The sequence below is a fragment of the Orcinus orca genome, chromosome X, assembly GCF_937001465.1.
Source record: "Orcinus orca chromosome X, mOrcOrc1.1, whole genome shotgun sequence".
NCBI classification, from domain to species: Eukaryota; Metazoa; Chordata; class Mammalia; order Artiodactyla; family Delphinidae; genus Orcinus; species Orcinus orca.
The window spans coordinates 63,967,174-64,039,262 of record NC_064580.1 but is presented as its reverse complement, the minus strand read 5'-3'; the positions used below and the strand labels follow the sequence as shown (position 1 = coordinate 64,039,262).

Genomic DNA, 72,089 nt, shown 5'->3' with positions numbered 1-72,089 from the left:
TTTTATTAAGACTGCCTTTTCTCCATTGCATATTCTTGCCACCTGTGCAGTAGATTAATTTTCCGTAAGTGCATGGGTTTATTTCTAGTCTGTCTATCCTGTTCCATTGATCGATGTATCTGGTTTTGTGCCAGCACCATACTGTGTTGATTACTTTAGCTTTGATTACTTAATAGAGTCTGAAGTTGGGGGGATGATTCCTCCAGCTCTGTCCTTTCTCAAGATTGTTTTGCCTATCCAGGGTCTTTTGTGTTTCCATACAAATCTTAAAATTATTTGTTCTAGTTTTGTGAAAAATGCCATTGGTATTTTGATAGGGATTACATTAAATCTGTATATTATCTTGGGTAGTATGGTCATTTTAACAATATTAATTCCTCCAAACCAAGAATGTGGTGTATCTTTCCAACTGTTTTTGTCATTTTCCATTTCCTTCATCATTGTCTTATAGTTTTAGGAGTCCAGGTTTTTACCTCCTTAGGTAGGTTTATTCCTGATATTTTATTCTTTTTGATGTGATAGAAAATGGGATTGTTGCCTTAATTTATCTTTCTGACTGTTCGTTTTTAATGTATAGAAATGCACCAGATTTCTTTCTGTTTTTGAAAACCTTTATTGGAGTATAATTGCTTTAAAATGGTGTGTTAGTTTCAGCTTTATAACAAAGTGAATCAGCTATACATATACATGTGTTCCCATATCTCTTCCCTCTTGTGTCTCCCTCCCATGCTCCGATACCATCCTTCTACGTGGTCAAAGCACCGAGCTGATCTCCCTGTGTTATGCGGCTGCTTCCCACTAGCTATCTATTTTACGTTTGGTAGTATATATAAGTACATGCCACTTTCTCACTTTGTCTCAGCTTACCCTTCCCCTTACCTGTGTCCTCAAGTCCATTCTCTACATCTGCATCTTTATTCCTGTCCTGCCCCTAGGTTCTTCCGAATCACTTTTTTTAAGAGTCCATATATATGTGTTAGCATATGGTATTTATTTTTCTCTTTCTGACTTACTTTCTGACTTACTTCACTCTGTAGGACAGAATCAAGGTCCATCCACCTCACTACAAATAACTCAATTTCCTTTCTTTTTATGGCTGAGTAATATTCCATTCCAATATATACGCCACATCTTCTTTATGCATTCATCTGTCGATGGACACTTAGGTTGCTTCCATGTCCTGGCTATTGTAAATAGAGCTGCAATGAACATTGTGATACATGATGCTTTTTGAATTACAGTTTTCTCAAGGTATATGCCCAGTAGTTTGATTGCTGGGTAGTATGGTAGTTCTATTTTTAGTTTTTTAAAGATCCTCCATACTGTTCTCCATAGTGGCTGTATCAATTTACATTCCCACCAACAATGCAAGAGGGTTCCCTTTTCTTCACACACTCTCCAGCATTTATTGTTTGTAGATATTTTGATGATGGCCATTCTGACTGGTGTGAGGTGATACCTCATTGTATTTTGGATTTGCATATCTCTAATGATTAGTGATGTTGAGCATCCTTTCATGTGTTTGTTGGCAATCTATATACCTTCTTTGGAGAAATGTCTATTTAGGTCTTCTGCCCATTTTTTCATTGGGTTCTTTGTTTTTTATATTGAGGGGCTTGTAAATTTTGGAGATCAACCTTTGTCAGTTGCTTCATTTGCAAATATTTTCTCCCGTTCTGAGGGTTGATTTTTTGTCTTGTTTATGGTTTCCTTTGCTGTGCAAAAGCTTTCAAGTTTCATTGGTCCCATTTGTTTCATTTTGTTTTTATTTCCATTTCTCTAGGTGGTGGGTCAAAAAGGATCTTGCTGTGATTTATGTCATAGAGTGTTCTGCCTAGGATTTCCTCTAAGAGTTTTAGAGTGTCTGGCCTTACACTTAGGTCTTTAATCCATTTTGAGTTTATTTTTGTGTATGGTGTTAGGGGGTGTTTTAATTCCATTCTTTTACATGTAGCTGTCCAGTTTTCTCAGCATCACTTATTGAAGAGGCTGTCTTTTCTCCATTGTATATTCTTGCCTACTTTATCAAAAATAAGGTGACCATATGTGCGTGGGTTTATCTCTGGGCTTTCTATCCTGTTCCATTGATCTATATATCTTTTTTTATCTGCCAGTAACATACTCTCTTGATTACTGTAGCATTGTAGTATAGTCTGAAGTCAGGGAGCATGATTCCTCCAGCTCCATTTTTCTTTCTCAAGATTGCTTTGGCTATTCAGGGCCTTTTGTGTTTCATTACAACTTGTGAAATTCTTTGTTCTAGTTCTCTGTAAAATGTCTTTGGTAGTTTGATACGGATTGCACTGAATCTGTAGATTGCTTTGGGTAGTATAGTCGTTTTAACAGCGTTGATTCTTCCAATCCAAGAACATGGTATATCTCTCCATCTGTTTGCATCGTGTTTAATTTCTTTCCTGAGTGTCTTATAGCTTTCTGCATACAGGTCTTAGTTCCCGTAGTTAGATTTATTCCTAGGTATTCTACTCTTTTTGTTGCAGTGGTAAATGGGAGTGTTTCCTTAATTTCTCTTTTATATTTTTAATCATTAGTGTATAGGAATGCAAGAAATTTCTGTGCATTAATTTTATATCCTGCTAGTTTACCACATTCATTTAATAGCACTAGTAGTTTTCTGGTAGAGTCTTTAGGATTCTCTATGTATAGTATCATATCATCTGCAAAGAGTGACAGCTTTACTTCTTCTTTTCCAATTTGGATTCTTTTATTTCTTTTTCTTCCCTGACTGCTGTGGCTAAAACTTCCAAAAATATGCTGAATAATAGTGGTGAGAGTGGGCAACCTTGTCTTGTTCCTGATCTTAGTGGAAATGATTTCAGTTTTTCACCATTGAGAACGATGTTGGCTGTGGGTTTGTCATATATGGCTTTTATTATGTTGAGGTAAGTTCCCTCTATGCCTACTTTCTGGAGGGTTTTTATCATATATAGGTGGCGAATTTTGTCAAAAACTTTTTTTTACATCTATTGAGATGATCATATGGTTTTTATCCTTCCATTTGTTAATGTGGTGTATCACATTGGTTGATTTCCGTATATTGAAGAATCTTCGCATTCTGGGATAAACCCCTCTTCATCAAGATGTATGATCCTTTTAATGTGCTGTTGGATTCTATTTGCTAGTATTTGTTTGAGGATTTTTGCATCTATGTTCAACCGTGATATTGGCCTGTAGTTTTCTTTCTTTGTGACATCTTTGTCTGTTTTTGGTATCAGGGTGATGGTGGCCTCATAGAATGAGTTTGGGAGTGTTCCTCCCTCTGCTATATTTTGGAAGAGTTTGAGAAGGATAGGTGTTAGCTCTTCTCTAAATTTTTGATAGAATTCACCTGTGAAGCCATCTGTTCCTCGGCTTTTGTTTGTTGGAAGATTTTTAATCACAGTTTCAATTTCAGTGCTTGTGACTGGATTGTTTATATTTTCTATTTCTTCCTGGTTCAGTCACGGAAGGTTGTGCTTTTCTGAGAATTTGTCCATTTCTTCCAGGTTGTCCATTTTATTGGCATATATTTGCTTGTAGTAATCTCTCATGATCCTTTGTATTTCTGCAGTGTCAGTTGTTACTTCTCATGTTACATTCCTAATTCTATTGATCTGAGTCTTCTCCCTTTTTCCTTGATGAGTCTGGCTAAAGGTTTATCAATTTCGTTTATATTCTCCAAGAACCAGCTTTTAGTTCTATTGAACATTTATATTGTTAACTTCATTTCTTCTTTTATTTTATTTTATTTTATTTTATTAACACCTTTATTGGAGTATAATTGCTTTACAATAGTGTGTTAGTTTCTGCTTTATAACAAAGTGAAACAGTTATACATATACATATGTTCCCATATCTCTTCCTTATTGCATCTCCCTCCCTCACACCCTCCCTATCCCCCCCCTCTAGGTGGTCACAAAGCACTGAGCTGATCTCCCTGTGCTATGTGGCTTCTTCCCACTAGCTATCTATTTTACATTTGGTAGTGTATATATGTCCATGCCACTCTCTCACTTTGTCACAGCTTACCCTTCCCTGTCCCCATATCCTCAAGTGTATTCTCGAGTAGGTCTGTGTCTTTATTCCTGTCTTACCTCTAGGTTCTTCATGACTTTTTTTTCTTAGATTCCATATATATGTGTTAGCATACGATATTTGTTTTTCTCTTTCTGACTTAGTTCACTCTGTATGACCGACTCTAGATCCATCCACCTCACCTCAAATAACTCAATTGTCTTTCTTTTTATGGCTGAGTAATATTCCATTGTATATATGTGCTACATCTTCTTTATCCATTCACCTGTTGATGGACACTTAGGTTGCTTCCATGTCCTGGCTATTGTACATAGAACTGCAATGAACATTTGAGTACATGACTCTTTTTGAATTAAGGTTTTCTCAGGGTATATGCCCAGTAGTGGGATTGCTGGGTTGTATGGTAGTTCCATTTGTAGGTTTTTAAGGAAACTCCATACTGTTCTCCATAGTGGCTGTATCAATTCACATTCCCACCAGCAGTGCAAGAGTGTTCCCTTTTATCCACACCCTCTCCAGCATTTACTGTTTCTAGAATTTTTGATGATGGCCATTCTGACCGGTGAGAGATGATATCTCATTGTAGTTTTCATTAGCATTTCTCTAATGATCAATGAAGTTGAGCATTCTTTCATGTGTTTGTTGGCAATCTGTATATTTTCTTTGGAGAAATGTCTATTTAGCTCCTCTGCCTATTTTTGGATTGGGTTGTTTGTTCTTTGGATATTGAGCTGCATGAGCTGCTTGTAAATTTTGGAGATTAATCCTTTTTCAGTTGCTTCATTGGCATATATTTTATCCCATTCTGAGGGTTGTTTTTTGGTCTTGTTTATGGTTTCCTTTGCTGTGCAAAAGCTTTTAGGTTTCATTAGGTCCCTTTTGTTTATTTTTGTTTTTATTTCCATTTCTCTCGCAGGTGGGTCAAAAAGGATCTTGCTGTGATTTATGTCATAGAGTGTTCTGCCTATGTTTTCCTCTAAGAGTTTGATAGTTTCTGGCCTTATATTTAGGTCTTTAATCCATTTTGAATTTATTTTTGTGTCTGGTGTTAGGGAGTGTTCTAATCTCATACTATTACATGTACCTGTCCAGTTTTCCCAGCACCAATTATTGAAGAGGCTGTCTTTTCTCCACTGTAGATTCTTGCCTCCTTTATCAACCATAAGGTGACCATATATGTGTGGGTTTATCTCTGCACTTTCTATCCTGCTCCATTAATCTATATATCTGTTTCTGTGCCAGTACCATACTGTCTTGATTACTGTAGCTTTGTAGTATAGTCTGACGTCAGGGAGCCTGATTCCTCCAGCTCCGTTTTTCATTCTCAAGATTGCTTTGGCTATTCGAGGTCTTTTGTGTTTCCATACAAATTGTGAAATTTTTGTTCTAGTTCTGTGAAAAAATGCCTTTGGAAGTTTGATAGGGATTGCATTGAATCTGTACATTGCTTTGGGTAGTAGAGTAATTTTCACAATGTTGATTCTTCCAATCCAAGAACATGGTATATCTCTCCATCTATTGGTATCATCTTTAATTTATTTCATCAGTGTCTGATAATTTTCTGCATATAGGTGTTTTGTCTCCTTAGGTAGGATTATTCCTAGATAGTTGATTCTCTTGTTGCAAGGTTAAATGTGAGTTTTTTCTTAATTTTACTTTCAGATTTTCATCATTAGTGTATATGAATGCCACAGATTTCTGTGCATTAATTTTGTATCCTGCTACTTTACCGAATTCATTGATTAGTTCTAATAGTTTTCTGGTAACATCTTTAGGATTCTCTATGTATAGTATCATGTCATCTGCAAACAGTGACAGCTTTACTTCTTCTTTTCTGATTTGGGTTCCTTTTATTTCTTTTTCTTCTCTGATTGCTGTGGCTACAACTTCCAAATCTATGTTGCATAAGATTGGTGAGAGTGGGCAACCTTGTCTTGTCCCTGATCTTAGTGGAAATGGTTTCAACTTTTCACTATTGAGGATGATGTTGTCTGTGGGTTTGTCATTTATGGCCTTTATTATTTGAGGAAAGTTTCCTCTATGCCTACTTTCTGAAGGTTGTTTATCATAAATGAGTGTTGAATTTTGTCAAAAGCTTTCACTGCATCTATTGAGATGATCATACGGGTTTTCTCCTTCAGTTTGTTAATGTGGTGTACCACATTGTTTGATTTGCATATATTGAAGAATCCTTGCATTCCTGGAATAAACCCCACTTGATCATGGTGTATGATCCTTTTAATGTGCTGTTGGATTCTGTTTGCTCGTATTTTGTTGAGGATTTTTGCATCTATGTTCATCAGTGTTATTGGCCTGTAGTTTACTTTCTTTGTGATATCTTTGTCTGGTTTTGGCATCTGGCTGATGGTGGCCTCATAGAATGAGTTTCGGAGTGTTCCTCCCTCTGCTATATTTTGGAAGAGTTTGAGAAGGATAGGTGTTAGCTCTTCTCTAAATGTTTGATAGAATTTGCCTGTGAAGCCATGTGGTCCTGAGCTTTTGTTTGTTGGAAGATTTTTAATCACAGTTTCAAATTCAGTGCTTGTGATTGGTCTGTTCAGATTTTCTATTTCTTCCTGGTTCAGTCTTGGCAGGTTGTGCATTTCTAAGAATTTGTCCATTTCTTCCAGGTTGTCCATTTTATTGGCATAGAGTTGCTTGTAGAACTCTCTCATGATCTTTTGTATTTCTGCAGTGTCAGTTGTTACTTCTCCTTTTTGATATCTAATTCTATTGATTTGAGTCTTTTCCCATTTTTCTTCATGAGTCTGGCTAATGGTTTATTAATTTTGTTTATCTTCTCAAAGAACCAGCTTTTAGTTTTATTGATCTTTGCTATCGTTTCCTTCATTTCTTTTTCAGTTATTTCTTTTTAAAAATGTCTTTATTGGAGTATAATTGCTTTTCAATGGTGTGTTGGTTTCTGCTTTATAACAAAGTGAATCAGTTATACATATGTTCCCATATCTCTTCCCTCTTCTGTCTCATCCCCTTCCACCCTCCCTATCCCACTCCTGTAGTTGGTCACAAACCACCCAGCTGATCTCCCTGTGCTATGTGGCTACTTCCCACTAGCTATCTATTTTACGTTTTGTAGTGTATATATGTCCATTCCACTCTCTCACTTTGTCACAGCTTACCCTTCCCCCTTCCCATATCCTCAAGTCCATGCTCTAGTAGATCTGTGTCTTTATTTCCGTCTTACCCCTTTTTTCTTCAGGACTGTTTTTTTTCTTAGATTCCATGTATATGTGTTAGCATACTGTATTTGTTTTTCTCTTTCTGACTTACTTCACTTTGTATGTCAGACTCTAGGTCCATCCATCTCATTACAAATAGCTCAATTTCATTTATTTTTATGGCTGAGTAATATTCTATTGTATATATGTGCCACATCTTCTTTATCAATTCATCTGTTGATGGACACTTAGGTTGCTTCCATGTCCTGGCTATTGTAAATAGAGCTGCAATGAACATTTTGGTACATGACTCTTTTTGAATTATGTTTTTCTCAGGGTATATGGCCAGTAGTGGGTTTGCTGGGTCATAAGGTAATTCTCTTTTTAGTTTTTTTAAGGAACTTCCATACTGTTCTCCATAGTGGCTGTATCAGTTTACATTCTCACCAACAGTGCAAGAGTGTTCCCTTTTCTCCACACCCTCTCCAGCATTTATTGTTTCTAGATTTTTTGATGATGGCCATTCTCACTGGTGTGAGATGGTATCTCACTGTAGTTTTGATTTGCATTTCTCTAATGATTAATGATGTTGAGCATTCTTTCATGTGTTTGTTGGCAATCTGTGTATCTTCTTTGGAGAAATGTCTATTTAGGTCTTCTGCCCATTTTTGATTGGGTTGTTTGAAAATAGGCATAGAGGGAACTTTCCTCAACCTAATAAAAGCCATATATGACAAACCCACAGCTAACATCATCCTGAATGGTGAAAAACTGAAACCATTCCCACTGAGATCAGGAACAAGACAAGGTTGCCCAGTCTCACCACTCTTATTTAACATAGTTTCGGAAGTTTTAGCCACAGCAATCAGAGAATAAAAAGAAAGAAAAAGGATCCAAATCGGAAAAGAAGAAGTAAAGCTGTCACTCTTTGCAGATGACATGATACTCTACATAGAGAATCCTAAAGATGCTACCAGAAAACTACTAGAGCTAATCAATGAATTTGGTAAAGTAGCAGGATACAAAATTAATGCACAGAAATGTCTGGCATTCATTTATTACTGATCTGATCCTTATGATTTCTTTCTTTCTGCTCACTTTTGGGTTTTTTTGTTCTTCTTTCTCTTATTGCTTTATGTGTAAGGTTAGGTTGTTTATTTGAGATGTTTCTTGTTTCTTGAGGTAGTATTTTATTCCTATACGCTTCCCTCTTAGAACTGCTTTTGCTGCATTCCATAGGTTTTGGATTGTTGTGCTTTCATTTTCATTTGTCTCTAGGTATTTTTCGATTTCCTCTTTGATTTCTTCAGTGATCTCTTGGTTATTAAGTAGTGTATTGTTTAGCCTCCATGTGTTTGTATTTTTTACAGATTTTTTCCTGTAATTGATATCTAGTCTCATAGCGTTGTGGTCAGAAAAGTTACTTGATACGATTTCAATTTTCTTAAATTTCCCATGGTTTGATTTGTGATCCAAGATATGATCTCTCCTAGGGAATGTTCCATGAGCACTTGAGAAGAATGTGTATTCTGTTGTTTTGGGATGGAATGTCCTGTAAATAACAATTAAGTCTCTATGGTCTAAAATGTCATTTAAGGCTTTTGTTTCCTTATTAATTTTCTGTCTGGAAGATCTGTCCATTGGTGTAAGTGAGGTGTTAAATTCCCCCACTATTATTGTGTTGCTGTTGATTTCGTCTTTTATAGCTGTTAGTAGTTGTCTTATGTAGTGAGGTGCTCCTATGTTGGTGCATATATATTTGTAATTGTTATATCTTCTTCTTGGATTGATCCCTTGATCATTATGTAGTGTCCTTCTTTGTCTCTTGTAACATTCCTTATTTTAAAGTCTATTTTATCTGATATGACTATTGCTACTCCAGCTTTCTTTTTATGCCCATTTGCATGGAATATCTTTTTCCATCCCCTCACTTTCAGTCTCTGTGTGTCCCTACATTTGAGTTGGGTCTCTTGGAGACAGCATATATATGGGTCTTGTTTTTGTATCTACTCAGATAGTCAATTTCTTTTGGTTGGCTCATTTAATGCATTTACCTTTAAGGTAATTATTGATATGCATGTTACTATTTTCATTTTCTTAATTGTTTTGTGTTTGTTTTTGTAGGTCTTTTTCTTCTATTGTGTTTCCAGCCTAGAGAAGTTCCTTTGTATTTGTTGCAAAGCTGGTCAGGTGGTGCTGAATTCTCTTAGCTTTTGCTTGTCTTAAATGCTTTGATTTCTCCATCAAATCTGAATGAGAGCCTTGCTGGTAAGAGTAGTGTTGGTTATAGGGTCTTCCCTTTCATCAGTTTAAAAATATTTACCACCCCCTCTGGCTTGCAGTGTTTCTGCTGAGAAATCTGCTGATAACCTAATAGGAGTTCCCTTGTATGTTATTTGTCATTTTTCACTTGTTGCTTTTAATAATTTCTCTTTTTCTTTAATTTTTGTCAATTCGATAACTATGTGTCTCAGCATGTTACTCCTTGGGTTTATCCTGCCTGGGACTCTCTGCGCTTCCTGGACTTGGTTGACTGCTTCCTTTCCCATGTTTGGGAAGTTTTCAACTATTATCCCTTCAAAATTTTTCTTGGGTCCTTTCTCTGTCTCTTCTTCTTCTGGGACCCCTATAATGCAAATGTTGATACATTTAATGTTGTCCCAGAGGTCTCTCATGTTGTCTTCATTTCTTTTCAGTCTTCTTTCTTTATTCTGTTCCATGGCATTGATTTCCACCATTCTGTCTTCCAGGTCACTTTTCCATTCTTCTACCTCAGTTATTCTGCTATTGATTCCTTCTAGTGTATTTTTCATTTCATTATTGTATTGTTCAGCTCTGTTTTTGTTCTTTAGTTATTCTATGTCTTTGTTAAACATTTCCTGGATCATCTCAATCTTTGCTTCCATTCTTTTTCTGAGATCCTGGATCATCTTCACTGTCATTATTCTGAAATATTTACTGGAAAGGTGCCTACCTCCTCTTCATGTAATTGTTTTTCTGGGGTTTTATCTTATTCCTTCATTTGGGACAGAATCCTTTGTCTTTTCATTTTGTCTAACTTTCTGTGATTGTGGTTTTCCTTCTACAGGCTTCAGGACTGTAGTTCTTCTTTTTCTGCTCTCTGCCCTCTGGTGGATGATCCTATCCAAGAGGCTTGTGCAAGCTTACTGATGGGAGGGATTGGTGGTGGGTAGAACCTTGTATTGCTCTGGTGGGCAGGGCTGTGCTCAGTAAAACTTTAATCCACTTGTCTGCTGAGGGGTGGGACTATTTTCCCTCCCTGTTAGTTGTTTGGCCTGAGGTGACCCAGCATTACAACCTACAGGCTATATGTTTGGGCTAGTGGCTGCCTCTGGGAGACTCACACCAATGGATACTTCCAAGAACTGCTGCTGCCTGTGCCCTTGTCCCTGTAGTGAGCCACAGCCACCCTCTGCCTCTGCAGGAAACCCTCCAACAGTAGTAGGTATTTCTGGGTCAGTCTCCTATGGGGTCACTGCTCCTTTCCCCAGGTCCTGGTGTGCACAAGACTTTGTGTGTGCCTTCCAAGAGTGGAGTGTCTGTTTCCTCCAGTCCTGTGGAAGTCCTGCAATCAAAGTCAGATTCACTGGAGATTCTTAGTCCTGTTGCTGGACCCCCAGGCTGGGGAGCCTGACATGGGGCTCAGAACCTTCACTCCAGCGGGAGAACTTCTGTGGTATATTTGTTCTCCAGTTTGTGGGTCACCCACCCAGTGGGTATGGGATTTGGTTTTATCATGATTGAGCCCTTCCTATCATCTCATTGCAGCTTCTCCTTTGTCTTTGGATGTGGGGTATCTATTTTTGTGGGTTCCATCATCTTCCTGTCAATGGTTGTTCAGCCATTAGTTGTGATTTTGGTGCTCTTGCAAGAGGAGGTGAGCTCACGTTCTTCTACTCTGCCATCTTGAACCAATCTCCTCCTGAATTCTTTATATATTTTGTATATAATCCCTTGTCAGATATATGGTTTGCAAATATTTTTTTCTCATTCCATAGGTTGCCTTTTCCCTTTTTGATGGTTTCCTAGCTGTACAGATGCTTTTTAGTTTGATGAAGTCTCATTTGTTTATTTTTGCTCTTGTTTCTCTTGCCTGAGGAGAGATATCCAGAAAGGTATTGCTAAGAATGATGTCAAAGAGTGTACTGCCTATGTTTTCTTCTAAGGGTTTTATGGTTTCATGTCTTACATTCAAGTCTTTAATTCATTTTAAGTTGATTTTTGTGTACGGTGTAAGATAGGAGTCCAATTTTTTTCTTTTGCATATGGATATCAGTATTCTTCAACACCATTTATTGAAGAGATTATTCTTTCCCTATTGTGTATTCTTTGTGCCTTTCTCAAAAGTTAATTGATTGTATATACGCATGTATACCTTGTTCTTCTATTCTGTTCCATTGATCTATGTGTCTGTTTTTATGCCTACAGCACTGTTTTTATTAATGTAGTTTGAAATATAGTTTAAATTCCAGAAGTGTGATGCCTCCAGATTTGCCCATTTTGCTTCAAGATTTATTTAGCTATTCAGTATCTTTCATGGTTTCATACAAATTTTATGATTGCTTTCTTCTATGTAGGTGAAAAATGCCATTGAATTTTAACATATATTGCATTGAATCTGTAGATCACTTTGGATAGTATGAACATTTTAACCATATTAATTCTAATTCTTCCAGTACATGAACACAGGATATCTTTCCATTTATTCATGTTTTCTTCAATTTCTTTCATTACTATTTTATAGTTTTCAGCATATAGACCTTTCACCTCCTTGGTTAAATGTATTCCTAATTAATTTATTTTTTGATGCTATTGTAAATGGGATTATTTTCTTAAATTCTCTTTCAAATAGTTCATCATTAATGTATAGGAACAATACTGATTTATGTATATTGATTCTGTATCCTGCAACTTTACTGAATTTATTAGTTGTAACAGTTTTGTTTTCTTTTATTTTAGTGGAGTCTTTATTGTTTTCTATATGTATCATATCGTCTTGTAAACAGAGAAAGTTTTACTTTATTTTCTGATTTGGTTACCTTTTGTACCTTTTTCTTGCTAATTTCTCTGTATAGGACTTCTAGTCCTATGCTTAATAGAAGTGGTGAAAGTGGACATCCTTGTCTTGTTTGTGATCATTGAGGAAAAGCTTTCTGCTTTCCACCATGAATATGACATCAGCTGTGGGATTGTCATATATGATCTTTACTATGTTCCTCTATATTTTATTTTCTGAGAGTAAATAAATAACGTAAAAAATAAATAAAGTAAGGGGCTTCCCTGGTGGTCCAGTGGTAATGAATCTGCCTTCCAATGCAGGGGACGTGTGTTTGATCCCTGGTCAGGGAACTAAGATCCCATGTGCTGTGGGGCGACTAAGCCTGTGCGCCACAACTACTGAGCTCATGCACCTCAGTGAGAGAGCCTGTGTGCCACAAACTACAGAGCCCATGCTCTCTGGAGCCTGCGCACCACAACAAAGTGCCCGTGCCACACTGAAAGTCCCTGCACGCCTCAACGAAGACCCAATGTGCCACAACTAAGACCGCTTGAAGCCAAAAAAACAAGCGATTTAGTTATACGTATATATATATATTCTTAAAATAAATAAATAAAAATACAGTAAATATTTATTTATTTATAATATTTGCTTTATTTTTATCACAAAAGAGTGTTGAATTTTGTCAAATGCTTTTCCTGCATGTATTGAGATGATCTTATTTTTTTATCCTTCAATTTTGTTTATGTGGTGGATCACATTTATTAATTTGTGTATGCTGAACCATCCCTGTATCCCAGGGATAAGTACTGCTTGTTTATGTTGTATGATATTTTTAATATGCTGTTGAATTTGGTTTGTTAATTTGTTATTGAAGATTATATCTTTTGATGAATTGACCACATTTTCATTATGAAGTGACCTTCTTTGACTCTTAACATTTCTGACTTAAAGTCTCTTTTTTGTAATACAAGTATAGCTACCCCTGCTTGTTTTCTGTTTTCACTTGGATGGAATATTTTTTCTACCTCTTCATTTTGAGCTTATGCATCTTGTTGAAGCTGAAGTGAGTCTCTGATAGTCAGTATATTGTTAGGTTTTTTTAAAAAATCTATCTAGTCACTCCATGCCTTTTGATCAGTAAATTCAGTTCATTTACATTTAGAGTAATAATTGATAGGTAAGAACTTACTAATGCAACTTATTGTTTTCTGGCTGTTTTGTAGTTTCCTTGTTCCTTTCTGCCTCTCTTGCTGCAACTCTTATCTAATGTAAGCATTCAGTGCTATAAATTTGGTATTACTTTAGTCATTGCACAGAAATTGATATGTAGTATTTTTTTTTCATTTAATACCACATGATTATAAATTTCCTTTGAGTCTTCCTTTTAACTGTGATTATTTAGAACTGTGCTGTTTATTTCAAAAGTTGTTGAGGTTTTACTGTTATATTTGTTATTTATTTGTACATTTATTCCATTATTATCAGAAAACATACTATGTATGGGTTCAAACCTTTTAAATTTGTGGAAGTTAATTTTATGGCATGATGCATTCTGTACAGTTATTTTTCCACTTACAAAATATTTCGCCACTTTCTTCTGGTATCCACAGTTTCAAGTTGGAAGTCTGCTACTTTTGTAATTGTTGTTTCCCTTTATGTAATGCATCATGTTTTTCTAGCTGTTTTCCAGAGATTTTTTTTGTCTTTAGTTTTTATAAGTTTGGTTATTATGTGTCTTGGTGTTGCTTTCTTTGGATTTCTTCTATTTGGGATTTGTTAATTTCCCTAAATCAGTATGTTTATGCCTATCATCAAATTTGGGAAATATTCAGCCATTACTTCTTCAAATATTTTTCAGCCTCACAATCTTCTTTCCTTGTGGGATTCTTATTACATGAATGTTATGTATTTTGTTATTTTTCCATGGTTCCTGTGTCTTTGTTTTTAGTTTATTTTTGGTATATTGTCCAGATTGAGTAATCTACTTATCTTTCTTTGAGCCTACTGATTTTTTCATCTGTTGTTTCCATCCTATTTTTTACTCCATTCATTGATTTTTAGTTTAAGTTACTGTATTTTTTCATTTATAGAATTCCCTTTGGTTCTTTTTATATATTGTATTTCTTTCCTGAGATTTTCTATATTTTTATTTGTTTCAAAAATACTCATAATTGCTTGTTGAAACACTTATATTATGGCTGATTTAATGTACTTGTCAGAAAATTCCTTCATCTTAATGATCTAGTTTTGGTATCTGTTTATTTTCTCATCTTATGTAAATTGTGGGGGATTTGGTTTTGTTTTGCTTTTTAGCATGCTGAGTCATTTTTTTTTATTGTATCCTGAACATTTTAAATTTTATTTTGTGTGACTCTGGTTTCTATTTAGTCTTTTTTAAAAATCATGAAATCACCCTGTTTTAGGTATGGAATACATGTCTAAATAGGGATGGATGTTCAACTCCGTGTTATGCCCCACTGACATCACTCTTGCAAATGCAGAGTACAGACTCACACACCACCTTTTTGCTGGTGAGTAAAAATCGAACTTCAGCTTTCTTCTGAGCTTTACTTACACCTCCTTGGAAACAATAGATCACTTACTGGAACTGCCTTATTGCAGCTTCATGGGAGTGGAGGTTTAACTCTCTGCTAGGCACCACTGACAACAGATTGGGAGAAAGTACTGTGTTGACTAGCACACCTTCTTACTGCCTTGCTTCAGCCATTGTTGTTGGGAGTGGAGAGGTATCTCCTCACTTGTCCTAGCTGACATAAGTGGAGAGGAAGATTAAGTGCCAGCTAGTACCACCTCACACCATCTCCTTCTGACTTGGTGCTGCTATGTGGAAGTGCAAAATCAGAGAAGGGGAAAGCAGCATGTTGTTTAACATTACCTTGTACTGCCTCATTCCACCTCTTTGTGGGCAGGTGGAGGTGGGTCTCATCTTCCTGCTGGTCTCTACTGACACCAGGGCTGTGTAAAAGCAAAGTGCCAAGCAGCTCCACATCATACCACCTTGTTGTTTCCATGTGAGGGTGGAAGTTGAACTTTCTACTGAGCTTCACTGACACTACTCCTGTAAAAGAAGGACATCAACACACAGTGCTTTACACTAGCTCATTTTGGCCTCCTTGCCACCTCATTACTACTAAGTCAGGGTGGAAATTCTGCTCCCCACTGGGCTCCACTGACATTGAAGTGGGCGTGTGGACTGCTAACTAACACCACCTCACACCACCTGGTGTTCCATGGTAAGAGTAGCAATTTAGCTTTCCACTGTGCCCTGCTGAAACCAGGAGTTGGGAAAGCAGTGTGCCAATCAGTGCTACCTGTTTGCTGTTGGTGGGAATGTAAGTTCAGATCCTTGCTGGGACCTGCTGACACTATCTCTGCAATAGCAGAGTTCTAATTCACACTGCCTGTTGCTTCTGGGTGGAAACAAGCATTTAGCTCCTCACTGGGCCTTGCTGACACCAGGGGTTGCAAAGCAGTGTGTTGACTAGTAGCACTCCTTTGCTGTCTGGTGGGGTTGGAAGTTCAGCTTTCTACTGAGACCCACTGACACTACACTAGTGTGGAAATGAAAGTACTGACTAGCCCTGACCTTCATTGTTCATTCTGCTTTATTGATGCTGGGTGGGCATGGAAACCCAGCTCCTTGCTTGGCCCCACTGATACCACCCAGGTGGGTGAGTCCAAGCATCCTTTACTATCACCAAGAAGGGAGTGAAAGTTCAGTTCCTTGTTGAGACCCACTAACACCATTTATTTTGTCTGTCGATAATTGTGAGTTGCAGTTTTCTCCAATGCCCCATTCAGTAAATGGAAGGCAAAATAAAGATGCAGGCAACTCACCAAGTTCCTAAAGTTTCAAGATACCTAAGCAGTCTATTACCTTCTTTCTACACTTCAGGGCTATTTTATGTTTTATAATATCCATGTTTTTGAATTGTTAAAAGAGGGAACTAGAGAAGATAGGGGCTACTCCATTCTGGCTAGAGCCCAGTAGTATATTTTTCAATTGTGTTTACTTCTTACTGTTAGAATATAAAGATAAAATTAATTTTTGCACACTGATTGTGGTTCAAGGTTCTTCCTAAGTTGACATGAATTTGCATAATTATTTGGACTTTACATGTACACAATTTTGTCATCGGTGAAAAGTAACAGCTTTTTTCCATTTATAACAATCATACCATTTATTACCTTTCACTGCTTATTGAAGTGCCTAAGATCTCCATTGCAATAATGAATTAATGCAGTGATGATGGACATTTCTTCTTTATGCCGAAATCTAAAGGGAATTTATTAAATATTTCCCAATTAAATTTCTGTCATCTGTACAATTTTTGAATATGTTCTTCTATTAATGGAATCCTCTTCTATTCCAAATTTTCTGAGATTAAAAAAATTATACATCTGTATTGAATTTTATCAAATATATTTTCTCTGTATTTTTTTCCTTCTATGTGATTTACAATTATTTTTGAAGATTAAAGAAATCTTGCATTTTTGGACTGAATACTAGTGAGTTATGAAATATAGTATTTTTCATATATCCCTGCAAGTTATTAGCTTTTATTTTGTAGAATTTTTGGATCTTGCATCTATATAGGCTTGTAATATTCTTTTCTTGTAGTAACTGAGTCATGTCTTCATATCACAGTTATGCTGGTTTTCTAAAACAAGCTGGGAACTGTTTGATATTACATATTCTCTGAAAGATTTTGTATAAAGTTATTAAATAAAGATCTTCTTTAAATATTTGGAAGAATTAACTAGTTAAGCCATCTGTATTTGAAATAATTTTTATGAGATAAAGTACAAAAAAGAATTCAATTTCTTCAAAGAATGTTCAGATTACTATTTTTTCTTTTGTTATTTTTTCCAATAATACCATCCATTTAATCTTAGATATATATATATATATATATATATATATATATATATATAGTTTCATACAGCTATTCATAATATTTTATTTTCAATAAGAGTAGACTCATAAGGTATTCATTTTTTCATATGTGATTTTGGTAATGTGTATCTACTTTTTCTTTCATCTATCTCTTCAATAAACAAAATTGGCTTTGCTTATTGTCTCTATTATGGGTCTGTTTCTATTTTATTTATTTCTTTTATTATTCTTTTATTCTAAATGTTTGGGTTTGTTTTGTTATTTTTCTCCCCCTAGCTTCTGAGATGAAAGTTTATGTGACAGGCAGAAAAATGTCCCCATTAAAGATGTCCAAATCCTAATTCCGGGATCCTGTGAGTATGTTGTCTTACATGGCAAAAGATACTTTGCAAAAATTATTAAGTTAAAGATCTTGAGACGGTAATGTTAAGTTACATTATCCAGATGAGCCCCATGTAATCATAAAAGCACTTTTAAGATGGAGGAAGAGGGCCAGAGTCAGAAAAGATGAGAAAATAGAAGCAGAGATCAGAGTGATGCAATAGCTGGTTTTGAAGATAGAGGAAGGTGCCATAAGCTAAGGAATGCAGGCAGTATGTAGAAGATATAAGAGATAAGAAAACAAAGTCTCCGCTGAAGCACTCAGAAAGAATGCAATCCTGATGAGACCTTGACTTTGGCCCAGTGAAACCCATTTCAGATTTCTGATGACCAGAATAACAAACATAATTTTGTCTTGTTTTAGGTCACTAGTTTTGTGGTCACTTGCTACGATAGCAATGAAAAACTAATGTGATTTTAATACTATCAGTTTTATAGAAAGTAATATGTTTCTAAAAACTAAAACTAATGGTATATATTTTTAACAGAAAACTAATAATATTTTGGTACCTGGAAGAGAGGTCCTGCTGTAACAAATAATTACAAATGTAGAAGTGACTTTGGAATTAGAGTCTGGAAGACTTTTGAGAAGCATGTTTTAAAAAAAGTCTAGATTGCCTTGAATAGACTATTAGTAGAAATACAGATGTTAATGACTGCTAAAACTCAGAAAAAGTGGAGCATGGTAGAGAAAAATATATCATCTTAGATATACCTGAATCATCATGAACAGACTGTTTCTAGAAATATGAACTTTAAGGCACTGCTGGTAAACACTCAGATGGAGATGAGCAACATGTTATGGAAATTGGAGGCAAAGAATTTCATATTATATAGTGGCAGAAACTTATCTGAATTGTGTTCTGAAGTTATTCTTTTTGTAAAAAGAACTTGTAACTGATGATTTGGATTTTAGCTGGTGATATCTACAGGTAAAGTGATGAAGCTTCAGCATGATTCTTCTTGCTGCTTACAGTAAGTGCAAGAAAAAAGAAATATACTGAGGGAAAAACTGTTAATTAAAAGAACAAGATGAAGTTAGGAACCAATAACAGGAAGAAACCTGGAAAATTTACAAATATGTGGAAATAAACACTCTTACAAAGCAATAGCCAGGAAAGAAATCAAAAGGGAAATTAGGGCTTCCCTGGTGGTGCAGTGGTTGGGAGTCCACCTGCCGATGCAGGGGACATGGGTTCATGCCCCAGTCAGGGAGGATCCCACATGCCACAGAGTAGCTGGGCCCATGAGCCATGGCCGCTGAGCCTGCGCGTCCGGAGCCTGTGCTCCGCAATGGGAGAGGCCACAACAGTGAGAGGCCCACGTACCGCAAAAAAAAAAAAAAAAGGGGGGGGAATTAGAAAACACAGTGACAAATGATTATAAGAACACAGCATATCAAAATTATGAGATGCAGCAAAAGCAGCTCTAAGAGGGAAACATATAGCTGTACATGCTTAAATTTAAAAAGAAGAATGATTTCAAATAAATAACCTAAGTTTTCTCCTCAAGGAACTAGAAAAAGAACAAACAAAATCTAAAACTAGAAGAAGAAAGGAGCAGAGCTAAACAAAATAAAGAATATGAAAACAGAGAAAATCAAAGAAAGCAAAAGTTGATTCTTTGAAAATATCAATAATACTGACAAACTTTAAGCTAGACTGACAAAGAACAAAAGGAAGAAGATGCAAATAACTAAAATCAGAAGTAAAAATGGGAAGGGATGATTCAAGATGGTGTTGATGAAAATATTCAAAAAACAATCTATAATAGGAATATAAAAGAGTTTTATTTGAGCCAAACTGAGGATTACATCCCAGAAGACAGGGTCTCAGATAACTCTGAGGAACTGCTCTGGAGGAACATGGTTTTAGGCACAGTTTTATATCTTGTCAGAACAAAGAACATTAAACAAGTCAAGAATACATTCCTTCAAGTTTTTTTAAAAAAACACAAACCCACAACAGATCTGCACCTACACAATGAGTCAGCATGGCCTTGGCACCTGGGAAGGGAGCCTTATCATTGAAAGGGTACCAGCATTGGCATCCCAGGAAAGGAAACATTTAATCTTTATTTTTAACATGGACATTCTTTACTTCTGGTCAATGCCCCCTTTTCTTTAATAATTAAAGCAGATGTACAATGTATGTTTGATAGGCCACACACAGGCTGTTTTAGTTAGCATAAAATTCAAGTTAACTCATATATAAGCCAAAACAACTTGCCCATACCTCAGTATGTGAAAAAATTTTTATCAGTGATGAAGTAGGAAGATCCTGAACTTGTCTCCTACCATGGACACAGTGAATCTACAGCTACATATGGAAAAATTTTCTCTGGAAAAGACCTAAAAACTAGCTGAGTAACTCCTTCACTTCAGACAAATGAGAAAAAAAAGCCACATTAAAGTGGATAAGAGAGGCTGAGACACAGTCTCACCATAAACTCCACCCCTGGTGTGGTGACCCATTATTGGGAGGAAACTAACAGATCCAGAGCTTCTCCCTGAGACACAAAAAGCTTGTACCCACATCAGGCACCTCAAATTTTAAAACCTGCACCTGAGAAATAAGCCCTCAAAACATCTAGCTTTGAAATCCAATGGAGCTCATGTTCATGAGATATAAAGGGCTTTAGCAAGCTGAGAAATGACTCTTAAAGGCTTATGAGTGGACTCACCCCAGGACCCAGCACAAAAGCAGCCACTTGAAAAGTGCCCAGACTTTATGTGAAAGAGATTCATTTGCTTATCATAAAGCATTGGCTGAAGGGCAGGTGCCTACTGGGATACTTTCCAGGAACAGAGGCTTGTATGTGCCATTTTCATGCTCTCCCTCTGCCTTCCTAAAGTCAGTGGGCACCATCTTTTCTTTTCTTTCTTTCTTTTTTTTTAATTTTTACTTTAGACCATCTTTGTTGTTGTTGTTCTCAGCAGGCACCATCTTTGTGCTCTCCCTCTATTGCACTTCAGAGCACCTGTAGCTCCCTGATGGGAGTTTTACACACATCTGGTACCCTGATTTTTACTGTTGGTGTCCAGGGAACACCACTTGATTGCAAGTCTTTAGAGGACAGGGAAGTTTGTGTTTCTGTTTCCCCTGGGAAACAGGAAAGAATCTAGATTTTGTGGAACATAAAGCTTATATAATCTGGGATGAGGGAACTCTTTGAGAAAAATTCTATAAATTTATCATAACCAGACAGAGCTTTAGAAGGGACCTGTGCAAGTGAAGCGTCCTGAAGTTTGAGTTTGTGGTAAATCCTCCCATCATTATTAATCCATTCCAGACTTGTCCTTCCTTTCCATTGATTTCTCATTATAAATTTACTGGAGGACAAAATGTAACAGAGCTTTGGCTATTGTTATTCGATACCCTATTTTCACCAACTATGAGGCAGTCAATTGTGTAAAGAAGCAGCTGTGAACTTGGTAGAAACTCTGAGATAAAATTCTTATCAATGTACACCTGTCTCTGAACAAAATTGGCACTAGATGAGATTGTCACTAGATGGCACTAGTGTGTGTGTGTGTGTGTGTGTGTGTGTGTGTGTGTGTGTGTGTGTGTGTGTATATATATTTCCAGCCTTAAAAAGGAATGAAGTTTTGATACATACTACAACGTGCATGAAACTTGAACTCATTATGCTAAGTGAAATAAGCCACATACAAAAGGACAAATATTGTGTGGTTCCACTTATACGAGGTAACTTAAAATAGACAAATTCAAGGAGACACAAAGTGTAATAGAGGTTATCAGAAGCTGGGGGAAATGAGGAATGGAGAGTTAAACCTAAGGGGTACAGAGTTTCAGTTTGGGATGATTAGGTTCTGGAAATGAATATTGACGATGGTTGTACAACATTGTGAATGTACTTAATGCAACTGAATTGTACACTTATAAAATGGTTAAAATTGTAAATTTTATGTTATATATATTTTAGCACAATAAAAATTCAATTACAGTAACTTTTACAATAAATTAATCATAAAAGAATATATAGGGTTACATTTAACAAAGGAAGTACAAGATTTGTTTACTGAAGATTACAAAACATTGCTGAGAGTAATTAGAGAAGTCAAATAAATGGAGAGAATTTCCCTGTTCATGGATTGGAAGACTCAGTCTTGTTAAGATACCCAATTCTTCCCAAATTGATCTATAGATTCAAGGCAATCCCTATCAGAATTCCAGGCTTTTTTTTTTTTATAAATTAACAAGCTGATACTAAAATTTATATGGAAATGCAAAAGACTCAGAATAGCCAAAACTCTTTTGGAAAAAGAAGAAAAACAATGGAAGACTTTCACTTCCGAATAAAGAAATTAATATAATGCTACATAATCAAGACTGTGGTACTGGCATAAGGATAGACATATAGATTGATGAAACTGAATTGAAAATCCAGAAACAAATCCTTATATTCATGGTTGTGGTGAATTTGAGGATTTGGGGACTGATCAAGGAAAAGACAAGGAGACAGGGTGATGGTAGTATTGTACAACAAGCTTTATTGAGTGGTGTCTGGACCAGGGTTGCATGAAAGGGTAAGTTTCTTACAGCAGAAGACCTTATACAGACTTTTCAATGGGCCATAACCCAGAGGGTGAAGAGGGTAAGGGAATTCCTGGGAGAGAGGTAAATCAAAGAGGGAGCTTAAGTGTCTAGGCGCTGTCCTTCAGCAGAAAGGTGGGCAGTCTTTGGATCAGACAGCTCCAAAGGGCAGCAGTTTAGGATCTTTTATAGCTACAGAGTTTATCTCTAGCTAGCAGATGTTGGGTGCAGTTTTGTAGGGTAACAGGCAAGCTCTAAATGACCAAAAATATGCTTATTTAGGTATAATTAAAGCAGTTATATGTGTGAGAATTTGAGTTTGGTTCTGAAGGGCTTTGAGCTAAGGGTCCTAGCCTGCTATGATGAATAAACAATGTAGGGGCTGATATACAGGGGTCATCTTTGGTCCATTTATATAACAATGGTCAACTGATTTGTGATAAAAGTACCAAGGCAATTTATTGAGGAAAAGATAGCTTTTTAAACAAATGGTGGTGGAACAAATAGATATCCATATGCAGAAAGCTAAACCAGGGCCCTTGAACTCACACCATCTGCAAAAATTAACTCAAAATGGATCACAGACCTAAATACAAGAGCTAAAACTATAAAACCTTTAGAAGAAAGTATAGGAGAAAATCTAGGACCTTGAGTTAGGCAGAGATTTTTTTAGTTATGACACCAAAACACAGTCCATTAAAAAATGACAAATTGGATCTCATCAAAATTCAAAACTCTTGCTCTTCAAAAACACCATCTTAAGTAGGTGTAAAAGTATGTGCAGCATACTGGTGGAAAATATTGCAAAACACATATCAGATAAAGGACTTGTATGGAGAAAATGCATAGAACTCTTATACCTCAATAATAAAAAGATAATCATACCAATAAAAATGGGTAAAAGATTTGAAGATGTTATATCAAAATATATGTGAATGGCTAATATGCACATGAAAAAATAATCATTAGAGAAATGCAAATTAAACCACAACAGGATACCTTTTCATACTCACCACAATGGCTAAAATAAAAAAAAAGACTTGCACACAAATGTTCATGGTAGCATAATTCATAGCAGTCAAAGTTGGAAACAGCCTATATGTCTATCAGTTGGTGAAAAAGTAAACATAGTGTGGTATATCCATGCACTTAATTCCTATTAAGCAATAAAAAGGAACCAACTATGGATACATGCTATGACATGAATCTCAAAATCTTTATTCTCAGGGTAAGAAGCCAGACACACAAGACTACATATTGTATGATTCCACTTATATGAAATATTCAGAAAGATAAAGCTATAAAGACAGAAAGTGTATTAACATTGCCTATAATGGAAGTAGGAAGTATAATGGAAATTAACAGTAAATGTTCATGAACTATCATATTGGGATGATAAACATGTTCTGAAATTGATCCATGGTGGTGGTTGTACAACTTGGTAAGTTTAAGATCATTGAATTATGCACTTGAAAAGGGTGCATTACATGATATACAAAATATGACCCAATGAGGTTATTTTAAAAATAAAGCTAACATGAACATTTTTAATACTAATTTGTTTGTAGCAATATCTGAGAGTTCCAGTTTCTCTACATACTTGTCAAAGTTTGGAATACTCAGTTTTTTAAAAATTATAGGCATTTCAATTCTCTTTATGTAGTAATCATTTATTTTGTATATATATGTGTGTTATACATATTTTACCTATTTTTGCTTAGTGCTCATTTTACTTATTGTTTATGTTTTTGTTTGTTGGTTTGTTGTTTTCAGCATTTTATGGTAAAATATACATAACATAAAATTTACTATTTTAACCATTTTTAGTTATACAGTTCAGTGGCATTAAGTACATTCACATTACTGTGCAACTATCATCACCATCCAGAATGTTTTCATTTTTCTGAACTAAAACTCTGTACCCATTAAATAAAAATGCCCATTTTCACCTGCCCCTAGGCTCTGGCAACCACCATTCTACCTTCTGTCTCTATGAATTTGACTAGTCTATGTACCTCATATAAGTGGAATTATACAGTATTTGTCTTTTTGTGTCTGGATCATTTCACTTAGCATAATGTCTTCCAGGTTAATAATCCATGTTGTAGCATGTGTCAGAGTTTCATTCTTTTCAAAGGCTGAATAATATTCCATTGTATAAAAATACTACATTTTGTTTATTCCTCTGTCAAGGGACATATAAATTGTTTCTAACTTTTGGCTATTGTGAAAAATGCTGCTACGAACATTGGTGGAAAAATATCTGAGACCCTGCTTTCAATTCTTTTGGGTATATACCCAGCAGTGGAATTGCTGGATCATATGGTAGTTCTGTTTATTTTTTTTTTTGAGGATCCGACATACTGCATTCCACAGCTGCTGCACCATTTTATCTTCCTCAGCAATACACAAAGTTTCCAATTTCTCCAAATCTTTGCTGACACGTTATTTTTTGTTTTCATTATTTTATTATTTTCATAATAGCTAGCCTATTGGATGTGAGGTAGTATCTTATTGTTTTTTCAATTTGCATTTCCCTAATTAATGATGTTGAGCATTTTTTCATGTGTCATTTGTATCTCTTCTTTGTAGAAATGTCTATTGAAGACTCTTGCCAATTTTTTTTTTTTTTTGCAGTACGTGGGCCTCTCACTCCTGTGGCCTCTCCCGCTGCGGAGCACAGGCTCCGGACATGCAGGCTCAGCAGCCATGGCTCACGGGCCCAGCCGCTCCACGGCATGTGGGATCTTCCCAGACCGGGGCACGAACCCGTGTCCCCTGCATCGGCAGGCGGACTCTCAACCACTGCGCCACCAGGGAAGCCCTCTTGCCAATTTTTTAATTGAGTTCTTTGGGTTTTTGTTGTTGTTGAGTTGTAGGAGTCCTTAATATATTCTCTATGTTAATCCTCTATCAGATATATGACTTGTAAGTATTTTCTCCCATTCCCTGGGTTGCCTTTTAACTCTTTTGATAGTATCCTTTGATACACAAATGTTTCTAATTTGAAGTCCAATTTATCTATTTTTTTTCTTTCATTGTCTATGCTTTTGGTTTCATATACTTTTGTTTCATGTAATGAAATCACACCATTCCCTTTGTGGTTTCTGTGGCTGCATGTATGACTATGAAGGACTCTTCAATCTTAAAATTAGATGAACATACTTTCTCTTTGCCTTTAATAGTTTAGTTTACATAGTATATTTAAATAAGTGGATTTTCTTCTAAAATTACATTTTTAGAAACTAAGAACATTGGAATATGTTAATGAGAGGAAAAATTTATGAGTCTATCCCAGTTTTACTTTAAAAAAACCTCTAGCCTAAACACAACACTTATATAAACAGGTCAGAAAGAAAAGGACCGAAATGTTCACATTAGTTCTCTCAGGGTTGTGAGATTAGTAGTGATTTCAGCTATGCTCTAAAAATTTCCTTATTTTCCAAAATTTAAAAAATAAGCATATACTGTATTTATTATCAGAAAACTACAAGGAATGTTGCTACTACAGAACCAGAAAAAGAAAACCGGAAATGCAGGACTCTTAACTATAGAACTACCCAGATTGATACATGAGCCTGAAAATTGAATTTTGTAAATAATGTAATGATAAACAGTACAGAGAGATTAAGTAAAAAGAAAAATTTACCTACCTACTGAAAGAATCTGTAAAGAAATACAACAATATGTAAACAGTGTTTATCTCTGTGATAGTAGCACGATAGAAATTAGTGTTCAAATCTGGAAAAGACAAACATTTTTAATTGTTCAATTAATAAATAATCAGCATTAGAAATATGGACAAAGTAAACATCACCAATGATTCCTACCCAAAGGAAAATTTTAAATGATTGCATAGTATTCCATCCTATGAACACTCTAACATATATCTAACCATGTCTTTAATGCTGAGATTTAGATTATTTTCGATAACATTTGTCAAGCAAATGTTAAGATTTAAATATATATATATATATATATTAATTTACATTTGAGCATTTCTTTTAAAAATTCCCAATGGCTTTAAACCCAGCATCAAGAAAGAGGAAGAGGCAAGTCAGTATTAGGACTGGGTTACTGACTATAAGCTAGACAACTGGTTTATAGTCTTGTGTGTTCACTTGCTATATAGTGGGATACAGCATTTTGGCTCTTCATCACAGGCCCTCTTTAACCCAACCTCCATCTAACCATCTAAACTCCTTCCTGTCCCCACTCCCTACCCCAGGAAACGGTAAGGAGGATTTTCCAATCTCAAATTATTGCTCACTTATCATACAGCTTGTGGAAAGTACAGAAAACCAGAATATAGAATATTTAAATCACTGGCAGTTACACCACCCTGAGACCAGCATTTGCTAATTTTTTTAGTGTTTTCCCTTCTAACCTCTTTTTATAAGCCCCCCCCCCCACCTCTCTCCTTCCCAGAGCCCAGGGCTAAAATCAAAGGGACAGATTTAGGATGGGTGAATGCCTTGTCTAACATTTTAGTTACTACTTTCTCTTAACTCTTTTGAAATTATAAAAATATAATACCAGTTGAAAACTGAAAGGATAAACTAATAAAACCTGGTTTCTAGAAAACTTGGGTGGTGGTGTGGGACGAGTGGGAGGTGGATGAATCAGCCATATTAGAGAACCTGGGAAAGTGAGCAGAGTTAGAAACTTGATAAATCTATTAATTTATTGGCTCATAGTTTGTCAATCACGTCAGCCCAGCAAATGAAATTAGAATAGAGTCGTGGGGGAGGGAGGGTGTGACGCAGCAAGCTATTTGCAACAAGAAAATCTGGCCGAGAGACAGCTGCGTAATCATATTGCGGCACCGTTTTTACTTGCAGCAGCTGCTGCTTGCGGAGGACATCAGCCCACTGCGGCTCTCTGCAGTCTCTGGCCTGCTCCTGCAGGACCGGTCACTGCGGCCATTGCTACTCTCTGCACCCCAGCCCGGCCACCGCTGCCTCTGTCCGGTTCTCACAGCCTCAGCACCGTCTTCATCCTGGCAGCAGCCTCGACAGTCGCTCCCGGCTCCCGTATCGCAGTCCGACCACTACCGCACGTTCCACCTCTGCCCCAGCCACTGCCGCTTCTGATATTCCGGTGAGTCTTTCCTTGCGGAGGTCAGGTCTCCTGATCTTGGCGGTAGCCACCTTAGGCGTGTGAGGTCCTTTGAAAAATGGCCGAGTCAGCCGACCACAAGGAACTGTTAGAATCCAGTCAAGAAGAGACTGGTGATAAGGTAATGATGGAGGGGCCCAGGGAACAGCCGGAGCGCGGTGAAGATGCCGCCGCTGGGCCTGGAGATGATGGGGAGCGCGGTGAAGAAGCCGCCGCGGGGCCTGGGGAAGAAGGGGGAAAAGGTGAAGAGGCTGCTGCTGAGTCCGGGGATGGTGGGGAAAAAGGTGAAGATGCTGATGAGGACTCAGACCCAGACCGTCCAAAAGGACTTATCGGTTATCTTTTAGATACAGACTTTGTTGAAAGTCTACCTGTGAAAATTAAATACCGTGTGTTAGCCCTCAAAAAGCTTCAAACTAGAGTGGCCAATCTAGAATCCAAATTCCTAAGGGAATTTCATGGTATTGAAAGAAAGTTTGCTGAAATGTATCAACCTTTATTGGAAAAAAGACGTCAGATAATCAATGCAATCTATGAACCTACAAAAGAGGAATGTGAATATAAATCAGACTCTGAGGGCTATGATGATGAGATGTATGATGAGGAAGAGATGTGTGGTATTGAGGAGGGTGTGCTACATGACTACCTAGATGAGGATGACGGTTGTGAAGAAGATTATTATGATTATGCTATTGAAGAGGATGATGATGATGATGACGACGACAATGATGACGACGACACCGAGGCAGCTGGAGATGAGAATAAAGAAGAGGATCCTAAAGGAATTCCTGATTTTTGGCTGACTGTCTTAAAAAACGTTGACATACTCACTCCTTTGATTAAGAAATATGATGAGCCTATTCTGAAGCTCCTGACAGATATTAAAGTGAAGCTTTCAGATCCTGGTGAACCTCTCAGTTTCACGCTAGAATTTCACTTCAAACCAAATGAATATTTCAAAAATGAGCTGTTGACAAAGACCTATGTGCTGAAGTCAAGGCTAGCATATTATGATCCCCATCCCTATAGGGGAACCGCGATTGAGTATTGCATAGGCTGTAAAATAGATTGGAATGAAGGAAAGAATGTCACTTTGAAAACAGTCAAGAAAAAGCAGAAACACCGGATCTGGGGAACAATCCGAACTGTGACTGAAGATTTCCCCAAGGATTCATTCTTCAATTTCTTTACTCAAGGAATCAACTCAAAGGGAAAGGATGGAAATGATGATTTTCTACTTGGTCACAATTTACGTACTTACATAATCCCAAGATCAGTATTATTTTTCTCAGGTGATGCACTTGAATCTCAGCAGGAGGGGGTAGTTAGGGAAGTTAATGATGAAATTTATGACAAAATTATTTACGATAATTGGATGGCTGCAATTGAGGAAGTTAAAGCCTGTTGCAAAAATCTTGAAGCAATAGTAGAAGACATTGATCGCTAAAGCAGAGTGTACATGGCCCTGAAATTAATTGCCCTAGATCTAGTTACTCAAGTTATAAGAAGTTAATTACATCTTGTGTTCTTAATTTTTCTTGTAGTGTCAGTTAAAATGTATGTCTCAGAAATATGAGAAGTTCAAATACTAATTCATTTGACCTTGCATTTTAGTAGTAGAATATCTTCAAGAAAGTATTTACTGTGGTAAATGATTTAAGACATATTAATATAATGTGTAGTTTAATCCTTCTGAAGTCCTTTTGTCATGTAGGTATTAATCTGTAGCTGTGAATATTATCAGAAATGCTAAATGAGATCAATATTTATTCCAAAAGAAAATCTTGGGGAACCAACCCAAGGTTCTTTTCCTGTTGTTTGTTTCTTACATTTGTGTTTTCTTAGGACTTTAGCTAGTGGGTTTAATTTTATTGTGCCTGCTTCAATTTGCAATAAAAATGCAATAGAATTTAAAACTTGAATGCTTAAGAAAAAGCCTGTATATAGTTAAGAATTTCAGGCAAAACCACATTTATTGTTAATAACAGCTTGTTCATAAGTTCTTGTATTTTATGTGACCATGATAAATAATGAAACTTATTCATATTGAGGTTATCAGTGAAGTGTTAATCACAGTATTCTCCAAAGATTGCCACATATTGCTCTGTGTAATTGTATAAACTGTAATTACAGTGTATAATTTCTCTTTTCCTATAGTACTTAATCATTCATTGAAAGTGATCACTTTATCATTCTGAAAATATTTTTCATGTTCCTTCACCACAAAATAAAATGAATAAAAATTTCAGTGATTTATGTTATAAAAGTGATCTTTTTTTAATTGTAAAAGTAATATGTTTATTGGAGTACCGAAAACCATATACCCATTCTCCAAAGATAAGCATTGCTTATGTTTTGATTAATTTTCTACTCTTCTTTTTCTGTGTTTATATATGCCTGCAAATTTACTAAAACTCTGCTTAGAGGGGCAAAGAAAGTGTATCTTTTTTTATTGTTTACAACTGATCTAGTCTTAATCATGAGTCCACCTCCACCTCCCAGGGCTGCAGGGAAACAAAAATCTCAATTTTAATCAATCCAGTAAATTCATTGCCATTTAATAATTAAAACACTCCAAAAATAACAGGCTTATGTGTGTTAGTCTATATTTCAGATTTACCTACTCTTCCACAAGGTCATCTGGATGTATAGGGGCTTATATTGCTTTATGACATTGGTTGGGGGTGCACTGACTGGGGACAATGGGATGTGGTTGGTCAGAGAGCTGACTTTGTCCCAGAGCTGATTTTGCCTTCCTCAAGTGTGGAAACCCAGAAATTTGGCTGCCCCCTTTGGCAAACTCTGTGAAGGACACATCTATCCCTCTGGGATAACAGCAAACTTCTTTTTTTTTTTTTTTTTTTTTTGCGGTACGCGGGCCTCTCACTGTTGTGGCCTCTCCCGTTGCGGAGCACAGGCTCCAGACTTGCAGGCTCAGCGGCCATGGCTCACAGGCCCAGCCGCTCCGCAGCATGTGGGATCTTCCCAGACTGGTGTACGAACCCGTGTCCCCTGCATCGGCAGGCGGACTCTCAACCACTGCGCCACCAGGGAAGCCCAACAGCAAACTTCTTAATCTCTTCCATGCCATGTGAGAGCTGAGAGTGGCTAGGAAGTGCTAACTGTATCTCGTTATTGCTGCCTATCCACTCTTCCATCCCAGGTGGTTGTGATGTGATCCCACAGAATTATAAAATGAAAATGGAACAAAAGCTCCTCTGCTCGTGACTTATTCTTCCACTATTGAACATACCTCTTCCTTCGGATTTTGGCTCAAAGAGGTAAGTTTATAACATTGCCTGCATTTCTTACCACTGTCTCATCTCTACAATCAACTGGGGAGGAAGGTATGGGATTTTTTCTCTCCTTTTCCTGTCTGGACAGGACCTTCCTCTAGTATCGTATCTTTCTCCCAGGGTTAGGGGTAGATGCTCACTTGCTTTTCTCTGGGGTTGCAATAGTTGACAGGATATTGGGAAACAGACAACTTACGATTATAGGGGAACCTAAATCAGGAAACATTTACAGTGTATACTTGATAAATGTAGACTTTTTCACACTTTTCACCACCATTAATCTTGACCTCTATTAAATTCCTGACTCCCTCTAAACCCCTCCCACACACAAAAATTGGGCCCCTTTTAATAGTGGTTGCTGTTACTATGCATTAAAAAGTCAGGAACATGGGTGTATCTTTCTTGCTATTTCAGGGAGGAATATCAGACATTTTGAAGTCCCTCCTGTCCCTTTATCTTGCCTTCATGAAATAGAGCAGTAAAGCTGCTTCTGGGCTTTCTGTAAGGGCAGGCCAGTCCCATTTGCTGTATCTGTTATGTCAGTGGCCTCCAGCCAAAGACCACCAGGGACATACCAGTAGTTGAACAAGTTGGGTTTATTCATCATTGCTGTGACAGAGAACCGTTGTATGTTATCAGTAAGTGGGTGTTAGAAAACATACTTCAGGATTTGGGCTTTGGTTGCATGATTTGGTATATGGTCTAAGGAAGTGGGGGTATTGGTAGCTCAATAAATCTTATCTATGGGGGGAGAAAATAGAACAAAGATAAGGCAGTACTTGATAAAGAGGTTTAGCTACTCATTTTAGCTAGAATGACAAGGGTGTTTGGTATTTTGTGGATGTCAAAGTGACCTTGTTTTTGTCTGTGCTTAGACAAAATTAAGAGACCTTGCTTTGTCTCATTTTATTGTGGTCCCAGAGTAACCTTTTCTGAGGTTGGTATTCTGTGAGTTGGTTTATCTACACTAGAATAACATGGCCTAGTTGTGAGTACCAGGCCAGCTTCCTGATGTCAGGGACTGCTTTTTATATTTCTCTTTCATCTCTTCTCAGGAATACAATTTGATACTATAATCACTCCCATAGCTTGTGGTGGGATGGAGGTTCATTTGATTTGGGTTTAGCCTAGTGTAGAGGTCCTTTAGGCCTTGAGGATAAGCCATCAGCTTTTGCCCACATGCCAGAGAGACCTGTATTAGGGTTTAGGGCTCAAGTGTAACTAAAAATAGAATTTTACCTTAATTCTTTTTGTAACTATTCTTAAAAAGTATGTCATTAACATGGTCCTAGAGGGATTGTTGAGCTGGCTGTTGGGCATTGTTAGAATTTTGGTATTCCAAGGGAAAATACTGAAATACATAAATACAACAAAATTTCATTTTGGGGTACATAATAATTTATAGTGTAAATTATAGTATTTAGTATTATATATCATATGGCAGAGTGGTTAGTCTTTGAAGCCAGGCTGCTTGGATTCAAATTAGTTGGGTGACCTTGTGCAAGTTACTTTATGTGTCTCAGTTTTCATACCTGTAAAAATATGGTAATAATTGTACAATTACCTCATAGATTATTATGAAGATTTAACTGGTTTATGTAAAGTTCTTGAAATAAACATGGCACATAATAAGTGCTATATAGGTATGTCTATCTTTATTATTTTTATTATCAAGTTTATATCTTAAGCACTCAAAGCTGGTATACAGTAAGGGTGCAGTAAATTCTTATTAAATTATTAATAATTGTCCCCCTAATTTGTTTCTAATTTACAAAAAGTGAAATCATATACTTTGCATTTTAATAACAGAATCTCCAAGACTTCTGCAAATATTAAGGAGGGCTAAGTGGCAAGTTTACCAGCAATACTTACGTTAGTGGCAAGCCTGGTTAATGAAGAAGAAAATAAAGTGACTCTGACTCTGGTGTTCCACACTGCTGAGCGCATTCATTAGCCTTGTAGCTGTGTACACCAGGCTCAGTGCTCATCACAGGCCATTTTGTTCACTGGCCAATAAATGCGTCATTAAATTAAAATATTTGGAAAACAGAAATAAATACAGAAGATGAAAATCACATGAAATTATATATCATTCATAAGTATATAACAGATTTGATTTTTCAGTTACCACACAGCTATGTGCAGCATGTAGCTAACTATTTGAAAGCAGATAATCTTTTAAAAAGGAATATAAATTACAGCTTTATATGGAACACTTTAACATGTGTGAATGTGTCTTCACTCCCAGCCTCCTTCAAAGCTGCTTATGGCACCTGACCCCTGTGTGCCTCAGCCAGAATTGCCTTTCTTTTTACAGGCCACAGGTACTCTTACACATAGAATATGGTTTCATAAAGCACCGGAACCTGAACACTATTCATCCACTCCTTTTGACCAGCGTGCTTGCACAAAGGCCAAAGAGGAGACTTACACTAGGGGCTTCCATGATGATTCAACCCTATCTCTCCTCCCACCCTGCCATCCATGTATGCTCGTACATGCCCTAGGAAAGAAGTTTTATCAGGGCTGGGGTCCTTTATGACCCCTAGTTGTAATTCACTGCCTCTGTAAAATAGAGAATTCGTGTATTGATTTAAACCTCATACAAAAGGTTCTGCATTCCAATGGAGTGTATCACTGGGCCATGAGAAAAAAGCTTTCCCAGTAGTCTTATTTGCTAAGATTGGTGCTGAAATAAAAATTTCACAAGGCAACTTCATGAAAATGGTAAAAAATGACTATTTTTATTAAATTTTCTATTTCACACTTAACATGCTCTCAGACTCACACACACACACACACACACACACACACACACACACACACACACACACACACACACACTGGATGATCCAGGATGAGAGGAAGCTCATGGTCAGAGAGATTGACAGCAGGTGTTACTTCTCCATCAGCTATCAAGGTGAAAGGAGGTAATAAAAATTGATATTGTGTGCATGCTCACATCTGTGCGTAAATATACATGTTTTAATGCAAAATATGCTGGTAACAAGTGGAAATGATACTTAGACAATAATCTTTGTTGTCCAAAATGCCAGGAATCCTATGGATAAGGAAAGAGCGAGTGGTTTTCGATGAGTTTTCCTCACTATGATGAGGTATGTTTCTCTTTACAACTTAGAGGAATTGAAAAGGTGCTTTTACTTGCTGAGACCCATATTATACAATTTCAGACATTTACATTTCTTGGTCAAGTATTAAACTTACATACTCTTACTGTATGGTGTTTGCAGAACACTCCAGCATTAAAGTCCTCAGTAGTGTTTGGGTAAGAGTGGTTATCTCAGTTTTTCAGTTGAGAAATCTGAGATCTGATCTCATCGCTTGCACTCTTTTCATCGCATCATGCTGCCTTCAGTGAAACTGAATGATGCTGCTAGTTTACTTATGTTAAAATATCTCTACCCATATTAAAGCTGCTTGGTACTAGTACTGGAATAGATATTAACCTAAGTTCCTTTGTCAGGTTTGTTACTTGATTGACTTAGAGTATATGGTAACAGCTAGGCTGAAGGTTTTTAAGAAAACTTCCTAATGCAGCTTAACAATGTAAAAGTATTACAGGAATTAAATCTCATTTCCTCTTAAATATTCTATAATTTACACTTTGGTAATGTGACCTAATTCTCACTTAGTCATAGATTTAATTTAAATTTATTGCTTTTTTGAAAACTCATTTTTAAAAAAATCTGGGTTCTTGTCCCTATTGTGAAACTTGTGTATGATGTGACCTGGGTCAAACTAATAAATTCCACTTGTCAGCAGTTTCCTTATCTGTACAATGGAGATAATTAGTAGTGTCTAGGTCATAAGACTGTTTTGATAACTCATTGCAATAAAGACTGTCAAGTACTTAGCACAATGCCTGGCACATAACAAGCCCTAAAACATTAGGTTATTATTATTATAATCATCATCATCACTTCTTAGGATTCTTAGGATCACATTATAATATAATCGGCTTTGTACATAATAGGGACTTAAATTATAGCTACTCTTTTATAGCTTTATATCCCTGAGGTAATCACAAACAGAAGAGGATTTGAGGTGATTAAATGCCTTTTTTTCTCTTTTTATTTGAAATAATTACAGACTCACAGGCAGGTGCAAAAATAGAACATAAAATCATGTGAACCCTGTAAGCTTATGCTTTTTGCCAGATTTTGGGGGTTTTCAGCTTTTATTTACTTGAATATTTTTTCAGTGCCACACTCCTGCTCCTTTCTTTCTGGGACCCAGATGACGTACATGTTAGATCTTTTATTATTGTCACAAGTGTTGTGGCTTTGCTCATTTTTTTCAGTCTATTTTCTTTTTGTTCAGACTGGGTCAATTCTATTTGTCTGTGTTCGAGTTCACTGATTCTTTCCTGCCATTTGCATTCTGCAGTTGAACCCAGCCAGTGAGTTTTTAATTTTGGTTGTTTTATTTTTTCAATGTTATTATCTCTATTTGATTCATTGTTATAACTTCTATTTCTTTGCTGAGATTTTCTATTATTCATTTGTTTCAGTAGTGTTCATAACTGCTTCTTGAAGCATTTAATTATGGCTGCTTTATTAAAATCCTTATCATATAATTCCAACATGTGAGTGATGTTGGTGTTGGCATCTGTTGATTGGTTTTGCTCATTCGGGTTGTGATCTTCTGGTTCTTGATATGTTGAGTGATTTTTGATTATATCTTGGACATTGTTAGTATTATAAGACACTGGGTCCTATTTAAATCTTATAAAATATCAGGCTGTCACCCTGGTTAGGTTTAATGTGCAAGTGTTTTTGTTTTTGATGACCTTGACAGTTTTGAGGAGAATCAGTCAGGTACTTTGTAGAATGCTCCTCAATTCAGATTTGTTTGATGTTTCTCTCATGCTTAGACTAGGTTTATGGATTTGGGGGAGGAAGACTAAAGAGGTGAAGTGCCTTTCTCATCACATCGTATTGGTGAAAAGTGCCATCAAAATGATATAACTGATGATGTTAACCTTGATCACCTGACTAAGATAGTGTTTGCTAGGTTTCTCCACTGTGAAGTTACACTCCCTCTCCCCTTCCACTTTCCATAATGTTACTCTTTGGAAGCAAGTTAATAAACATAGCCTACACTTAAGTGTTGGGGATTTATGCTACATCAGGAGTATCTACATAAACTATTTAGAATTCTTCTTTGCAAGAGAATATCTCTTCTTCCATTTATGTATATATGTATGTATGTATGTTTTCATAGACATGTATTTTATGACTTGGGTTATAATCTAATAGTACATTATTTCCTTTGTTACACAGATTATTCCAGCTTTGGCCATTTGTAGCTCTTTGAGTTGGTTCCTATGTCTCTAGGCATACCCACATCTTTGTATGTACCTGGCATTACAAGATGCTACAGACTAATTTTGTATATTCCTATTTCAGTCCTAGAATCAGCCATTTCTCCAAGGATACCTTATTCCTTTTATTGGAGAATGGTGTCAGAAATCAAGATCTTAGCACTTGGTGGGTTCAGTGCTACTGGGATGTCGTTGCTTCTACACCTTTTCAGTAAACAGAGCTAGGAAATTTACGTATATATGCTAACCTTTGTATACACATGTCTCTATAATTATTTCTATTACTATCCATCAGTATCTATATTAAACTAAACATGCCTTCATATTGATTTCTCTGACCCTAATCTGTTACCACATGGATCATTCTAGACCCATCCCCTTGCTTCTCTGTAACCTCTCACTCCAACAGTGAAAAATCTGATTCTCACCATCCACTATCTATTTACTTATTTGCTTAATCCCATTATAAATGTTTCAGAATTGTTAACCCATATCCCCAAGAGAAACAACTTAACCAATTACAGTATATTGCTTATGTACAGTCTCAGAAATAATGTTTCAATAAAAACTATTCATGTAATTTGAGCAATCTGTGTGCAATCCAAAGTTATGTCATGGGTTTTCCAGAACTTGAGTGTATATTTGTAAAACTGGTACTTCTATCTTTTCCAAATCACAATCCATTTATATGTTTTACCTTTAGATAGTTTATTCATTCATTCAGACTTAGGATGTGTCTACTGTGTTCTTAGTGTGATCTTATATATAACGAGGAATGAAATTGTATTTCTGTCATTAGGAACTCATAGATAAAGGAATTAAAGGGACTGATCTATGGAGTGCAAATCCCAAGAATCTCATAGGTACTGGGAAATCTAAAATGTGAAAAACGAAATACAGGGAGTAGAATCTGATAGTCATTGAGAGTACTACTGTCATTGATTTTTTTGGGGGGGGGAATAAGATTGTCCTTGGGGCATCTAAATTATAGGAGATTTTTAAAGAATTTATAACCTATTTTTTGTATTAATAGACTATTTTTAGAACAGTTGAAGATATACATTAAAATTGAGCAGATAATATAGGAAGTTCCCATATTACCCCCCCCCACATACACAGTTTCCTCCATTTTTTTTATATTGGTAAAATATACATAATATAAAATTTATAATTTTAACCACTTTAAGTGTGCAGTTCAGTGATATTAAGTACATTCACATTATTGTGAGACAATCACAACCATTCATTCCAGAGCCTTTTATCTTCCCAAGCTGAAACTCTGTATTCATTATACAATAACTCCCCATTCCTCCAGCCCCCAGCCTCTGGAAGCTACCATTTTACTATCTGTATCCATGAATTTGACTACTCAAGTAACTCGTATGAGTGGAATCATACAATATTTGTCCTTTTGTGTCTGAATTATTTCACTTAGCACAGTGTCTTCAAGAATCATCCATATTGTAGCATATATTAGAGTTTCCTTCTTTTTAAAGGCTGAATAATATTAGATTGTACATGTAAAATACATTTTGTTTATCTATTCAACCATCGATAGACATTTGTTTTTTTCCCCCACCATTTGGCTATTGTGAGTAATGCTGCTATGAACATGGGTGTACAGATATGTTTGAGACCCTGCTTTTGGGTATATATCCAGAAGTGGAATTGCTGGATTATATGATAATTCAATGTTTAATTTTTTGAGGACCTGCCATACTGTTTTCTACTATGGCTGTGCCATTTTACAAGGGTTCAAATTGCTCCACATCTTTGCCAATACATACTATCTTCTGTGGTTTTCTTCAATAACAGACGTCATATTGGATGTAAAGGGGTATTTCATTGTGGTTTTGATGTGAATTTCCCCAGTGATTAGTGACGTTGAGCATCTTTACTTGTGCTTCATGGCCTTTTGTATATCTTCTTTGGAGAAATGTCTATTCAAGTCCTTTATCCATTTTCGAATTGGCTTTTTTTGGTTGTTGTTGAATCATAAAAATTCTTTGTATATTCTGTATGTTAATGCCTTATCAGATATATTATTTGCAAATATTTTCTCCCATCCTAGGGTTGCCTTTTAGCTCTGTTGATAGTATCCTTGATGCAAAACTTTTTGATTTTGATGAAATCCAATTTATATTTTCTTTTGTTGCCTGTACTTTTGGTGTCATATCCAAAACATCATTACCAATGCCAATGTCATGGTGCTTTGTGCCTGTGTTTTCTTCTAAGAGTTTTATGGTTGCAGCTCTTACATTTAGGTGTTTGATCCATTTTGTGTCAATTTTTGTATATGGTGGAAGGTAAGGGTCCAAATTCATTCTTTTGCATGTGGATATCCAATTTTTACAACACCATTTGTTGAAGACTCTCCTTTCCCCATTGAATTATTTTAGCAACCTTGTCAAAAATCATTTGACCATATATGCGAGGATGTATTTCTGGAGAGTCTATTCTATTCCATTGGTCCATTCTATTCTTATAGTAGGTCTGTCTTTATGCCATTTTCACACTGTTTTGATTAGTGTAGCCTTGTAGTAAGTTTTTTTTTTACATCTTTATTGGAGTATAATTGCTTTACAATGTTGTGTTAGTTTCTGCTTTATAACAGAGTGAATCAGTTACACATATACATATGTTCCTATATCTCTTCCCTCTTGCATCTCCCTCCCTCCCACCCTCCCTATCCCACCCCTCTAGGTGGTCACAATTTTGATAACAGGAAATATGAATCATCCAACAGTGTTCTTCCTTTTCAAGATTGTTTGGGCTATTCAAGGGCCCTTGAGATTCCATATGAATTTTAGGATGGATTTTTCTATTTTCACAAAGTTATAATTGGGATTTTTTTTTTTTTTTGTGGTATGCGGGCCTCTCACTGTTGTGGCCTCTCCCGTTGCGGAGCACAGGCTCCGGACGCGCAGGCTCAGTGGCCATGGCTCATGGGCCCAGCCACTCTGCGGCATGTGGGATCTTTCCGGACCGGGGCACGAACCCGCGTCCCCTGCATTGGCAGGCGGACTCTCAACCACTGCGCCACCAGGGAAGCCCTATAATTGGGATTTTGATAGGGATTACATTAAATTTGTAGATTGCTTTGGGTAGTATTGATATCTTAACAATATTGATTCTTCCAATCCATGAATATGGGATGTCCTTATGTTTATTTCTGTCTTTCAGCAATATTTCATAGTTTACAGTGTCCAAATCTCTCACCTCCTTGGTTAGGTTTATTCTTAAATATTTTATTCTTTTTGATGCTATTATAAATGGAGTTATGGAATGCTCTCTTAACTTTTCTTTTGATTTGTTCATTGCTAGTGCATGAAAATGTAACTGTTTTGTGTATTGATTTTGTATCCTGGAACTTTGCTGAATTTGATTATTAGTTCTAACAAAATTGTGGAATTTTTTTTTTTTTTTTTTTTGCGGTACGCGGGCCTCTCACTGTTGTGGCCTCTCCCATTGCGGAACACAGGCTCCAGACGTGCAGGCCCAGCGGCCGTGGCTCACGGGCCCAGCTTCTCTGAGGCATGTGGGATCTTCCTGGACCGGGGCACGAACCTGTGTCCCCTGCATCGGCAGGCGGACTCTCAACCACTGCGCCACCAGGGAAGCCCAAAACTGTGGAATCTTTAGGGGTTTCTGCAAATATGATCGTGTCATCTGTAAACAGAGGTGATTTTACTTCTTTCTAATTTGAATGCCATTTTATTTTCATTTTCTTGCCTAATTGAACTGAATAAAACTTTCAATAATATGTTGAATTGAAGAGGTGAAAGTGAGCATCCTTATCTTGTTCCTGATGTTAAAAGAAAAGCTTTCAGTCTTCCAACACTATGATGTTTGCTGTGGACTTTTCCTTATACCCATAATATATATTCCAGTAATTGCTTTCTATTCCTAGTTTGTTGAGTGTTTTTTTTTAACATGAAAGTGTATTGAATTTTGTCAAATGCTTTTTCTTCATAAATTGAGATGATCATGTGGGTTTTTTCCTCATTCTGTTAGTGTAGTGTATAACACTGATTATTTTCATATGTTGAACCATCCTGGTGTGAAAAATTAATGAACAGAAACCTAAATTAAATAGATTCGGGAGACCAGAAGGGGCATTCTCATGCCTTGTGACAATAACTGAGTTCAACAGGAAGAAGAAAGACTCCTTTTTTTTTCTGGCAAGGTGTCAGACAATGAAAAGCCATGGACTCTTTGTTTACTATAGCCCTCCCAACCTTCTTTTTTCTCCTTAATTAAAGCCTTCTCCTTTCCTTGCCGTGTGTGGACTTGCATGTGGCTCACCATGGTTGCAGATGCTGAATTACAATTCTCTGCTGATCCTGAAGAAATCCATATTTCCTGGAGAAATATCTGGTAGTCTGTTTCAGGCCAACACTTGCGTTTTGAGGAATAAATCCCACTGGGTCATGGTATATAATCCTTTTAACATTGCTGAATTCACTTTGCTAGTACTTCGTTGAGGATTTTTGCATCAATATTTATAAGGGATAATGGTCTGTAGTTTTCTCTTCTTGTAGTGTTTTTGTCTTTCTTTGGTATCAGAGTAAAGATGTCCTGCTAAAATGAGTTAGTAAGTGTTTCCTCCTCTTCAATATTTTAGCAGAGTTTGAGAAGGATTGGTATTATTTCTTTAAATGTTTGGTAGAATTCACCAGTGAAGATATCTGGTCCTAGACTTTTCTTCATTGGGAAGATTTTGATTACTGATTCAATCTCCTTTCTGGTTATAGGTCTATTCATATTTTCTAGTACTTCATGATTCAGTCTTTGTATGTTATATACCCCTAAGCATTTGTCCATTTCATCTGGGTTATCTAATTGGTTGATGTATCATTGCTCATAGAATTCTCTTATAATCTTGTTAATTCCTATAAAATTGGTAGTCAAAAGTCCTCTCTTTCATTTTTGTTATAATTTTAGTAATGTGAGTATTGTCTCTCTTTTTTCTTATTAAGCCTACCTGAAGTTTTGTCAATTTTATTGATTTTTTTTTAAAGTGCAACTTTTGGTTTCATTGATTTTCTCTGTTGTTTTTTCCTTCAGTACTTTATCTCTGCACTAATCTTTATTTCCTTCTACTAGTTTTAGTTCTTTTTCAAATTCCTTTAGATGTAATGTTAAGTTATTGATTTGAGATAGCTCTTCTTTTTGTAAAGTAAGCATTTAAAGCAATAAATTCCCTCTTAGCACTGCTTTTATCCATCCCATAAAATTTGGAATGTCTTTTCATTTTCATTTGTCTCAAGATATTTTCTAATTTCCCTTATGATTTCTTCTTTGACCCATTTTTTACAGAATATATTGTTTAATATCCACATATTTGTGTATTTCCCTTTTCATTCTCCTATTGGTTTTATTTTTTGTTTCATTCTGTTGTGATTGGAAAAGATAGTTTGTGTGATTTCTATCTTTTTAAATTTACTAAGACTTGTTTTGTGCCCTTACAAAATGATCTATACTAGAGACTCTTCCATGTGCACTTAAGAAAAAGTATGTTCTGCTTCTTGTTGGGTGAAGTGTTCTATATAAGCTTATTACATGCAATTGGTTTATAGTGTTGTTCAAGTCCTCTATTTCTTTATTAATCTTCTGTCTGGTGTTATTATTGAAGGTAGGGTTTTAAGACGATTCCTACTATTACTATAGAACTATCTATTTCTTCAATGACACCACTGTCATTTATTTATGAGTTCTGGTTATATATATGTTTGTTTTATCTTTGTGGTGAATTGACCCTTTTATTGATATATAAGACCCTTCCTTTTGTGTCTCTTGAAACATTTTTTAAATTAATGTCTCTTTTATCTGATATTAATATAGGTACCCTGCTTTCTTTTAGTTATTATATGCATGGAATATTTTTTAGACTATTTTACTTTCAACCTAAGTATGTCTTTAGATATAAAAAGAGTCTTTACAGTCAGCATATAGTGGGATCATTTTTTTTATATCCATTCTGCCAAACTGTGCTTCTTTCATTGAGGAGTTTAATCCATTTACATGAAATAATTACTGTTAGGAAAAAAGCTTAGATTTTGTTGTTTCCTGTATGTCATACTTTTTTGTCTCTAACTTTCTCCCTTACCACCTTACTTTGTTTTTAGTTGTATAAGTCCTCATGTATTTTGGATATTAATCCCTTACCAGATGTATGGTTTGCAAATACTGTCTTCCATTCAGTAGGTTGTATTTTCACTCAGTCGATTGTTTCCTTTGTTGTGCACAGGTTTTTTGGTTTGATGCAATCCCACTTGTTGATTTTTGCTTTTGCCTGTGCTTGTGGTATCATATCCTGTGGCAAAGAAATCACTTCCAAGACGAATGTCAAAAAGCTTTTCTCCTATGTTTTCTTCAATGAGTTTTACAGTTCCTGGTTTTCTGTTTAAGTCTTTAATCCATTTCGAGTTGTATTTTGTGTATCATGTAAGGTAAGGTTCCAATACAATTTTTCTCCAAGTAGATATCAGTTTTCCCAACATTGTTGAAGAAACTAGTCTTTCTGCATTGTGTATTATTGGGATCCTTTGTTGAAGATCAGTTGACTATATCTGTGGGTTTATTTCTGTGCTTTCTATTCTGTTTCATTGGTCTGTATGTCTGTTTTTATTCCAGTACACACTGTCTTAACTACTGTGGCTTTGTAGCATATTTTGAAATGAAGAAGTGTGATACGTCCAGCCTTGTTTTCCTTGTTCAAAATTGCTTTAGCTATTTAGGGTCTTTTTTGGTTCCATATGAATCATAGGTGAAAAACCTCCCAACAAAGAAAAGTCCAAGACCAGATGGCTTCACTTGTGAATTCTAACAAACATTTAAATAATTAATGCCAATCCTTCTCAAATTATTCCAGAAATTGAAAATGAGGGAACATTTTCAAGCTCATTTTACAAGGCCAGCATTGCCCTGACACCAAAGCCAGACAAAGACATTACAAGAAAGTAAAACTACAGACCAATGGCTGTGATGAACATAGATGTACAAATCCTCAACAAAGTACTAGCAAGCCAAATTCAGTAGCACATTAAAAGGATCACACACCACAGTCAAGTAGGATTTATCTCTGGGATGCAAGGAGGGTTCAACATAAGGAAATCAGTTAACACAATACACAACATTAACAAAATGAAGGATAAAAATCACATGATATCTCAACAAATGCAGCAAAAGTATTTGGCAAAATTCAATATCCATTCATAATAAAAACTCTCAACAAACTGGGTATAGAGAAAACGTATCTCAACATAATAAAAGCCATATATAACAAGCCCACAGCTAATATCAAACTCAACAGGGAAAAACTTAAAAGTTTTTCCTCTGAGATCTGGTACAAGGAAAGAGTGTTCCTTTTCTCATCACTCCTATTCAAAATAGTATTGGAAGTTCTAGCCCAAGCAATTAGACAAGAAAAAGAAAGAAAAGGCAATGAAATTGCAAAGGAGGAAGTAAAAATTATGTTTGCAGATGATGTGATTTTATGTAGAAAACCCTAGACTCCACAAAAAAATTGATAAAACTAATAAAATGTTTAGCAAAGTTGAAATGCAAAATTAACATAAAATTGGTTGTGTTTCTATGTACTAATAAGAAACTTTCTGAAAAGGAAATTGAGACAACAATCTCATTTACAGTAGCACCAAAAGGAATAAAATACTTAGAAATAAACTTAACAAAGGAGGAGAAAATTTGTTTGCTGAAAATTATAAAACATTGCTGAAAGTAATTAAAGAAGACACAAAGAAATGGAAATACATCCTGTGTTCATGGAATGGAAGACTTAATATTGTTTAAGTGTCTATACAACCCAAAGCAATCTACAGATTCAGTATAATCCCCATCAAAATCTCAATGGCATTTTTTAGAGAAATTGTTACCTGTAGCTTTATCTCATATTTTAAAGATGGGCAATATCCATTATCCAACTTTGTTCTTTTTCAGCATTGTGTTGTCTATTTTGTCATTTCATATCAATATTAGAATAAGTTTGTCAATATCCACAATATAACTTGCTGGGATTTTGTTTGGTATTGCAGAGCCCTCATGAATTAAATTAGTGCCCTTATAAAGGTGGTCTGAGAAAAGTCAGTTGTCCCTTCCACCACATGAGGTTACAGTGAAAAGATGTCCACCTATGGACCAGGAAGCATGCTCTCGCCAGACACCAAATCTTCCAGTACCATGATCTTGGAATTACAGCCTCCACAACTGTGAGAAATAAATGTTTGTTTTTATAATCCACCCAGTTTATGGTACTTTTCTCTTTTTTTTTGTTAAGATTGAATTAAGAACTATCAATGGATGTTTTTAAAAAAATATATTTATTTTTTTGGCTGCTCTGGGTCTTAGTTGCAGCACGTGGGATCTTTGCTGAGGCATGTGAGACCTTTCATTGTGGCGTGCAGGCTTCTCTTTAGTTGTGGTGTGTGGGTTTCTCTCTCTAGTTGTGGTATGTGGGCTCCAGAGTGTGTGGGCTCTGTAGTTTGTGCCATGCCAGCTCTCTCATTGAGGCGCACGACCTCAGTAGTTGTGGCACGTGGGCTTAGTTGCCCCACTGAGTGTGGGATCTCAGTTCCCTGACCAGGTATTGAACCTGCGTTCCTTGCATTGTAAGGCGGATTCTTTACCATTGGACCACCAGGGAAGTCCCTACTTTTCTTATAGTAATCCAAAAAGACTAAGAGAGTGTTTTTAAACAATTCATATATAAAGTGGTTATTGATATGGTTAAAATAATATGTACCATACGTGTAGCTGCTTTCTATTCACTCTCCTTGTTCTTTGTTTCTGTTTTTTCTTTGTCTTCCACTCACCTTTAACCTTATGTGGTTTAATTGGGCTTGTAATGTGATTCCATATTCTCTCCTTTCAATATATCTATTATAATTCTATTTATTTTAATTTAGTGTTTGCCATAGAGTTTACAATATACATTTACAACTAATTTAGGTCTATGTTCAAATAACATTATACTGTTTCATAGATAGTTCAGGTACTATGTAACAGTGTTCCAATTCTTCCCTATCATTCTTTATTATGCTGTTATTCATTTCACTTTTTCATAAGCTATAATCACCCAATATATTATAGCTATTATTATTTTAAACAAACTGTTATCTGTTAAATCAATTAATAATAAGAAAAACAAATGGTTTTATTTCACCTTTATTTATTCCTTCTTGAACACTCTATCTTTATATAGGACAGGTTACTGAGCTATATCATTTTCATTCTCTCTGGAGAATGTTTTCTAGCTTTTATTGCAAGGCAAGTTTACTGGTGACAAAGTCCCTCCATTTTTGTTTGCCTGAGAAAAGTATTTCTTCTTCATTTTTGAATGTTAATTTTGCTAACAAAGTTCTAGGTTGGTGGATTTGGGGTGACTTTTTTCTTTCAACAATTTATATATCTCACTCTACTTTCTTCTTATTTTAACGGTTTTTGAAGAGATGTTTCAATGTCACTCTTATCCTTGTTCCTCTATATTTTTCTAAAAATGAGTTTTTAGTTAGCTAATAAGCCCTTGTGGAAATCAAATGTCTGACCATTAGAGTCTGTTGAAATTTTGTCCTGATGTGTGCACTTTTGAGGTCAATTTGGATTCTAAGCCTGACAAGATAAAAAGGGCTTTGCAAAGCTTTGCTTGACCCTTGAACTTGGAACACAACTCTGTGGTCCTGCAACACAGCTTGTTTTCTGATGCCGAAGAAAAGTCTCTTGCTTGGTTGGAATCCTGAATTCACAAATGCTAATTGCCTGTACTTAACTCTATATCTGAAACCTAATATTTTTTGGTGTGAACTGCTTCAGTCTCAGCATTAACTATGATGAACTAAAACTGGATGAAATTGCTCCACTCAAGGAGAGCACAGACTCTGATACTGTTGCAGATTTAGAACACCCCTCTGTGGGACCATCAACTATTAAAATATCCTGGATGTTGGGTGGACCATTTGGGTAATATAAAAATGCCCATAGAAAAGGGCTTATCGTCTAATGTGACCTCCTAAAATTGAGCTATTGAATGACTCTTCATTTCTTACACAGAGACTAGTTGCATTTTTAAAAGAAACCACTTTATTGAGGTATGTTCTTATCACACACACACAAATAATTGCATTCTTAACTTGTTATTAAAGTTGAAAGCTGCAAGTTGGAGGAATGCATAGCACAGGACTGTGACTCCTCTACCTACTCATGACAGATCGGACATTTGACCCTTTAGTGGAGATGGTTGTGTCGACTGAAAAAATGCATAACCTAAAAATTGAGAATTATGGGGGTTTTTTGGCAGACAAAACTGAGGGCTTAAGCCCAGAAGACAGCCTCTCAGATAGCTCTGAGGGACTGCTCTGAAAAGGTAAGGGAGGAGCCAGGATGTATAGGGGTTTTTGCAACAAAAACCAGGTAGTCAGAACATCAACAGATGACTGTTAATTAAAGAAAACCAGACATCTCAAGTTAATGAATTTAGTGCTCTTCTATATATGGGAAGATGCAGGAGTTTGGGCTCATTGAAATCATTCCTTTGCTATGCATCTTAACTACCTAGGGCCAGTATCCTGCTTTTCTCCATCCTGAATCCCCTCTGGGTATAGTAGGTGGCTGCAGTGCTGATGGCTTGATGGCTGCAACATCTTTTGTTTACTTATATGGTAGGCAACATTTTTAATCCACAGCTGGATGTTGATGGCTTGCAGTGTTTGACTTTCTGGATTAGTTGCACTTTGCAACAGTCGACTGGTAGCCTGACTCTACTTCCCTCACCTTTCTCTTGGTACTCACACCTTAGTAAAGTACTTTGTTTATTCAATACAGATGTCTCCAGAATGGCATTGCTCTTTTTGTGGCTTCTCACTGGATAAATGATCAGGACAAATTGATTAAACATTATATAAACACACTTTGAAATTTTTTGAAAATTAGGGATTTGGTCAGAACATGATCTGGTTAAGTCATGTAAAATTGTTTTTCTGTGAAAATGTTTTGGTCCTTCTTTCATAAAACTCATCCAGGTGAAATGGTTTGGATGAGACGAAAATATGGGAGAAATGTAAATTATGATTACTGAATAAGACACACTGACTTTATAATAACTAAGAAAAAAAAAACAGGTACCCAGGGAAACATGAGAGTGGGGTTGGGGATGGGTGGATGGATAAGAAATTAGAGACCTTTGTTTTTCAGAGCTGTACCTGAAACCTTCCCTCCCATCAATAAAAGCACCAATGTTATCTTCTAAGTTGCTCAGAGTGTTTTGAATTCAAACTGACTATGAAGCCTAAGTTCACACCTGACCATGCTGACTATGAGACAGCAGGGAGTATCCTGCTGCATTTTCCATGCAGAGCACCTCCAGATGTCCTTCACATTCACAAAGCAGATGATCTGGTGTCATGGACAAGCAAAACTGTTTGGAACTGATCACCTTCAGACAGTCTTCTTAAAAAACCAAGGACTAAACTGAACTAATTGGACCAGACTGGGGCAGAAAGTCCCCTTATGGGAGGCCACATTAGGGGCCTACATGACAAACCTCCAATAAAAACCTTGGTCACTCAGTCTCTAGTGAGCTTCCCAGCTCACTGCTGGAGAAATTCATTACTGGAGAAATTAAGTGCATATGGTGAGACATCTCTCAAAAAAGACTCTTGGAAGCTCTTGGTCTCTAGCCTTTGACCCATAGGCCTATTCCCTTTGCTGATTTTGATTTGTATCCTTTACTATAATACATTTTGGCTGTCACTATGACTATATGCTGAGTCCTATGATCAGTAGCAAAAGTCTGAGTTGTCTTGAACAACCCCATACAGTGGATGTTCAAAAGGATTTATTATAGGATTTGCATTTGTTTTAGGTGATTAGGTAGAAGATTTAAGCAAGCTAGACTTTACTCTGGATTGGGTGATGTCAAGAGGTGGAGGCAATTCTATGACTTCATACTTTTAAAATGTGTTATCTAAAAATAAGGGCGATTAAAATGAGGCGAAAACTAATTGGTAAAGTAGCATCATTTACTCATGTTGGCCAGGATAGGGGCATGTTTGGTCATTTTTGTACTTTGGAAAATGTCCATGTGTCCATGTATTTTTCTGTGTTCTGACACTATTACTAAGTCGTGTCCTTTTTATCTTGGTACATTATGGTCACAGAGTAGTGTTCTCTTATGCTGGTGGTGTAAGATTATTTATATTCAACAGGAGAGCACCAAGAACTACTTGTGTGCCAGACCAACTCCTGGTGTCACTAGCTGCTTTTCTTTTCTCAGATTTATGCTATGTAGCAATTTTTCCTGTTGTTGGAATTATTTTGATAAATTTTCCTAGATGATTTTTATAAATTTAACTTGTCTAGATAGAACATAGGAAGGGACTCAGGAGATCAGTGATTTATTTCCAATATTACTACTGATTGACCTTATGACCCAAGGCATCATTTTCCAGGTGGAGAAGCTAAAGGAGAAAATATGCTGTGAAGATTTTACAATAAAATTCTCAAGCTCCAAACAAAATGGCATTTATAAAACACACTTTGTAAAAGATTGGGGGTGCTTTTGGAAAAATAAGTAGTTTCTATCTGTAAGTTAGAAATAAATGGTCTTTTATTTTCGAAAAGTTCATTTTGAGTTTAAATGATAGTAAGGCCATAAAGGACAGGGAAGTTATAACATGAAAAATTAGCTAAATTTGTAAGTAATAGAGTTTTCATTTTTTATTCGTATGTGTTTAATAATAGGAACATCCATTAAACATAATCTATGTAAGATGTAAGACTGGTGTGACTTTGTGGAAACAAATGTCCATTTGTTTATTTTATACAGGATTTTATTGGGAGGTCAATTAGTGGGATAGTTGTTTTTGGTGGTGAGTTGGTATGAGTATACTGGGGATTTAAAAGCCCAGTGAAAGCACTTGACATCTATGCATAAAGAAGTCAAACCTAGGGCCTTATTGACTTTCCATTTCCTTCATTCTCTTATGCAGATTCCAAGGGGGGCATATTTGTGGGGTTTTTTTTTTTTTTTTTTTTTTTTGCGGTACGCAGGCCTCTCACTGCTGTGGCCTCTCCCGTTGCGGAGCACAGGCCCCGGACGCACAGGCTCAGCAGCCATGGCTCACGGGCCCAGCCGCTCCATGGCATGTGGGATCTTCCCGGACCAGGGCACGAACCCGCGTCCCCTGCATCGGCAGGCGGACTCTCAACCACTGAGCCACCAGGGAAGCCCCAAGGGGGGCATATTTGTATCAGCTATGTTGTCATCAGAAGGCAATTTAGTCAATTCACTAGAGATTTTGTTTTTTTTGGAAACCCATGGATTAATTTCTCTAAACTTAATATCTTGAAATAGATCCATGTGATTTAATTTGCCCCGTGTTTGGAGTATCTACTTTCATGTGCCACACAGCTAAAGGGTGTGTCTAGATAGATAGATAGACAGACAGACATAAATAGATAGATAAAAAATAAACTGCCAGAAAGTGTGCATCCAATACTTGTCAACCAGTTTTTCTGATTTTATTCCATTCTTTTAAAATTAGAAATATTATAGGGCTATGTAGGACTTTTATTGTCAGCTAATTAAAGTTCCATGATATTTATAAAAGAGGCATAATTTTCCATAGTTAAATGAAAGATAAGCTAAAGCAACCTGCACTCTTTGAGGATTGGTAATTTATATTTGTCCTTATGGAAATTTAGGGAAAAAAACTTTTTCAAGGAAAGAGCAGTAGTTATTGAATTGTTACTTCATGCCAAATAAAAAATTTTCTTAGTCATTGCAACTAGAACTGTAAGTTTAAACAGAAATAATTCAATAGTGTTATTTATGTTTCTGTCATTGCACTTGGATATCATGAGAATATATGTCTTAGCCTTCTTAATTCTCTGAAAACCAGTTTCCTTTCTCAAAGTTGAAGCCAGCTGGTAACATTTCTAGGATGATAGACGTCCAAAAATTTTAGTCTACTTGTTATCTAGAAATTAGATGATGGGCAGCGAGTGTTTTGAAATCCTTAGGGTGTGCAAGATACTTAAGCCATATAGTCAAAGAAAAAGTGTAAGCTAACTGGGGCCTGCTATGGACAGAAGACACTGAAAGTAGCAGATTATTTTACTGTGGTCAAACTACCTGAATCTCTCTGGTGAGTTGAGCTCTTTCTGCAGGGAGATGAGTTGTTTACTATTGGAAAGACTTGGGCTTCTTCTTTATTCTCCTCTAATTCATTCATTTATTCATGTCTCTAATTATGCAAATTGAGTATGAATTGTGAAAATATAGTTAGGAAATACTAATAAACGAATAGAAAAACAAAGCATTGAAATTACTCCAAATTCCACAACTCCAGGTGTAGCAACTATTGGCTCTGTGTTATTTAACCTTTGTTAAAGAAAAATTAATCTGACACTCATTAAAATGGTAAGGAAGACTTTATTCAGGACTATTGTGATAGGTATTAAGACTGTTACAATAGGGGAGAGAGATCTGGCTCAACTCCAAGTACAAGAAAGAGTGAGGATTTATAGCCAAGGAGCAGGTTGGAGGGATAAGTGGATGGAAAATTACTAACAGAAGACATCAAGGATAGGGGTAATTCTTGCTAAACTGATCTAAAACGATTCTTGCTGAAGACAGGCCAGGGTGATCAGCTATCACCTGGGGGATGGTGGGGGGTGAGGAATTTGATCAGATATCAAGACTAGGGGGGTTCTCTTTAAACTGGCTTAGCAGGATTCTTACTAAAATCAAACCAGGTAAGCTTGAGGAAATTTTTGAAAAGGGCTAGTCAAAAGAGGGCTTAGAGGAAACTGTCTAAAATTTGGTCAAAGAGAGTCTTTGTCACCTTTTACACTTTGTCTATGCAAGTTAGAGGTGTGTGTGTGTGTGGTGTGTGTGTGTGTACATAGATAGCTAGATCAAAGGAGAGATTAGGAAAAAGAAAACAAATTTGGGTTCCTAGTATATATTGGATACTTCATGGCAATGTTTAATTTTGTGTAATGTAATCAGGTATTTTCCTTTTGGTTTGAAAACTTCTTATATGGCTATAAAGCAAAATTTGCAAGCAAGTCACATGAATCAATCTATCTTTTTATTCATTTATTATTATTAAATTATTCAAATCACTTAAATATCAGTGAATAATCTTTAAAATGGTAATTCTGAAGACTATTTATTGACATGGGAAGATCCTTTTAATAGGAAACTAAAAGGGGAAAAATGGCAGGTATGGAAGAGTCAATACTATGTGATCTCAATTTTTCAAAATCTCTATTTGTTATTAACACCCAAAGAGGAAAAGAAGGGGAGGCATCAATATATTCACATTAGTTCTCTCAGAATGGTGAGATTGCTAGTGGTTTTATTACCTACCACAAGTTTCTTTCCAAATTTTCTAAAATGAGCTTGTATTATATTTATCAGAAGAGGAAAAATAATTTTCTAATTATAGAATTAAAAAAAAACAAGCAATGTAGGATTCATAATTATAGAACTATGGGACTGACATATGAGACTGAAACTTCATGTTATTTGAGCCTTCTACCTTCAGTCTATTTTAAATGAAATATGTTTTAATCAAACACAGGCACACACAGACAGATTGTAGTGGTTAAATATTTACATAATATTTACTGAGGGAAGGAACATCTCTTCTTTACTTTCTACTTAAGCTCCTTGCTCCATCCTCTACACAAAGCACCTTCTGGGAACTTCCAATTTTTGTGACTCTCTACCATAGGTCTTTTAGCCCAATGAGAAGAATTTCTTCCCTGTTTTCTTTCTCCTCCTTCTACTCCCATTTCTTCTCCTCTTCCTGTCCTCTTTTTTTCCCTCATTATTATCAAGAAAGACTTTTAAATGGAAATTTGGAGTGGAAAGTAGCACAGGCATCACATCAACTATAAAACAACCAGTCATCCATCCTTAGAAACCTATCATCTAAAAGGGAGGTTGTGTGGTAGAGTGAGAAGAAGCACTGCAATAATACAGTGTTTACAGTTTTCTAAATTAAAACACACACACACACACACACATCTAAAAACCTGGAAAGAAATACACTAACACTCTATGATTATTTCTGCGATTATGACACAAAAAACAGTTAACTGTTAAATTTGGAATATAATAACAAACACTTTAAAAATCAAAATTTTTAAATTATATGTGATCAGTATTGAAGTATGGACAAGAAAAAACTAGTTGGTTTCCCTACCGTAGGAAATTTATTCCATCTTGTTAATACATTTTTATGTCTTTAACTTTTTCCCTAGTGCCAAGTCATTGAATATTTCCAATTTGTTCAGAATTTCAAGGCAAATGTTTTGCTTTTAGGAATATTACTTCACATTTGAGTATCTTTTTGTTTTACCTCCAAAACAGCCAGCATGGAGGGAGGGAAATTTGCAATTCAGCAGCAGTATTCTGGGATACTGATAATTCAGGTGTTAAGTGTTAACTAGTCATACATATAATTGTGGGCACTGGTCACCATAGGCCCTCCTTTACCCCCATTCCATCTCATCTCACTCTTCCCTAGTAAATGTTATCAGAGTTGATACAACTTTAAAAGAATGTACACTCTTCATAGAGATTCTGAAAATCCAAAATTAGAAAATAAAAGAAATCTCTGGGGAGTCAACATTGCTTAAAGATCTTCATTGTTAATATTTTAATGTTTTACCCCCTTCTCTCTTCTTTGTGTATTTGAATATAAAAGACTCTCCCCCCTCCCGCCCTGCACATGTGTCCTTACAGTAGGAGATAAAATAATGTAATAATCTCAATGGGCTAAAGACATTCCTATTGTTTGTTTGTTTTTGTAATCAGTTGACATTATAGCTGCAACCTTGAGCTCTTTTGGAATTTTTTTAACTGTAATACTCGTTAAACATGGGATAAAAAGAAAGCATGTACATTTTAGAAAAGATTATTGAACAACACTCAATTAGTGGTCATCCGTATTAGATCTATTAATTTTCCATATAAGAGAGACTTGGAAGTCACGTTTCAGGACTCTTAACAACTCCCCTAGCCTGTACTTTTTGGTTTTCTAAGATAAAGTTTTCTCAGGTTTACTTAAGATTTAGGTTAGTCTCAATCTGCTCCTCCTCTACTAGATTGTTCTCAACCCCTCCAGTCTAGAAATTTTGGAGCCTTACCGCTGGGAAGCGGGGGAGGGGGGGGCTGGAAATGTGATGGATCTAGTCGTTCATTGGACAAGAGCTTGTCAATCACAGCTACCTAGCAAATAAGGTGAGCTTTGAAGCAAAACAAGTTTAGAGGGTCATCCTCTGAGAAATGGGCTTGAGGCACCTCCTCCTTTTGCTTAGGCAGCTAGTGAGAAAGGTCATTTAGTGGGCTGCTCTGGCTGCAGCCTTAGGCTTGCTCCAGTATTGTACCCGCCTGCCCCTCTTCTGCTTCCTCCCCCTCAGTCCAGCTTCCGCAGCAGCCTCAACCGCTTCCGTTTCTGCCTCCATCTTAGCCCCCACCGGTGCCCACGTCTCAACCAACTGCCGTCTACTCCACTTTGGTGAGTCTTTTCCTGTGAAAAAGCTAATGATGGAAGGGCTTGGGGAACAGGGTGCAGCCGGTGAAGAAGGCCCATTAATCGGCGCGGTGGCAGCCGAATCCTCTCCACAGGCCTTGATGGGGTACTCCTTAGACGAGAGCTTTACTGAGAGCCTGCCTCTGGCAGTTAAGCACCGAGTGTACGCTCTCAAAAATCTTCAGGCCAAATCCGCAGGCCTAGATGCCAAGTACCTGAGGGAATTTCATTCCATCGAGAGGAAATTTGCTGGCATCTATTGGCCCTTATTGGAAAAGAGACACCAGATCATCAATGCACTCTACAAGCCCATGAAAGAGGAGTGTGAGGTGAAGTCCAAGGCCGAGGACAATGATTATAATGAGGTGGAAGATTATTCTAATGCTCAGATGCAGGGTCTGGAGGAGAATCCGGAGTATGAGGACTTGGAGGAATATTGCGAGGAAGATTTCAAGGATGTGGAGGAGGTGTTTGGGGAGTATGGAGGAATTGAGGGACATAATGTGGATGAAGAGAAAGAGGAGCCTACAGGGATCCCTGATTTCTGGCTCACAGTTTTAAAGAACGTCGAGGAGATCTCTCCATTGATTCAGAAATATGACGAGCCCATTCTGAAGCTCTTGCGAGACGTGAAAGTCAAGTTTTCAAAACCCGACGAGCCGCTCGCCTTCACTCTGGAATTTCACTTTGAACCCAACGACTACTTCACAAATGAGGTGCTGACCAAAACTTATACGGTCAAGTCTAAGCTCCATTACTCTGACCCCCACCCGTTTAGGGGATCTGCGGTGGAGCATTGCATAGACTGCAAGATAGTCTGGAATGAGGGAGGGAACGTCACTGTGCAAACGGTCCTGAAGAAGCAGAGGCACAGGTTTTGGGGACTGTTGCGCACAGTGACCCAGGAATTTCCCCGAGAGTCCTTCTTCAACTTCTTCAGTGCTCTCCGGTGGGGTATGGATGCCGATGAAGATGAGGAAGACGTCTTCATTGCTCACAGTTTGCGCACGTTTGTCATCCCTAGAGCTGTGCTGTATTTCACAGGAAAAGCACTTGAGACCGAGCAAGAGGGGGTGATCAGGGAATGTAATGAGCTGGCTTATGACAAAGTCACTCATGAGAACGGGTTGGCTGCTGTTGAGGGTGCTAAAGGCCAAAGCCTGGACCCCCAGGAAGAAGATATTGATAGCTGAAGCAGGGAGGTTGGTGTGTGTGGGCCCCCAGGTTAAGAGTCTGCCTGTGTTTAGAGTAACCAAAACTTAACCATAAGTTACTTACAGTCTTAAAGTGTTGTCTCTTCCTGGTACTCTCAGTATAAAACTATGTCCAAATATATATTTAATTTATTTTTAAAATTTTTTTTGTCCAAATATATTTAACAACGCATTCCATCTAGCACTCCAGTAGTGTAAACTTTTTAAAGAAATGTAGAAGGCAGTGAATTCTCTAAGCATATGTAAACCTTGGTATTGTGAATTCATGGCTTTTGTCAGGTTGCTGTTAGTTTCTAGCCATGAAAAATTACCAGAACTGGTAACTGAGATATATGTGTTTGGAGATTTTTTTTTTCCTGGAAAAAGCAAAGCGTGCCTCTGTTCCCCAGCCTTCTTGGTGAATGGGCTTTATTCTGTTTGCACTAACTGTGCCTTCAACTCTTTGTTATAGAAATGCAGCAAGTTATACTAAAATGCACTTGATTTGTAATTTGAGAAACTACTAGCATAAGAATAAAACATTTGTAGCAAAACTACATTTATTGTTATTGACTGTTGTTTATAGGCTCCTGTATTTTATGTGATATAGTGATCTACTCAGAAACCCAGCTGTATTATTTTTTATCAGTGAGGTATAGTTAAAACAATTTTCTCTAAATCCATAAATTGTGCCATGTACTTCTGCAAAGTGGGGTTAAAGTATGCATTTTCTTTTCTGGAATGTTCCTCTCTTTTATGGAAATTACATGATTAGTTAAGCTTTTTCCTTATGTTTGTTCATTCTAAAATAAAGTTAATACAAATGTTAAACACTGTGTTTCTTCTGAGGGTATTGGAGTTAAGGATATGGCCTTGTCCCTTCAAGTACCAGGTGGAGGATTTGGTTGGGAGTTATTAGCAGATCAGGTTTATCCTTTGGGTATAGTATGCACTGTTCCTAGGGCCACTACACTTTTTTTTTTTTTTTTGCGATATGCGGACATCTCACTGTTGTGGCCTCTCCCGTTGCGGAGCACAGGCTCCGGACGCGCAGGCTCAGCGGCCATGGCTCACGGGCCCAGCCACTCCGTGGCACGTGAGATCTTCCCGGACCAGGGCACGAACCCGTGTCCCCTGCATCGGCAAGCAGACTCTCAACCACTGTGCCACCAGGGAAGCCCCCACTACACTTTTAAGAGTCTACAATGATGTTCTGATTTGTTTTAAAATCAGAAGAAAATGAATATTATAATAATAACAATGTATACATAATAATCTGTCCTAGATTATTTTTGTCTTATACCAAAAGAGATGTAAAATATTATTCGTTTATGTGTACATGAATATCATAGAGAAAAAGGTACCAAGAAGGTAAAACTACCTAGACTCCATGAAAATCACAGTGAGGCCCTGGTTTCCACCATTAGAAATAAGTGAAGGAGGGAGTTCATGGAGTGGTTGAGAGGGGTGGTAATGTGACAAAGGAGAAGAAAAGAGGGAGGGGAAGAAGGAAAGAGAGGGACAAGCAGTGATGTGTTCTTCAAGGAAAGGGGAATAGAGGTCTTCCAGGCTCATGGAGCAGTGAATGTCCTGACTAGCTGGAGGGGAGAGGGTTAACAGAATGCTGGAGAGGGAGAGGTGGGGCCAGAGCCCTGTTTGGACAAGGCCAGGGACAAATTGGAATGGGCTTGGCAAGGGAGAAGGAAAAGGACTGGAGAGGACATAGGAGGGGGAAAGGAAGGTAAGGACAATGAATGAGAGGTCTGGAGGACAGAAAAGCAGAGGATGAAAGGGTGAAGCTTATTAGAGATGAAAAAGCATTCCTTGCCATGAGGTTGCTGAAGTTCAGGTGTTATGGTTTTGGTATATTTTGCAAAAACTTTAGTACCCTGTCCAGGAAGAGGGACCCGAAGGAGAACTAGAGGAACATCGGTCTGTTGTAAGTAACCTTTAATCATGCTCTTTCGTTGCCAAAATACATACACATATGAATTAACTAATTTTTAGTAAACACCTTATATTGTACTATTTCTGTGTGCCAGACACTGTTCTAAGCACTTTACAAGTATTATCCTCTGTAATATTTATTTTATAAATGAAAAAGTAGTAAATGTAGCAGAGAAGAATTAATTATAATACTAATTAATACTTTCTTCCAAACCCCACTTTAACTGTTAACAAGCATACAATTTTGTATCCTGCTTTAAAAAAAAAAACAAAACTTACCATTATAGCATTAGTGTTTTCCTGAACTTTAATTTACATTTTAAAAGCTTAATTATTAATGATCATGCAGTATTCCAATGTATGAGAACACAATTTAACTATTATTTTAATGTTGGTTATTGGTTTCTAATTTACATAGTGAAGTAGGCAAATGTTCTATTTTCTAATATTAAGACTTTTTATTCAAGTTTCTTTTTTTAATTTTGCCTTCTAAGGCTTTTGCAAACTCTCTGAGAGCTAAATGGCAAATCAGAAGCAGGAGTGAAATCAAATCATTGATTAGCCAGAAGTTCAATGAGAAATATAGTCACTAGACTGTAACTTGATCTTTCACATGTATAGTCACAAACCTTTCCTACTCAACATATATAACAAATCCTTTTCCTGCTCCCTGCACCAAAAATTTTTCACACATATTTTGAACATGCAAGAGCTTGAGAAATAGAGTTCTCTTGAGCCTTTTTAGGAGAATGATAAACTTTAGGCCACCAAAAAAAAAAATGAATGGAGGATCTAATGCAAAAGCACCAATGGTGAGCATGAAATCAACTTAACTATAGGACTAATATTACAAACATATATGGTTAAACAGAAAACAATTTAAATTTTATGAGCACTATCAATGTGAACATAATATAACTAGCAAAAGTTGGGACTAGAAGGGGGATTTCTTTTATAGCTGGGGATCAAAAAATCTGGCAAGGTAAGTAACAGACATAAGTATATATTTAAATAATGCCCTATGAAAAACAGTATAATCAACAAAAATTAGATACTGATTTTTTTCTTATCATTGCTCATGATAACAAGTCAATAGATACTTTTTAAAGAAATCAGTAATTAAACATTAAATAAAATTGTGTTCATAAATGTAACAACTAGAAAAAAGGCAAATTTTCCAAATTATCAAAAGAAAGATTCAAAACTAAACTAAGAAAATAAGTACTGTATAATAAATAAGGAGAAAAAAGAAAAACAGAAAACCTAAAACAGATGTGGTTAGTGAAATAAGATATAACATTTGACTCTCCTTGTCTGGAAAATGCTTCTTTGGATAGCCTCATGAATATCTCTCACCTCTTTCAAATATCACTGTCTCAATAAGGCCTACCTTGACCACCCTACGTTAAATTGTATGTGCTTCCTACATGTACTCACAATTTTCCCTTATACAGCTTTGACTTTCCCCCATAGAAAATAGCACCTTCTAACTCACTATATGATTTACTTATTTGTTATTTATGGTGTTGATTGTCCTTTCACAGGAGAATATAAGCCTTGTGAGAGCAAGGATTTTTGTTCATAGATGTTCATTGATTTTTGATCCTGGTTCATCGATGTATCCCAAGCACTTATAATGGTGCCTGGCACAAGGTAGCTGCTCAATAAATATTTGTTAATTATATTATTCAATATCTGTGTTACTAAATGTGAATGGGATAACTCATCTAGGAATTTATCCTACAAATATACTTTTTCAAAAGTACATGCTCAAGGATATTTACTGTAGCACTGTTACAGTGAAATAATGGGAAAATGTTCAAGTCCATTGGTAAGGTCTATTTACATAATTACAGTCCATCTCTACAGTAGACATTCTTTTTTTTGTCACTTTATATTTTTATTTTATTTTTTACATCTTTATTGGAGTATAATTGCTTTACAATGGGTGTTAGTTTCTGCTTTATAACAAAGTGAATCAGTTATACATATACATATGTTCCCAAATCTCTTCCCTCTTGCATCTCCCTCCCTCCCACCCTCCCTATCCCACCCCTCTAGGTGGTCACAAACCACCGAGCTGGTCTCCCTATGCTATGGGGCTGCTTCCCACTAGCTATCTATTTTACGTTTGGTAGTGTATATATGTCCATGCCACTCTCTCACTTTGTCACAGCTTACCCTTCCCCCTCCCCATATCCTCAAGTCCATTCTCTAGTAGGACTGTGTCTTTATTCCCATCCTACCCCTAGGTTCTTCATGACATTTTTTTCCTTAGATTCCATATTTATGTGTTAGCATACGGTATTTGTCTTTCTCTTTCTGACTTACTTCACTCTGTATGACAGACTCTAGGTCCATCCACCTCACTACAAATAACTCAATTTTGTTTCTTTTTATGGCTGAGTAATATTCCATTGTATATATGTGCCACATCTTCTTTATCCATTCATCTGTTGATGGACACTTAGGTTGCTTCCAAGTCCTGGCTATTGTAAATAGAGCTGTAATTAACATTTTTGTACATGACTCTTTTTGAATTATGGTTTTCTCAGGGTATATGCCCAGTAGTGGCATTGCTGGGTCATATGGTAGTTCCATTTGTAGTTTCTTAAGGAACCTCCATACTGTTCTCCATAGTGGCTGTACCAATTCATATTCCCACCAGCAGTGCCAGAGTGTTCTGTTTTCTCCACACCCTCTCCAGCATTTAGTGTTTCTAGATTTTTTGATGATGGCCATTCTGACCGGTGTGAAATGATATCTCATTGTAGTTTTGATTTGCATTTCTCTAATGATTAATGATGTTGAGCATTCTTTCATGTGTTTGTTGGCAATCTGTATATTTTCTTTGGTAAATTAGCAGGACACAAAATTAATGCACAGAAATCTCTGGCATTCCTATACACTAATCATGACAAATCTGAAAGTGAAATTAAGAAACCATTCCCATTTACCATTGCAGAAAAAGGATAAAATATCTAGGAATAAACCTACCTAAGGAGACAAAAGACCTGTATGCAGAAAATTATAAGGCACTGATGAAAGAAATTAAAGATGATACAAATAGATGGAGAGATATACCATGTTCTTGGATTGGAAGAATCAACATTGTGAAAATGACTCTACTACCCAAAGCAATCTACAGATTCAGTGCAATCCCTATCAAACTACCACTGGCATTTTTCGCAGAACTAGAACAAAAAATTTCACAATTTGTATGGAAACACAAAAGGACAGCCTCTTTAATAAGTTGTGCTGGGAAAATTGCACAGGTACATGTAAAAGTATGAGATTAGAACACTCCCTAACACCATACACAAAAATAAGCTCAAAATGGATTAAAAACCTAAATGTAAGGCCAGAAACTATCAAACTCTTAGAGGAAAACATAGGCAGAACACTCTATGACATAAATCACAGTAAGATCCTTTTTGACACACCTCCTAGAGAAATGGAAATAAAAACAAAAATAAACAAATGGGATCTAATGAAACTTCAAAGTTTTTGCACAGCAAAGGAAACCATAAACAAGACCAAAAGACAACCCTCAGAATGGGAGAAAATATTTGCAAATGAAGCAAAAAAGGATTAATCTCCAAAATTTACAAGCAGCCCATGCAGCTCAATAACAGAAAAACAAACAACCCAATCCAAAAATGGGCAGAAGACCTAAATACAGTAGACATTCTTAAACACTATGAGACAGCTATATACACCAATGAAGAATAACCTCTAAGGTAAAATGTTAAGTGAAGATAGCAACATGTTGAAAACTATATTATACTATCATTTTTGTAAAATTAAATAAATATATAAAAGGATTTGATCACATATTGATTGTGTATTGATTCTGTATTCTTCTGGAAAGGTACATGAGACCATAGTAATGGTGGTTGCCTTTGTGGAAGGGAATAAGGACATAATGATGGGAGGGAGACTTCCTCTTAATCTATGCTTTTATCACGTGTGTAGATCTCATGGACATAAAAACTGGGCCTCTGGGAAGGCTTTGTAAGGAGAGCTTAATCAATAGGAGAGCTATTTATAGAGCTTAATAAAATCCTCTTAATAAGAGGATTGGATTATTCTACTTAAAATATTGGGAGGAATGTGTTTCTGCTCTAGTTGCTTTTTTATAACTATTTGCATCTTTAATGGCTTGCTTGATTTCAAGAGAGAAATGAGAAACAGGGCCCATTAAAATGTAAAGAGACTGGAGCCTGAGGTGGCAGAAATGTATAAGGGACTTTTTAAAAATAGGAATGTGGGCTTCCCTGATGGCGCAGTGGTTGAGAGTCCGCCTGCCGATGGGTTCGTGCCCCGGTCTGGGAAGATCCCACATGCTGCGGAGTGGTGCGCGTCCGGAGCCTGTGCTCCACAATGGGAGAGGCCACAACAGTGAGAGGCCCGCGTACCGCAAAAAAAAAAAAAAAAAAAAGGAATGTGTATTAATTTTAAATTTTTATTACTGCAGTGTACACTTACCTCCCCCATCTCATATATTTGCCAAAATCTGTTATATATACAAAAAACTTATGTGTATGTTCCCAGATGTAAATCAAGTAAATGGGTTTTATTCATATCTGAGTCCATATAGCTTGTAGAGATAATGGGATAACAATAGTGTCTACCAATCTAACTTATTCAGCAAAAAGTATACCTAGGAGCCATGAGTGAAAGGATATTGCAAAAGCCATTTGCCTTCACAGTTAGTTCTCTTTAAAATTGATTGGTCTAGTCTGATTCTTTGATTCTCAAAGGATCTAGTACACCAAACTGGTATACTGGAGTATTGGAGTGTGTGTGTATATTCCTTTAAAATCCAGTAGTAGATATATAATTTATTTAACTCCTTTTTCCCTGCCAGAATTCCATGAGTTTTACAGTGAGAAAACAACTGTGCTTGATTCTTACCTTACTCCATGACTTAGTAGTTGTGTGATTTATTTGGCAATGATTTAACTTACTAAGTTCCGATTTTCTCATGTGTAAAGTATCTATCCCTATGTATATATATTGTGTATTCCTAGGATATCTCCCCCTTCTGGCAAATATCCCTTTCTTTTTGGAAAATTGCTCCTCTTTCCACTCCTAGAATTTTGGTTCTAGTGGAGGTTGTATCTCTGGCCACAGAAGTGTTCATGTGATTCAAGTCAGTTCCATCTGGGTCCATCCCTAGAATTTTTCCAATTGAATCTAAGGAAGACAATCTTTTTGTCTCAAGTGGCAGGGCTAGGATAAAATTAGTCCACTCCATGCAGCTAACCACAGTTCCATCTTCATGAAACCTGAAGTTCACATTCCTTCCCTAGTTTCTGCTTTCCTAGAGCTTTCAAATTCACCTGTTCAGCTCTTTCTTTGATTCAGTAAGTATTTTTTCAACATATATATTTTTCCTACATAGAGCTTGCTTTCTATCATGGGTATGTAAATTACGTCTACCTCACTAAATTACATCTATGCTCACAAAGTTGTCAAATGCTAGTAAATGGTATGGTAAATGCTTATCCTAATGCACTACACGTAGACACTCAGTGATACTGTAGCACATGTAAGAGGTATAAAGAAATAATTATTGCTACTTATAATCTCAAACTACTCTCTAGGTATGGAATTGGTAACCAGAGGGCCTTTTGTTTACTGGTAAAATTGAATACGCACATTTGAAGAAATTAGGACCTAAATTACTCTGCAGGTGAATAGAGGAGATAATTTAGAACCAGGGGAGGGCAAGGAAGAACTCTGGTTTAAGGTACAAGGGAGAAGAGATACATTAAATGGGTAATATTATCTCCAAAGATAATTTCATGTGTGGACAAACTATAAACATAAATACAATATATTCAAAATATTGACTTGACATATAGTTTACTAATTGATTGTAATTAAATTAATTACAGTTTCTTACCTTAGAACTGTGAAAATTCATGACTTATACTTGGATCAGCAAAGTATATTTGTGTATATGTGGGCAAAGTCTCATTTTACTGTGTTATAAAAGAGTGATATCTTACACCAGTCAGCTTATTTCATTTTTAATTACCTAAAATTAATAGTCAAGAAAACAAAGTTTCTAAAATTATTTTAAGGAGAAATAGATAAAAGATAAAGAAGACATAAAAAATTGTATCAAACATACTTTGTCCTACCATGAATAAAACTTTTTCAGTTCAACATTTTTTTTCTTAGTACTTGTTCTCATCTGCCATTTCAGTGTTATTTCTACCTATTGTCAATACTTATGTCAAGTTGTTTTAGTGGTTACCTGATTAACTCTAAAAAATGCATTTATATCTGTATTACTTGAATTATCAATATCAGTTCTGCTTATTCCACTGATTCTCCACTGTGAAAGATGAGCAATTTAGCTCTCATTTCTTGCTTTCATCTATAAGTCTCAGTACCTTAAATTTTTTTAATGCTCATATTAGTAACATTTATAACATTACATACACTAGAGCTTTCTTTCTTTTTTCTTTTTTTTAAACACCTTTATTGGAGAATAATTTCTTTACAATGGTGTGTTAGTTTCTGCTTTATAACAAAGTGAATCAGCTATACATATACATATATCCCCATATCTGCTCCCTCTTGTGTCTCCCTCCCACCCTCCCTTTACCACCCCTGTAGGTGGTCAAAAAGCACCTAGCTGATCTACCTGTGCTATGCGGCTGCTTCCAACTAGCTATCTATTTTACATTTGGTAGTATATTATAAGTCCACGCCACTCTCTCACATCATCCCAGCTTACCCTTGCCCCTCCTGGTGTCGTCAAGCTCATTCTCTATGTCTGTGTCTTTATTCCTTTCCTGTCCTGCCCTTGGGTTCTTCAAAACATTTTTTTTTTTAGATTCCATATATATGTGTTAGCATATGGTATTTATTTTTCCCTTTCTGACTTACTTCACTCTGTGTGACAGTCTTTAGATCCGTCCACCTCACTACAACAAACTCAATTTCATTTCTTTTTATGGCTGAGTAATATTCCATTGTATATATGTGCCACATGTTCTTTATCCATTCATCTGTCAATGGACACTAAGGTTGCTTGATGTCCTGGCTATTGTAAACAGAGCTGCAATGAACATTATGGTACCTGACTCTTTTTGAATTATGGTTTTCTCAGGGTATGTGCCAAATAGTGGGATTGCTGGGTCATATGGTAGTTCTATTTTAGATTTTTAAGGAACCTCAATACTGTTCTCCATAGTGGCTGTATCAATTTACATTCCCACCAACAGTGCAAGAGGGTTCCCTTTTCTCCACACCCTTTCCAGCATTTTTGTTTGTAGATATTTTGATGATGGCCATTCTGACCGGTGTGAGGTGATACCTCATTGTAGTTTGGATTTCCATATCTCTAATGATTAGTGATGAGCATCCTTTCATGTGTTTGTTGGCAATCTGTATATCTTCTTTGGAGAAATGTCTATTTAGGTCTTATGCCCATTTTTGGATTGGGTTGTTTGTTTTTTTTCATATTAAGCTGAATTAGCTGCTTGTAAATTTTGGAGATTAATCCTTTGTCAGTTGCTTCATTTGCAAATATTTCTCCCATTCTGACTGTTGTCTTTTCGTCTTGTTTATGGTTTTCTTAGCTGTGCAAAAGCTTTTAAGTTTCATTAGGTCCCATTTGTTTGTTTTCATTTTTATTTCAATTTCTAGGAGGTGAGTCAAAAAGGATATTGCTGTGATTTATGTTATAGAGTGTTCTGCCTAAGTTTTCCTATAAGAGTTTTATAGAGTCTGGCGTTACATTTAGGTCTTCAATCCATTTTGAGTTTATTTTTGTGTATGGTGTTAGGGAGTGTTCTAATTTCATTCTTTCACATGTAGCTGTCCAGTTCTCCCAGCACAACTTATTGAAGAGACTGTCTTTTCTCCATTTTATATTAATTCCTCCATTATCAAAAATAAGGTGTCCATACCTGTATGGGTTTATCGTTGGGCTTTCTATCCTGTTGCATTGATCTATATTTCTGTTTTTGTACCAGTACCATACTGTCTTGATTACTGTAGCTTTGTAGTATAGTCTGAAGTCATGGAGCCTGATTCTTCCACATCCGTTTTTCTCTCTCAAGATTGCTTTGGCTATTTTGGGTCTTTTGTGTTTCCATACAAATTGTGAAATTTTTTGTTCTAGTTCTCTGAAAACTGCCATTGGTAGTTTGATAGGAATTGCATTGAATCTGTAGATTGCATTGGGTAGTAGAGTCATTTTCACACTGTTGATTCTTCAAATCCAAAAACATGGTATATCTCTTCATCTGTTTGTATCATCTTTAGTTTCTTTCACCAGTGTCTCATAGTTTTCTGCATACAGGTCTTTTGTCTCCTTAAGTAGTTTTATTCCTAGGCATTTTATTCTTTTTGTTGCAATGGTAAATGGGAGTGATTCCATAATTTCTCTTTTCGATTTTCCATCCTTAGTGTATAGGAATGCAAGAGATTTTTGTTCATTAATGTTGTATCCTGCTACTTTACCAAATTCATTGATTAGCTCTAGTAGGTTTCTGTTAGTGTCTTTAGGATTCTCTATGTATAGCATCATGTCATCTGCAAACAGTGAAAGCTTTACTTCTTCTTTTCCAAATTTCATTCCTTTTATTTCTTTTTCTTTTCTGACTGCTGTGGCTAAAACTTCCAAAACTCTGTTGAGTAATAGTGGTGAGAGTGGACAACCTTGTCTTAATCCTGATCTTAGAGGAAATGGTTTCAGTTTTTCACCATTGAGAACGATGTTGGCTATGGGTTTGTCATTTATGGCCTTTATTATGTTTAGGTAAGTTCCCTCTATGCCTACTTTCTGAAAGTTGTTTATCATAAATGGGTGTTGAATTTTGTCAAAAGCTTTCTCTGCATCTATTGAGATGATTATACTGTTTTTCTCATTCAGTTTGTTAATGTGGTTTATCACATTGGTTGATTTGCATATATTGAAGAATCCTTGCATTCCTGGAATAAACCCCTCTTGGTCATGGTGTATGTACCTTTTAATGTGCTGTTGGATTCTGTTTGCTAGTATTTTGTTGAGGATTTCTGCATCTATGTTCATCAGTGATATTGACCCTTAGTTTTCTTTCTTTGTGACATCTTTTTATGGTTTTGGTATCAGGGTGATGGTGGCCTTGTAGAATGAGTTTGGGAGTTTTCCTCCCTCTGCTATATTTTGGAAGAGTTTGAGAAGGATAGGTGTTAGCTACGCTCTAAATGTTTGATAGAATTCGCCTGTGAAGCCATCTGGTCCTGGGTTTTTGTTTGTTGGAAGATTTTTAATCACAGTCTCAATTTCAGTGCTTATGTTTGGTGTGTTAAAGTATCAATTTTGTCCTGGTTCAGTCTCAGAAGGTTGTGCTTTTCTAAGAATTTCTCCATTTCTTCCAGGTTGTCCATTTTATTGGTATATAGTTGCTTGTAGTTATCTCTCATGATCCTTTGTATTTCTGCAGTGTCAGTTTTTACCCATTTCATTTCTGATTCTATTGATTTGAGTCGTCTCCCTTTTTTGCTAGATGAGTCTGGCTAATGGTTTATCAATTTTGTTTATCTTCTCCAAGAACCAGCTTTTAGTTTTATTGATCTTTGTTATTGTTTCCTTCATTTCTTTTTCATTTATTTCTGTTCCAATCTTCATTATTCCTTTCCTTGTCATAACTTAGGGTTTTATTTTGTTCTTCTTTCTCTACTTGCTTTAGGTGTAAGGTTAGGTTGTTTATTTGAGATGTGTTTTGTTTCTTGTGGTAGGATTGTATTGCTATAAACTTCCCTTAGAACTGCTTTTGCTGCATCCTATAGATTTTGGGTTGTCGCGTTTTCATTGTCATTTGTTTATACGTAGTTTTTGCTTTCCTCTTTGATTTCTTCAGTGATCTCTTGGTTATTTTGTTGTGTATTGTTTAGCCTCCATTTGTTTGCATTTTTTACAGATGTTTTCCTGTAATTGATATCTAGTCTCATAGCATTGGGGTCAGAAAAGATAGTTGATACAATTTCAATTTTCTTAAATTTACCAAGGCCTTATTTGTGAAACAAGATATGATCTATCCTGGAGAATGTTCCATGAACACTTGAGAAGAAAGTGTATTTTGTTGCTTTAGGATGGAATGTCCTATAAATATCAGTTAAGACCATCTTGTTTAATGTATCATTTAAAGCTTCTGTTTTCTTATTTATCTTCATTTTGGATGATCTGTGCATTGGTGAAAGTGGAGTGTTAAAGTCCCTTACTGTGATTGTGTTACTGTCGATTTCCTCTTTTACGGCTGTTAGCATTTGCCTTATGTGTTTAGGTGCTCTTATGTTAGGGGCATAAATATTTACAATTGTTATATCTTCTTCTTGGATTGATCCCTTGATCATTATGTAGTGTCCTCTTTGTCTCTTGTAATAGTCTTTATTTTAAAGTCTATTTTGTCTGATATGAAAATTGCTACTCCAGCTTTCTTTTGATTTACATTTGCATGGAATCTCTTTTTCCATCCCCTCACTTTCAGTCTGTAAGTGTACCTAGCTCTGAAGTGGATCTTTTGTAGACAGCATATATATGGGTCTTGTTTTTGTATCCATTCAGCCAGTCTATGTCTTTTGGTTGGAGATTTAATCCATTTATATTTAAAGTAATTATCAATATGTATGTTCCTATTACCATTTTCTTAATTTTTGGGGGTTTGTAATTGTAGGTCTTTTCCTTTTCTTGTGTTTCCTGCCTAGAGAAGTTCCTTTAGCATTTGTTGTAAAGCTGGCTTTGTGGTCCTGAATTCTCTTAGTGTTTTTTTGTCTGTAAAGATTTTAATTTCTCCATTGAATCTGAATGAGATCTTTGCTGGGTAGAATAATCTTCATTGTAGGTTTTTCCCTTTCATCACTTTAAATATGTCTTGCCACTCCCTTCTGACTTGCAAAGTTTCTGCTGAAAGATCAGCTGTTAACCTTATGGCGATTCCCTTGTATGTTACTTGTTGTTTTCCCTTGCTGCTTTTCATAGTTTTTCTTTTTATTTATTTTTTGTTAGTTTGTATAATATGTGTCTTTTCATGTTTCCCCATTGTATGTATCTTTTATGGGACTCTCTGCGCTTCCTGGACTTGATTGAATATTTTCTTTCCCATATTAGAGACGTTTTCAACTATAATCTCTTTAAACCTATTCTCAGTCCCTTTCTTTTTCTCTTCTTTTTCTGGGACCCCTATAATTCGAATGTTGGTGCATTTAATTTTGTCCCAGAGGTCTCTCAGACTTTCCTGAATTCTGTTCATTCTGTTTTCTTTATTCTGCTCTGCAGTAGTTATTTCCACTGTTTTATATTCCAGGTCACTTATTCGTTCTTGTGCCTCAGTTATTCTTCTATTGATCCCTTCTAGAGAATTTTTAATTTCAGTTTTGTGCTGTTCATCATTGTTTGTTTGCTCTTTAGTTCTGGGAGTCCTTGTTAAATATTTCTTGTATTTTCTCCATTCTATTTCTAAGATTTTCGATCATCTTTACTATCATTACTCTGAATTGTTTTTCAGGTAGACTGCCTATTTCCTCTTCATTTGTTTGCTCTGGTGGGTTTTTACCTTGCTCTTTCATCTGCTGTGTGTTTCTCTGTCTTCTCATTTTGCTTAACTTACTGTGTTTCGGGTCTTCTGTTCGCAGACTTCAGGTTCATAGTTCCCATTGTTTTTGGTGTTTGCCCACAGGGCTAAGGCTGGTTTCACAGGTTGTGTTGGCTTCCTGGTGGAGGAGACTCGTGCCTGTGTTCTGGTGGATGAGGCTGGATCTTGTATTTCTGTTTGGCAGGACTGCATCTGGTGGTGTGTTTTGGGGTGTCTGTGACGTTACTATGATTTTAGGCAGCCTCTCTGTTAATGGGTGGGGTTGTGTTCCTGTCTTGCTCATTGTTTGGCATAGGGATCCAGCACTGTAGCTTGCTGGTTTTGGAGTTGGGCTGCGTCTTAGCATTGAAATGGAGATCTCTGGGAGAGCTTTCACCACTTAATATTACATGGAGCTGGGAGGTGTCTGGTGGACCAATGTCATGAACTGAGCTCTCCCACCTCAGAGGCACAGGCCTGACACCTGGCCAGAGCACCCTGTCAGCCACACAGCTCAGAAGAGAAGGGAGAAGAAAAGAAAGAAAAAACAATAATAAAATAAAAAGAAATAAAGTAACCAAAAGAAAAAAAATTAAATTATTAAAAATAAGAAAATTTAAAAAGTAATAATAAAAAGAAAAATGTAGGAAAGAAATAAGAGAGCCACCAAACCAAAAACGAAATCCACCAAGGATAACTAGTGCTAAAAAGAATATTAAAAAAAAAAAAGAGGGCTTTCCTGGTGGCGCAGTGGTTGAGAGTCTGCCTGCCGATGCAGGGGACACGGGTTCATGCCTCGCTCCAGGAAGATCCCACATGCCATGGAGCAGCTGGGCCCATGAGCCATGGCCACTGAGCCTGCACGTCTGGAGCCTGTGCTCCGCAACGGGAGAGGCCACAACAGTGAGAGGCCCGCATACTGCAAAAAAAAAAAGAAGAAGAAGAAAAAAAAAGAAACTGGGCAGACAGAACCCTAGAACAAATGGTAAAAGCAAAGCTATACAGAGAAAATCACACTAAGAAGCATACATATACACATTCACCAAAAGATATAAAAGAAATATATCTATAAATTTAAAAAGGAAGAGAGCAACCAAATCAATAAACAAGTCTACCAATGATAATAAACTCTAAATACTAAACTAATATAAACATAAAACCAGAAACCAGTCTGTCGCATACAGCAAACCCCAAGTGTACGCTCCCAAAGTCCATTGCCTCAGTTTTGGGATGATTCATTGTCTATTCAGGTATTCCACAGTTGCAGAGTACATCAAGTTGATCGTGGAGATTTAATCTGCTGCTCCTGAGGCTGCTGGGAGAGATTTCCCTTTCTCTTCTTTGTTCGCACAGCTCCTGGAGTTCACCTTTGGATTGGCCCTGCCTCTGTGTGTATGTCACCCGAGGGCGTCTGTTCCCGCCCAGATAGGACAGGGTTAAAGGAGCAGCTGATTAGGGGCTCTGGCTCACTCAGGCTGGGGGGAGGGAGGGGAATGGAATGAGGGGCGAGCCTGTGGTGGCAGAAGCCATTGCAACAGCCTGAGGTGTGCCATGTGTTCTCCTGGGGAAATTGTCTCTGGATCACGGGACCCTGGCAGTGGCAGGCTGCACAGGCTCGTGGGACAGGAGGTGTGGATAGTGACCTGTGCTCGCACACAAGCTTCTTGGTGGCTCCAGCAACAGCCTTAGCGTTTCATGCCCGTCTCTCGTGTCTGCCCTGATAGACGCGGCTCGAGCCGTCTCTGGAGCTTGTTTAGGCGGTGCTCTGAATCGCCTCTCCTCATGCACCCCAAAACAATGGTCTCTTGCTTCTTAGGCTGGTTCAGACTTTATCCCAGACTCCCTCCTGGCTAGCTGTGGTGCACTAGCCCCCTTAAGGCTGTGTTCATACAGCCAACCCCAGTCCTCTCCCTGGGATGTGACTTCTGAAGAAGCCAGAGCCTCAGGTCCCAGCCCCCACCCGCCCTTGCGGGTGAGCACACAAGCCTCTCGGGCTGGTGAGTACTGGTTGGCAGTGATCCTCTGTGCAGGAATCTCTCCGCTTTGCCCTCTGCACCCCTGTTGCTGTGCTCTGCTCCGTGGTTTCAAAGCTTCCCCCCACCACCACCCCCCACCCCGTTCTCTGCCGGTGAAGGGGCTTCCTAGTGTGTGGAAACTTTTCTTCCTTCACATCTCCCTCCCTGAAGTGCAGGTCCCGTCCCTATTCTTTTGTGTCTGTTTTTTCTTTTTTCTTTTGCTCTACCCAGGTACGTGGGGAGTTTCTTGCCTTTTGGGAAGTCTCAGGTCTTCTGCCAGCGTTCAATAGATGTTCTGTAGAAGTTGTTCCACATGTAGATGTATTTCTAGAGCTTTATTTCTTGAATAATAACTTTAGACAGTATTTCTTGTTTTCCCACTTTGTAAGATATAAATTTTCTCTATTTCTTTCCATTTTACCTTTGAATTCCATGGACTATATAATACATTTTACATTTATAGTTACTGCAGTAACTTTCCACTTTGTATTCAGCAGTACGTTCAGATAAGTACAGAGTTATAATAAAATATTTTGTAATACTAGAGGACATTTGTCTGTATTTTTTTCAGAGAGATTCTATGTAATTAAACTTTCTGAGTCCTTGCTTATTTGAAAATATCGGTTATCTTCACACGTTATTGATACCTTAGTAGTGTAGAATTCTAGCTCCTTCCTCTGAATCTGGACTTGCTCTACAGTAAAATGTCTATTCATGTTTTTGCACATTTTATAATTGGATTTTTTATTGGATAAAACATATATGACAGAAAATTTACCATTTTAACAATGTTAAGTGTAGAATTCAGTGGTATTAAGTATAGTACAGTGTTGTGCAACCTTTACCACTATCCTTTTTCAGAATTTTTTTCATTATCCCAAACAGAAACTCTGTACCCATTAAACAAGTCCCCATTAACTCTCTCTGCAGTCCCTGGAAACTTCTATTATACCTTTTGCCTCTGCGAATTTGCCTATTCTAGGTACCCCATATAAGTGGAATCATAAAATATTTGTCTTTTTGTGTTTGGCTTATTTCACTTATAATATTTTCAAGGTTCATCCATGTTGTAGCATGTTTCAGAATTTAATCCCTTTTTAAGACTGAATAATGTTCCTTTGTATGTATATACTACATATTGTTTATTCATTTATATATTGATGGACCCGGGTTGTTTTCACCTTTGATGATTTTGAATAATTCTGCTAAGAACATTAGTGTTCAAGCATCTGAGTCCATATCTTTAATTCTATCGGGTATATAACTAGAAGTGGAATTCTGTGCTTAATTCTTAATGGAATTGCCATGTTGTTTTCCACAATGACTGCACTGTATTACATTCTCACCAGCAATGCACCAGAGTTACAATTTTTTCACATCTTCACCAAAACTAATTTTCAATTTTTTAATAATAGCCACCGTAATGGGTGTGAAGTAGTACCTCATAGAGGTTTTGACTTTTCATTTTTCTAATGTGACTAGTGATATTGAACATGTTTTCATGTGCTTCTTGGCCATTTGTATATCTTCTTTGGAAAAGAGTCTATTCATATACTTTGTATATTTTTGAACTGTATTGTTTGATCTTTGGTTGTTGTGGAGTTGTAACAGTGTTTGTATGTTAAGGATACTGATCCTTTAACAGATATATTATTTGCAAATATTTTCTCCCATTCTTCAGGTTTTCTTTTCAGTAGTGAGTGACCTTTGATGCATGAAAGTTTTTAATTTTGATGAAGCCCAATTTGTCTATTTTTTTCCTTTTTTCACCTGTGCTTTTGGTGTCATCTAACAAATAATCATAAAATCTAAAAGCTATAAAGCCTTTCTACTGTGTTTTCTTCTAAGAGTTTCATAGTTTCAGCATTTATGTTTAGGTCTTTAGTCTATTTTCAGTTAGTTTTTGTATATTACATAAAGGGTCCAACTTCATTTGTTTGCATGTGG

The 72,089-nt window shown here is 36.6% G+C and overlaps 2 protein-coding genes across 2 annotated transcripts; both read left to right on the top strand.

Moving 5' to 3' along the window:
* Positions 1–26,817: 26,817 nt before the first annotated feature.
* Positions 26,818–29,459, top strand: LOC101281545 (nucleosome assembly protein 1-like 2). Its single transcript, XM_004283804.4, has one exon. It carries the CDS (start codon positions 27,266–27,268, stop codon positions 28,652–28,654), a length of 1,389 nt encoding a protein of 462 aa, XP_004283852.1. The 5' UTR covers positions 26,818–27,265; the 3' UTR covers positions 28,655–29,459.
* A 19,293-nt stretch (positions 29,460–48,752) lies between these two features.
* LOC101285497 (nucleosome assembly protein 1-like 2) lies at positions 48,753–55,476 on the top strand. Its single transcript, XM_049705119.1, has one exon. It carries the CDS (start codon positions 53,420–53,422, stop codon positions 54,599–54,601), a length of 1,182 nt encoding a protein of 393 aa, XP_049561076.1. The 5' UTR covers positions 48,753–53,419; the 3' UTR covers positions 54,602–55,476.
* The last annotated feature ends 16,613 nt before the right edge of the window (positions 55,477–72,089 follow it).

Bases quoted from the DNA above. Each gene is read 5' to 3' on its own strand.
- LOC101281545 (XM_004283804.4), top strand. From the start codon at position 27,266: ATGGCCGAGTCAGCCGACCACAAGGAACTGTTAGAATCCAGTCAAGAA.
- LOC101285497 (XM_049705119.1), top strand. From the start codon at position 53,420: ATGATGGAAGGGCTTGGGGAACAGGGTGCAGCCGGTGAAGAAGGCCCA.